The following is a 72,089-nucleotide window of genomic DNA, read 5'->3' as shown; positions in this document are numbered from 1 at the left end:
CTCCAGGACACACAGTCCAATGGACACACAGTCCCGCCTCAGACACACAGTCTGGTTACACACAAACTCATCCCCCAACTCCAACAACAATCAATAATAATGATAGTCTCAGTAATATAATCAAACAAACGTGATATAGAATAATGGCACAGAAAATCCAGCTAGGCAACAAAAAAAATCGTTGTAACCAGTAAACTCCTCCTTCACCAATCCTCCACAATATACAATTAATCCATCTTTTAGTGGCATAAACAAAACAAGATTGAGTAGTTTCCTACCTGATAGCAAATCTTCAAGTCACACAAGCAATCAAATCGATCCTTTTCAAATCCATAACCTACATAACATAATTATGTACAATTACAACATAACCAACCAACTAATCATGCACTTATCTTAAGTCAATCACATCCTAATCCTTTTGACAACTTAAATGTTAAATCTCTAATTTTACCGTTTTACAGAACAGTTCAGTCTCGCTATAAAATTCATAATTAATTCACTAAAAATCCAAACGATGCAAGACCAATGGGGTTGGAACCCTAAGACATATATCTACAGTTCTTGTGAAATAGACTTTCTTCAAATTCTTGATTTATCAGGGTTTTCTTAAAGGAATCATAAATACTGACGAATTCCGTCGCATAAAAAGTATTAACCTCTAAACTATGTTTAACAAATCCTTTTTAAGTGAAGAAAAAGCCTAACATCATCTAGACTCTCCAATTTTAATGTATGAAAAAGATCTAACTCAATTTCAATTTATAAATTAGGTTTACAAAATAAACGTTAGACTTATAGTTCATTCGCGGATTCTCAGTTGACATGTTCATAAAGAATTTATTCTGAAAAATCTACACGTTCAATCGCTACGATATTTTACAGGCATCAACTAGGCTTGAAAATAACCTAAGTCTATTCTTTACGTTTTCCAAGACAACGACTTTAAGATGGTCTGATACTTCGTTTAAGACAACTTACAAATTTACAGACTTAAATATAGATGATTATATTTAATCTAGGCATGATTAGGTGATGAACTAAAACTTAAAACATGCTTATAAGGATTAAAGATTAAAACTTTAAAAGATTATAGATGAACTTACAAAATAAAAGATTCAATCCAATGGAAGCAGATGTTAAAATCTCCAAATTGATTACTACCAAATTCCCTTTTCCCTTTTTATCTTCCATCTTATTCTCCCTATCCCTCCCTAACTTTTATGTGATATTGTAAAAGTGAATAAGTGATTTATGAATATGCTACCATGATATATATAGTAATAAGTAGTATTATTTTAGGAAAGTTTCTCTCTTTATTATTATTATATTATTATTATTATTACAACTACTACAACTATTATTACTATTATATTTTAGTCTTTTCATAACTAGGATAACCATATACTCCCTTTACTAATTTATTACTAATATTACTAGGATTATTAATATTATAATTAATATTACCTTTACTTATTTTATTATTCTCCTTATTAATATTATTATTAAATCCCGAAATAATTCCCGACTACTACTCGTACTAAGCCATTAAAATCTATCCCTACAATTATAGCACACGGCCCAAGGCCCTATTATTAGCTAAGCCCAATTACCGACTTGCTTACTCATTTTATGATTTAATTAACGTCTTATCTGCAACTATTATTAGAAAATCCATTAATTAACTATTTGAATTACATAAATTATTCATACAAAATATTATCAAAATACGGGGTATTACAGCCTTCCCCCCTTAAAATGAACTTCGTCCCGAAGTTCGCCCACAACTACTACCACAACACTCACCACAACACTCATAGACATTCTCATAACTAAGCATCATCCAACACAATTATCATATTACGATTATCAACCATGCCAATCTTATCACAAGGTGTCACAATAATAACCCAAACATTCGTAGTATTACATTCCTTCCCCCTAAAAATAAACTTCGTCCCCGAAGTTTGAAATAACAAACAATAGGAACAACCAAATCCTTGTTAAAATGCCACAAAATCAAGAACGCACACCGTAACACAAGTCAACTATTATTTCAAACACAACTCCAAGTAATGGTTCAATGAATAACAAAATCTTTGATTTTCTTCCAAATAGCAAACCACATCATATAGGATATTCGAACTAAACTTTACTTAAACTTAAACTTAAACTTAAACTTCTTACTTTAGCTATCGACGAATACATTGCAAGAGTAAATAATAATCTCTAACAAAATACGCATAATTGTTTAGTTAATCTTTTCTTAATAATGACATCTAACTACAAAATGGATATAATTAATGTGAACATATATATATATATATATATATATATATATATATATATATATATATATGCTTTAGAGAACACATTCCGCATATCACTAGACATGATAATCTACTTCACATAATTTACAACATCAAATTATCAACGTGCAAAAGATAAGAAACAAAAACTTATACTTTTCAAGGCTAGGAAAAACATGTTATAACTTCTAAAAATCATAAATAAATAATAACTTAATTATTTCTCGAGAACTTATACTTTTTAGAAAATAAGAGAGTTACTAAATTATGAGAAAAAAAAATTCAAGTCAAAAACTCATAAGGTCAATTTATAATACATTTTACAAATTGTTTGGTCGAAACAAAAATTTTACAGCAACTTGTCAGAATCTTAGGTCAACTTGTAAAAATTAATATTAATTGTCAAAAATTTAAATTGCAACGTGGCTTATTAATTTAGAAACATACATGAGTCTATTAAACAGTGGAGTTAGAATTATACCAAATCATTAAGTAGGTTTTAAATGGCCAATTTTACAAAAATATGGCGCGAAAACATCACTGTACAGGAACATTTCGACTACTGTCCACTAAAATATTTATTTCTCCTAAACCGTATATTATTTGAACATGAGACCAGTGGCATATGAAAGCTAACTCACAAGGGTATCAAACATAAAAATCTAGGACAAGAATTTAAACCGACAGTAAATGGCAGCCAAAACAATCAAGCGATAAAATTTCGAGAAATCAACCAAAATCACAACAATTAATACTTCACATGTTTAATCATATTAACCCCTTCCACATACATGCCAACATATTTTCCCCATATCATCATGCTTATAACAATGCTTAAATAAATCATGTCACACCCCCCCCCCCTTCGTAACATAAGGTTACGCCCAACATCTAAACAAGGCAACAAGAACTTTATAGACAAAACAAATAATATTCATTTTAAATTACCCCACACTGTAGTATCTCTCAAGGTAACCGGTTCAAAACTGAGAGGGCCATGGTACGAATTAAGGGATCCTTCTTAACCGCACTAAGAGGGGCACCTAACAGTTTCTACCCGGGGTTCATTTTATTTAGACACATCCTAAGTTCATTTTTATTCATTGGTTAGGCCTGTGGATCGTTTTGCTCTGATACCACTTTGTAACACCCTCATTTATTCAGGAGCCTTTTAGCAAAACTTTCCCAAATAAATAGGACTGTTACCATCTCGGTTTCCCGAGGTAGTGAATAACAAAGTACAACAAACCAAAGTACTTTAAATTAAAACTTTAATGATTACATATGTTTTACAATTTTGATCAAGTAAGACTTAATATAAAATAATACAACTTGCAGCGGAAAAAATAAATAAGTGATATAACTATTATATGTGATCTAGACTTCATCTAAGGTTCCTAGTTGAGCTCTCATCCCAATGCTTTCAAGTTAGCTAATCTTTAGTACCTGTCAAATCTGCTCCCCATAAAACGGTTCACCGCAGGTGTTCACGAATACACTGTCAACCACGAGGTTGAGTAGGAAACTAAACAATGAATAAGAATAAAGCAACACGCAATATCATTGATAAACAAATAGATTCCACAGTTACATTTCGTCCACTTCAGCCCACGGCACACAGCCACTTCTAGACACACAGTCATACTGCACTTCTAGACACACAGTCATACTCCACTTCTAGACACACAGTCATACTCCACTTCTAGACACACAGTCATACTCCAGGACACACAGTCCCGCCTCAGACACACAGTCCGGATATACTGGACACACAGTCCCGCCTCAGACACACAGTCTGGTTACACACAAACTCATCCCCCAACTCCAACAACAATCAATAATAATGATAGTCTCAGTAATATAACCAAACAAACGTGATATAGAATAATGGCATAAGAAAGAAAATCCAGCTAGGCAACAAAAAAAATCGTTGTAACCAGTTAAACTCCTCCTTCACCAATCCTCCACAATATACAATTAATCCATCTTTTAGTGGCATAAACAAAACAAGATTGAGTTGTTTCCTACCTGATAGCAAATCTTAAAGTCACACAAGCAATCAAATCGATCCTTTACAAATCCATAACCTACATAACATAATTATGTACAATTACAACATAACCAACCAACTAATCATGCACTTATCCTAAGTCAATCACATCCTAATCCTTTTGACAAATTAAATGTTAAATCTCTAATTCTACCGTTTTATAGCACAGTTCAGTCTCGCTATAAAATTCATAATTAATTCACTAAAAGTCCAAATGATGCAAGACCAATGGGTTTGGAACCCTAAGACACATATCTACAGTTCTTGTGAAATAAACTTTCTTCAAATTCTGGATTTATCAGGGTTTTCTTGAAGTAATCATAAATACTGACGAATTCCGTCGCATAAAAAGTATTAACCTTTAAAATATGTTTAACAAATCCTTTCCAAGTGAAGAAAAAGCCTAACATCATCTAGACTCTCCAATTTTAATGTATGAAAAAGACCTAACTCAATTTCAATTTATAAATTAGGTTTACAAAATAAACGTTAGACTTATAGTTCATTCGCGGATTCTCAGTCGACATGTTCATAAAGAATTTATTCTGGAAAATCTACACATTCAATTACTACGAGATTTTACAGGCATCAACTAGGCTTGAAAATAATCTAAGTCTATTCTTTATGTTTTCCAAGACAACGAATTTAAGATGGTCTGATACTTCGTTTAAGACAACTTACAAATTTACAGAATTGCTGTAACTTTATTCTTTAATAAAATTGTCACAAACTTAACTATAGATGATTATATTTAATCTAGGCATGATTAGGTGATGAACTAAAATTTAAAACATGCTTATAAGGATTAAAGATTAAAACTTTGAAAGATTATAGATGAACTTACAAAATAAAAGATTCAATCCAATGGAAGCCGATGTTAAAATCTCCAAATTGATTGCTACCAAATTCCCTTTTCCCTTTTTATCTTCCTTCTTATTCTCCCCGTCCCTCCCTAACTTTTATGTGATGTTGTAAAAGTGAATAAGTGATTTATGAATATGCTACCATGATATATATAGTAATAAGGTAGTATTATTTTAGGAAAGTTTATCTCTTTATTATTATTTTATTATTATTATTATTATTATTACAACTACTACAACTATTATTACTATTACATATTATATTTTAGTCTTTTCATAACTAGGATAACCATATACTCCCTTTACTAATTTATTACTAATATTACTAGGATTATTAATATTATAATTAATATTACCTTTACTTATTTTATTATTCTCTTTATTAATATTATTATTAAATCCCGAAATAATTCCCGGCTACTACTCGTACTAAGCCATTAAAATCTATCTCTACAATTATAGCACACGGCCCAAGGCCCAATTATTAGCTAAGCCCAATTACCGACTTGCTTACTTATTTTATGATTTAATTAACGTCTTATCTGCAACTATTATTAGAAATGCCATTAATTAACTATTTGAATTACATAAATTATTCATACAAAATATTATCAAAATACGGAGTATTACACATATATTGGGGATATGATTCCTAGCAATAATTGTATGACTCGAAGTTTTTATGAGACAAAAAAAGTGCTTAAAGCTCTCCAGCTTCCCCATGAGAAGATTCATGCATGTCCTATTGGCTGTATGCTTTTTTGGAATGATGATCATCAACTTGATCAATGCAAGAAGTGTGGCCGAGATAGATACAAATCTAAATCTAATTCAGATGGAAAACGAGTACCCCATAACCCATTATATTATTTCCCGATAGGACCAAGGCTCCAAAGACTTTATGCAACTAAACATATTACGGGACAAATGAGATGGCATTATGAGAACCCTCGTGCCAATGGGATAATGTCTCATCCAAGTGATGGAGAGGCTTGGAAGCACTTTGATAAACAACATCCTGATTTTGCAAATGAGCCTCGAAATGTCCGACTCGGGCTGTGCACTGATGGGTTTTCAGCATTTAATCAATTTGGAAGGCCGTACTCATGTTGGCCAGTGATGTTGACCCCATATAACTTGCCTCCTTGGTTGTGTATGAAGAAACAATTCATTTTTTTGTCTTTGATTATACCCAGTCCCAAGAATCCTAAGAAAAACTTAGACGTATATTTGCAACCATTGATTCAAGAGTTGAAAGATTTGTGGGAAAATGGGCTGTTTACGTACAATGTGTCCAAGAAGCAAAATTTTGATAAGAGAGCTGCACTTTTGTGGACAATCAACGATTTTCCTACATATGGCATGTTATCTGGTTGCACTACAGCGGGTCAACATGCATGTCCATATTGTAGGGTTGATGAATCTAAGTCGTTTTGGGTTACACATAGTAAAAAGTGGAGTTGGTTTGATTGTCATAGACAATTCTTATTGCCTGATCATGTTTTTCGGAAAGATAACAAACATTTTCGAAAGGATAGACCCGTGGAGGCTGACATCGCTTCTAATAGACTAACAGGTGACGAAGTTTGGGAACATCTTCAATATTTACCTTTTATTGTTGATGCAACTGATGAGGAGTTGTTGAAGTTGAAAAAGAAAAGGGAGGGTTGGTGGAAGAGAAGTATATTTTGGGATCTTCCATATTGGAAGACTTTGTTAATTCGACATAATTCAGATGTGATACATATTGAAAAGAATTTCTTTGAACAACTGATTCACATGATTATGGATGAGAAAAATAAAACAAGTTTTAAACTGAATGCACAAAAAGACTTGAAAATAGTTTGCAAGTCCCAACGGAAAGGAGATATGTTTGTTCTTAAAAAGGAACAGAAGCGGGTACTCTGTAACTGAATATGAAATTTGAAGTTCCCGGATGGATATGCTTCTGATTTAAGTAGGTGTGTAGACCTAAAGGGCTTAAGGCTACATGGCGTGAAAAGTCATGATTGTCATGTATTTATGAAACGTCTACTACCTATTGCTCTGAAGCATTTGCTTCCAAAGAATGAATTGTGTGCGATAACCGAGATTAGCCAATTTTTTCGAGACGTGTGTGCATCAACTCTTCAAATTGATAACATGACAAGCCTACAAAATAATATTGCTGAGATCTTGTGCAAATTATAGAAGATATTTCCACCATCTTTTTTCAATTCTATGGAACATCTACCGGTTCACTTGCCTTATGAAGTCAAAGTCGGTGGACCTGTACAATATAGATGGATGTACCCATTTGAAAGGTAATCAGGAACACCTACATTTTCATTTATTAGGTAAATGCAACAATAGTTTGAAATCAGGATATACAATTATTAACTTGTAGGTTTCAAAATCATTTGAAACGAAAAATTGGTAACAAAGCTTGGGTCGAAGGTTCTATATGCAACGCTTATTTACTTGAAGAAATCTCAAATTTTTGTTCTATCTACTTTGAGAAGTATATATACACAAAAGCAAAACAACTCGATGTTTGTGTCGAACATCAGACTGATTCAAATTTGCCTGAACTTTTTCAAGATCATATGGGAAAAACATCAGAAAAGTGTCAGATCAGGTATCTTGATGACAAAGAATATCAATGTGCTCACATGTACATTTTATGTAATTGTGAGAAAATGAATCCTTATGAAACGTAAGTGAAATAATCGATTTCAAACTTTTAAATTTCATGTTATAACTAAACTTACTAATTATATAGTGATTGAAATTATAAATTCATTGTGTGATCAGGAAGTTTGAGGAATTTATAAGTAAACAACATCCTCATCTATCTGTCGATGATATGCGGAATAAATTTGAAAAAGAATTTGCGCAATGGCTACGAAATCAAGTAAGTGAATGCTCTAACAAAATGTTATTTTACAATAGCCTTAATAATTTAATAAACAAAAAATTTTAAAATCTTTAGGTGAATGATGATGATACCATGACCGATGATCTAATAATAGCTTTATAAATGGGCCCGTCAAGAGAAGTAAGAACTTGGAAACGCTACTCTATCAATGGTTATAACTTCCGAGCTTTTAAAGATGAGAAAGATGTAGCCAAATCAACGTTAAACAATGGGGTACATGTTAGTTCAACTGAAGAAGCTTACTATTATGGAACCCTTGATGAAGTTATTGAGCTGACTTATACCGGTGATCAAGGAAGCTACGTGACTATATTATTTAAGTGTGATTGGTTAGACAATTCTGATAGAGGTATGGTGATTCACGAACGATATAAGCTTGTAGATGTCAATCTTAAGCGAAAATATGCAAAATATGATCCATTCGTGTTGGCATATGAAGTGGAGCAAGTTTGTTATATTTCTTATCCAAACACCAAAAAAGACAAGGATCAATGGTCAGCTGTATTTAAAACTAATTCTAGATCTCATATTGACGCTCCAGTGGATGAACGAATCTTTCAAGAAGATGTAGTCACTATGCTGCCAGCATTATCAATAATAGAAGATGATGATGATGAAGAATATGATGAAGCAGTATTGGAGCAAGTAGGATATACATGTGAGGAGGAGGAGGAGGAGGAGGAGGAGGAGGAGGAGGGGGGGAGGAGGACAAAGAGGACAAAGAGGAAGAGGAGGAGGACAAAGAAAAGGAGGGGACCGAGGAAGAAGCAGATGAAGAACTTTTACCCGATAATGATAGCGATGACAATGTTGATATTAATAATGATAGTGACAATGATGATGATGTTGTTTAGTATTGTTCAAAGAATTCTATGATTTTCTACGGTTTCCTCTTGTACAACCTTTTTTTTCTTTTGAGCTTTGCATAAGTTGTGATGTAAGATTTGTTGAACTCTGTACTCATTTTCCTGTTTTCTTATTTATGTCTGCAGTCTGACACTTATTGAGAATATTCTGCATTATTTATGTCTGAAGTCTGACACTCATTGATATTTATTAATTTGGTTAAACATTTGTATGGTTTTTAGCTGGTAAATAATGGCAGAGTCAAGACAAAGAAAAGGTAGTAGCTGCAACCAACAAAGATCCAGCTATGAAGATAATGAGGTCTCGGAATCACCAATGAAAAAATTAAGGATATCCATCGAGTATAAGTGGTGAGTGAAATGGGCTAAATTCCAGCTAAAATTGTTTAATATACAAAGGAACCGACTGACTTTTGGGATATGCATTTGAATTTCTCATCTAAATATTCTTAGTCTGCTTCCTTTTGGTATTTTTCTATGTTTTGTCATTTTTTGAACTATTAGTAGTATAGTTAGTGAGATCGACCATCCCTCGAACTGGCCTGGAACTGCCACCCTTGAGGCCTGATTCAATGTTGAAGGTCAAGCAGCACGACCCCGCCTGCCACCTCTAATCAAAGTTCTTAAAGTTATTAGAGTACATTGTAATTGTAAGACCAGGAACAATTAAATTTCCTTTTTGCTTCTTTAATACACACATAATTTATTTGTAACAACAAACAGGTTTGAACATCCGAAGGTTTCGAAGTTAGTGACAAAAACTGTGAAAGGTAATTATCATGAGCATGGGCCAAATTGGACCGACACTAAACCTGCCCGACGAGAACAGTATTGGAAGTGGTTTAAGGTAAACATCTACTTTTATTTGAATTAGACTTTGGGAAAACAAATGTTAAATAATTATGTAAATTAAATTTTAGCAAGTTTTATATTTTTGAATAAACAGAGTCAAGTGGATTATCCTAAATATGAAGAAGATCAAGTTAGAGCGGAGTTTACCAATAGCTTTAAAACAAGGCTAAGGTTCATGGTTAGCCGGGCTGCCAAAAAGCAGCCAAAATGGATGGGTGATGCACTTCATGCCGAACTGTTGCGTGATAGACAATCCGATAAAGGGAAAAAAAACAGCTCAAGCACAGGACAATCACAAATCAAATGCAGAGGAAGGTGGAAAAGCTTTGGGAACTCATACCATGGGGCGAATGAATTCTTTACAAGTGATGGAGAAATTAGTAAGTAGCAAATTTATCTTAATAAGTTCAATAAAATATGTAACAATTGCGATTTTCTTCAGTGTTTTTGAGTTTGTGTTTTCTGTTAACATGTGTAGTCTAATGGTGGAGATTACCCACCTGCAATTGATATATTGAAAGCGACAAAAAAGAAGAAGAAAGGAGGATATGTTTCAATGAAAGCTGAAGATTTTGCTGTAAGTTATGATTTTATTCATGTGAAACTTCTCCCTACTGGTTATCTTTGATTTCAGCCCCTGCATTCAGATATCCCATTTACGATTCTAGTCTTCCGCCCCCTAAATTTCTTTTGTTTCATGTTGATGATTAATTTGGAAGCGGACAAAGTAGCAAATAAGCCCCAAAGTTGGATTATTTCGAGTTTTTAATAAGTATTTAGGTTGGATTGGTTCAAGTTGGGAGTCATTTGTGTTTTTATCATCATTGACTTTATGAGGGTTGTTATAAAGTTATTTATGCATAATGGTCAGTATGTTGCGACGGTAAATCAGTCAGCATTTGGGTTAGATCATATGAATTGGTCAATTCTTTCTCTGAGTAGTCCTATGTTCTGTTGCGACAGTACTCTATTTTGTGTTTTCTAATTTTACTTGTCGATCCCCAAGTAATGTGATATATTATTGGCACAAAAGTTACGAGTCTATATACTTTTCTAGTGTAATAATTATACTTTTGTTTCAGGAATCAATTGAGGCAGAAATTAGTGCCCTTGAATTTCAAGGGGTAACTAATATCAACAAAGATAAAGTATATCTTGAAAAATGCGGCTTTAATAAGAAGGGGTTAGTTTTTGGTGTTGGTTCTGCATTTGTGCATTACTTTGATCGCCCGGCCACAGGAAGTAGGGAGCCCAACCATACCGCCTAAAATTATTCGCCCGGAATACTTCCTCGGCTTGTGAGCAAGAACATCGAAGCTGAGCACCGTAACAAAGAGTTCCATGACAGAGTACAAAGAATGGAGGAGTTTTTACAAGCAAAATTTGGGTCTACCTTTGACCCTAATTGTAATATCGACCAGTTCCATAATCGAGAGGACTTCAATGATGATGATAGTGGAAATGGCGAGTGTACATAAATCCCAACTAATTAGTGACATCTTAAATGTTCGTCTAACAACATATATATGTTATATTATGTATGAATTTAAGGATGCTTTCTATGTATATACACTTTTTAATTTACTTAATGACTAATACGACAAACATTTTCAGGTTGTTCTTATATTATTGGCTCCTTTTAAGTTTATTGTTTGGTAAAATATAGGAGAAGGAGGAGGAAAAGAGATGTTGTAACGAAGTAGCTGTCTTATCCTTCATTTATGTTTGCAACAGAAATAACAGGTCTTGCAACGGTTATCCATTAATCAAAACAGTCAATTTGTTGACTTCTGCCTATATAATGTAACGGAAAAAATCTTTTTGCAACGGATACCCGTCGCATACATGACCCAATGGCTGCCAGGTGGACCTCATTTAAGCAACTTCTATTCCGTTGCAAAAGTTTCATATCCGATGCAAAATACTATGCGACGCAGATCCGTTGCAAAATTTGTCATTTGCAACGACAGTTAAGCAACGTACCTATTTGCGACTACTGTCCATTGCAAAATGTATTTCAGCGACGGATTCAGGCTTTTTTGCAACGGACTCGTCCGTTGCAAAGACGTTCTTTTCTTGTAGTGTTAGGATTCAACTTCATGCGTCCATCAACTCTCAGGTTCAGTGGGTGATTTTACTACTAGCTCTAAGTAATCCCACTTTCATCAATATGAAAAACCTTATTGATATGTTGATGTTTAAGATATGAAAGATCTTATCATCATAAGGCTCTCGACTATATGCCAATATTCTCTCAAATTTAACACATAGATTCGGAAATCTAGTATACATCGCACCTTTTCCTAGTCTCCCAATCACTCTTTCACAGAGGAGAGCATTGGTACATTATTCGCAATGAGTAATATGTTATCAACATATAAGACATGAGAAAAATAATTCTGGCTCCAACTTAACTTCATGTATAAACATGATTCTTTCAACAATGTGAATGAAACCATTCTCAATTATCACATGAACGAAAAGTATGATTATTACAATCCTTTGATGCTTGCTTAAGACCATTCTAGGATCACTTAAGTAAGCTTTGCATAATATGTTAGGATTCTTAGATCTTTATCTAAGGTTTTGTGTTCCGTACACATCCTTCTCTAAATTCCCATTTTAGAAAAGCGAATTTTTAATATCATTTGCCATTCTTCATCAAAATGAAATGTGGCAATTCCTAACATGATTTATCTTGATTAACATCTTCATGTCTATCTATGCTTTTAGATAATCTAAAGCTCTATTTACTTTAAAGAGACCATCGCCTTAAAGTAAATCTACTCTTGAGTATAATTTTTTTTTTTTTTGGAATGTAATGCTATGGCTTTTATGCTTTTATGCAACAAAGTCAATTTGGGACTACTCACAATTGATCATTCAATAGGTCATAACTCCATTACTTTCAAAAAGTAACATATTAACAATAAGACATGTGTACTTTACTCCCACTCTATCTCAATAGATTATAGTTCCATTACTTTCAAAAAGTAACACATTAACTATAAGACATGTTTGTGACGATCTACTCCCACTCTATCTCTTAGAAATACTTCTATCGTCTTAAGAGATAGCTTTGTGAGCTATAAACATATATGGGGAAGTAATACAAGTTCGTCTAGACTGACGTGTTAGCTCATAAATAGACCAGCTCTATTATGGCAGTTTGATTCATGTAATATGCAAATCTGATCCATGTCATTTGTTAAATAGACTTGCTATTTTAGGTATCTCCAGGTTGACCTTTCGTTTAAAATAATGTGTCCGTTTTGGATTGTAAATCCCCAAAACTGAGTTCGACAACTCAACCCGACTCATATTAGTTTGATCTTATAGGTAGTGACACAAGGTCATAATCCATAAGTGAGAATCAAATTCATTACTTAGATATTCTCCACCACGATCGGATCGTAATGCTTTAATTTTCTTGTTCAATTGGTTCTCTACTTCCTTTTGAAATTCATTAAATTTCTCAAAAGCTTCACTTTTATATTTGATTAAGTAAACATACCCATATCTACATAAATCGTCGGTAAAGGTGACGAAGTAGTCATAATTTCCCCTAGAGCGATACTCATTGGACCACATACATCGGTATGTATTAATCCCAATAAATCACTTGCTCTTGTCCCTTTACCACTAAAGGGAGCACGAATCATTTTGCCCAGGAGACAAGATTTGCATATTCCATATGATTGAAAATCAAATGGCCCAATAATTCGAGTTGACACTAGCCTTTTGATGCGTTTCTCGTTTACGTTACCTAATTGACAATGCCAAATGAATGATTCATTTGGATTACTTGTTTTAAGTCTTTTGGATTGTATGTTATAGATATCTTTGCTCGAGTTTAAAGTTTCAAGAAAATAAATGCCATTAATTGAAATGCCTTGGCCTATGGCCAAGTTATTCTTAGAAATTTCACAACAATTATTCTTAATATCAAAAGAAAATCCTTCCATGTCTAACATGGCAATGGAAACGATGTTCTTCGGTAAAGAAGGTACAAAATAACAATTATGTAAGTACAACTCAAAGCCATTAGCTAAAACAAGTACATAAGTCCCTCTTGAAGTGGCGGCTATCCTAGCTCCATTTCCTAGTCGGAGATCTACATCACCCTTGTTTAGCTTTTCCACATTTCTAGGCCCCTGTAAATGATTACAAAGGTGAGAACCACAACCGGTATCCAATACCTACGTTGACGTGGAAGTATAATTTATATCAATAACAAAAATTTCGGAAGAAATATTACTAAGTGGAGCGTCAAGTCCAACATTGATATCTCCCAAATACTTGGGGCAATTTCGCTTCCAATGGCCCATGACATTACAATAATGACATTCATCGTAGGATTGGGCACCCTTCTTGGCTTTGGTTGTGGTAGTCTCACTATCTACTTCCAATCCATTATCGGGTTTGGGTTTCTTACCCTTCTTTGCCTTTCCTTTAATAATACCATTACTCCTTTCAGTTACAAGGACATTCTTGCTAGAACTCCCACTCAATATAATATTCTCCTTGCTTCTACAAACAAGGATGTCATGGAATTTGTGAGACTCTCCTCACAAGATTCTCTTACCAAAGAGGTGGGCATAAATATGGGAGTGGGAGGTGTGGAAGTGGCAAGGTAGCAAAGATTTCCATCCTCACCAATACCAAAGCGTAGTTCTCTAGTCGTATCATTGTCATACAAGGAGCATTTTTCATTTAATGATTGGAGCCATGAATTAATGGTGATCGGTGTAAGAGTATTAGATGAATCCATTGCGGAAAAATAACTACAAAAACGGAGATGAAGGAAACAATTAACATTTATCGCTATAATACTTGTAAATACAAGTATAACATTTATATAGTGACCTCTACCCAACTATAATAAATGATTCCGAGATCCAAAATTCATATTAACTTGGATGTGAGTCAACGGGCCCTCTACACCTTTATTAATATAACTTGGTAGGTTAACCCTCTTAACCGATTCTACATTTAGAACTCTCGGTCGATGATTTTACATTAATTTCATCTTTAGCCCGAACCTATTGCGGCTACGGTCGCAAAATACCTTCGTTGAGATCAACCAAACTTTCGAAGTGTAACAACTATTTATTGCACCACTTACCCAACGTCAATAGAAGCACCCCGAAAAATCGTATTGTACCCCTTATGAAATTAAGATTCATGGGCTCCGAATATTTGGTAAGGCTAAGTCTCAATCTTTTAAAAGTAAAGGTCTTGTCAAGTTATTATCTATAAATTTTAAGTGAGCTAAAATTCAAATTATCGATAATTATAATTGACACGGTCGAAGATTCGATATGATATGGATGTGTTGTTATGGCGATTTGTCAATGCATGCAACATATTAAAAGAAATGCAAAGCAAGTAATAAATTTCTAGTATGGCCTTCCTAAAATATAAAATCAAATAATCTATTACAAATTCGGAAACCAACTCATTTGGTCCCTTGAATCTTCAAGTGGCACGCCTCCCAAGGACACCGTCTTTGTCGGAACGTCTTTCCGAATGGCACTGTCTTGAAGGAACTTCGGAATTACAAATAATAATAAAATACAAAGTTATTCTTATTATACATTTATAATATGAAAAACTAGTAAAAATAAAAATGATCAAGATCACATTAAATTAAAACCGAATCAATATTTCCTTTCATTACGGGTAATATCGATTAAAACTAAGGTCATACTAAGATAAAATTACATAATTCAAAAGTATATAAATAAAAAGACATTCAATAACTTAAATATGCAGCATTATAATATGTGTCTATCATGCCAAATTATGTGCCAAACCGCCCTATTTAATTTATATCGATTATATAACACGGTTTTATGGAAATTCACGACTTTTAACTTATCAAAATCGTAAATTAATACTAAAATCTAATTTTAGTCCAAGTTAATTATCCTAACACTCTTAGGTCTCAAAAATTAGTCATTACTCAATTTTTGACGATAATTCAACTTGATATAATTTTATGCTCATTTTGACTCCAAAATCATAACATTTATGAAATAAATCCAAATTTAATTACAATAATTTTGAATTTTGAATTTTAAATTTTTGAACATTCTGGAATATATCCATGGCACTCATAATATCAAAAATCATGGTTAAAATTTTCAAATTTATTTCGAGAAAAAAGTAGTTGCGATTTATCGGTTTTATCAAATAAAACATCTAAAGCATACAAAAATTAATCTAATCAATTTTACAACTTTATATATGATAAGTGGGATATAAATGCAACCTAAAAAAAAGATTCTCATGCCACGTAATTTGTTTTAGCTATTTTTGCTAAAATAGTCACTATTTATGTTATTTTTACTCTAAAAATTCATAAATCATGCAAAATAAATCAAATTCATCTTAAATTTTACACACTGTGATTAAAATATGCATGTGAGAATATTAAAATTTCATGGCCTGTTTCAAAGTTTAATTATATTTAACCATTTTACCTCCATTTAATTCATTTTTAACTCATAAAAATCATAAATCATGCAAAATAAATCAAATTTATACGAAATTTTACATAAAATAAGTAAAATATGCATGTGAGGTCATATAAAAATTTCAAGGTCAGAGACTATGTTTAACTATTTTTAGTATTTTAAATACCATTTTAGTCATAAAAATGTAATAAAATTACTAAAAATCATTCAAATGAGCAATAAAATACCATAAATCATAAAAATGACCTAAATACATTTTAGGACCAGAATATATAATATGCATTAAGATTTCGTGGCTTTATCTAATAAATCACAAATTTTTAGTTTTAGTTAAGTTACTAATAACTCGAAAAAACTTGAAATCGATTATGCATGCAACATCCTATGCTCTGATACCAATTGTTAGATTCATATACCTATTATTAGACATTTCTAATAGTGATTTAATCAACATATTAAATTTGTCATAGTGGATCTAGTGCATGCATAACAAAATAAAAGAATAAGGAAGGAAAAACAATGTTCCTTACATTATTGTATGGCACGAAATGGGCACAAGTAAGGTCTCCCACCTTCACTTGTTCTTGAGCTATGATAAGTATTAGGATAATCCTCCAAGACTCTATATTAGGAGCCCTCCTTTTGATTGCACCCAAGATTTGACCCAAAATTACTACTAATATTAACTAGACATTAGGTAGTAATATTCCCTTAATATAACTAATATTACTACACTAGTAATATTTACTAAACATTAGTAAAATGAGTATATGTGAGTTTAGAGGATTTGCATGTGTGATATTTTGAGAGAATGGTAGAGTAAAAATGAGAACAACAATTATTTTCCTCTTCATATCTACATGTGCCGTCCAAATGCTCCTTATGTAGAGCATTTTGGTTTTCTTATTTTGTCCTATGCAATATTCTTTATGTGTAGGTAGTAGGCTAGCATGAATAAAGCATATCATAAGATGTTGGAGCATCTTTCCAACAACAAAATGACAAAACCAAAAACTCAAGCATGCTCACCATTTTGGACGGTGCACTTGAGTATATATGGGTCCATTTTTGTCTTATAATATTTGTCCCACAAATGCTTAATTGTCTTATGTTTAATTATCTTACATAATCAAGTATTAATTTAATCACATAACAATTATGTGACAAATTAATAAATATATATTCACTCAACTTAGGCCATGTTCTTTCGGCGGCTTTTTAGAATCGAATGAGCTGAACTGAATAGAATGAATTTGAATCAACTGAAGTGAATGAACAAAATGGAGTGAGTGAACGAAAGTGAGCTAAACTGAATGGTGAGTGAGTGAATGAACTAAATGAATGAGTGATTTGAATGAATGAATAAATTTGAACTGAGCTAAGCTGATTGGAGCGGAATTGAATTGAAATAATAATAATAATAATAATAATAATAATAATAATAATAATAATAATAATAATAATAATAATAATATTATTATTATTATTATTATTATTATTATTAATACTAAATATAATATTATTATTATTATTATTATTATTATTATTATTATTTTATTATTATTATTAATATTATTATTATTATTTGTTATTTTTTGTTGTTATTATTATTATTATTATTATTATTATTATTATTATTATTATTATTATTATTATTATTATTATTATTATCATTATTATTATTATTATTATTATTATTATTATTATTATTAGAAGAAGAAGAAGAAGAAGAAGAAGAAGAAGAAGAAGAAGAACATTACTAATAATAACATTAATACTAGTAATTATACTAATTTGAGTGATTAACTAGGTAGCCACCATGAACCACAGTACACCATCAATTTTATTAGGTGAAATAATGGAGCACCAATTTGCTAGATTGTTGTTCAATGTCTAGCCATGTATCATCCTAATTTGAGTGTTTAAGTAGCCATCACGAAGCAACAGCAATCCTAATTTAATTATTAGATAAATAAAAATCGACATACCCTAATTTCATATTTAACAAACAAATAAAATTTGATTGATTAATTAAAACTCAACAAATAATATTAAAAATTGATAAAAAAAGTAAATTAATTTATTATTTGATAAATTATAATCCATCTTGTAAGTTTTAAATCATTTGAGCAATTAAATTAAGTTTTAGGAAAAAATATTGATTCAAGTGTCCATTTGGTTTGGTTTTAGGTGAAAAGGGTACAAAATAGAACGTTTATGAAAAAATGTATGTGAAAGAGTAAGGTTCGTATATGAAGAAACAATTAGGTATTAATAGTATTATTAAAATTAACAATGTTATTAATAATATTATTAATAATTAATATTCATATTCATATTAATAATAATATTAGTAATGGTGTTAATTTATTAATATAAATATTATTGATTTTAATAACTATAATATTCAAAATGATAACAATAATGAGGATGATTAGTTAATAATAAATTAATGATAATAATAATAATAATAATAAAATAATAATAATAATAATAATAGTCATAAATAAATAATATTAAAAATATTGATAAAAACTATTAAGTTTAAGATGTGCAAAATTGAAATGAAATTTGAATTTAGTGGAGTGAATGAATCGAAATTTGAACTAAATGGAGGAGTGAGTGTTGAAATGAATGGAGTTGAGTGAGGTGAATCTGAATGAATAAGTGAACTAACTAAATCGAAATTTGAATGAATAGAAAGAAATGAGCTGAACTGAAGTGAGTTGAAAATAAGCCAGAAAGAACAGGGCCTTATTGAGTAATATTTTACCATTATATCAACATATAATGGGTCCCATAATAGCTAGTTAGTTAAATTTACAACCTCTTGTAAATGTAAATAACTAATTACCTCTACCTCGAAATATTTATAAAACCTCAACATAATTTAGTAAATTAATATATTAATCCACTAAATTGAATCTTATTTAATCACATTACAATAAGATACAAAATCCAACTCATATAAATAAGGGATTAATTAATCCGTGTCGAATACAATTAATTATTTATTTATTTGGGTCTCATCCTTTAGGTGTGACCTTAAGGGATCAACTAATCACCACTATCAACACGACAATAACGTCAAACTCTAGTCAACCAATTATTACTGATTAATGTTGATCAGTTGACTTATAATTGAATCACCACTTATGTATTCTTAATTTGAGATTTATACATGTGATCGCACTATTGTTGAGGACACATACTCCAACAATTTTGTGCCGGGTTGGGTTGTTGTTGATGCTGCTCAGCGATGTGCCAAGTTCCAGGATTTGTGCACGACGGTTGGTTATGGTTTCCTACCCTTCTCTTTTTCTTCGCTGGGAGAGCTGGATACGGATGTTGTGGCTTTGCTCAAGCGGATCCAGAAATTCTCTGTTTCTCAGGATGCAAGGGCTCGCGCGGCCGCTTACATTTATACTAGACTTAGCTTTGTTATCGCTAAGGGAGTGGGGGCCCATATTGTATCTCGGCTGCCCACTAATTTCTTATAAAAATTTTGATTATTTTTAATAAAAGTTCCGGTTTATAATAATAAAAATAAAATAAATAATAATAATGATAATAATAATAATAATAATAATATTAGTAATAATATTAATAATAATAGTAATAATAATAATAATAATAATAATAATAATAATAATAATAATAATAATAATAATAATAATTATTGTTGATGTTGTTCAATCTTCAACAAAGAAAGGTTTTAATTTAGAAAGGTTCTAATTTAGGGAATCTTGTAAATAATTCTGTTAATTCTGTGCAAATTTCTCCAATTTTGAATATTGTAGAGATAGTTAAAGGCTCTGTTTTTTCTGATCTTGATGAACTTTCGTCTGAATTATCTGTTGAAGTAACTATTACACCCGTTGATAATGATATTGCTGTGCAACCTTGTGTTTCCTCTGAAATTGGGAATTCAGAGAATCTTGGGGTTAAAGAAAATGGGAAAAAATGGCCAGACATTGTTAAACCCAGAAATAACATCGGTATGAATTTGTTTTTACATGAAACAAGTAAACTTACTGATGAAATTGATGTGGATCTTGATGATATTGCCGAAGAATTAGCATTTTGAAAATATACTCTTATGGGACATTTGCTTGGATCAAACCCTACCCTTAAGAATATCTCTGATTTTGTTGCTAAGAGTTGGAGTCATATTGCTTCCCCTGTGGTTCAATACTACAAAAAGGGCTGGTTTAGCTTTAGATTCTCCACTGAGGAAGAAATGAATAATGTGCTTAAGGATGGACCATGGAAAATGGGCTCTTATTCTCTCATTCTGAAACAATGGCATCTTGTTTTCTCTTTTGAAATGTAGAAGGTTTCCATTGTCCCCATATGGGTTCTCTTCCTTGACCTTGATCCTTATCTATGGTCAAGCAAAGTGCTCAGTAAGATGTCAAGCAAGATAGGGAGGCATATGTTTGATGATCCCCTACAACAAATAAGGAAAAACTCTCCTTTGCTAGGGTTATGATTAAAGTAGACATCTCCTCCAATCTTCCCTTGGAAATTTCCCTTAACACCCCCTTTGGTCCTTCTACTCAGTATGAATGGATACCTCACACTGCTACAATTGAGCACTTGGGTCACGACTAAATTCGTGGCGCAAATGCTAAATTTATGTGGCTAAAGTACTTTGCCACGGGAATACCTTCCGTGGCGCAAGTGGTCGTGACTAAGAGATAGCCACGGGAAAAACAAGAACGTGGCTAGAATTAAATGTTTAGCCACATATTCCCTCATGGCTAATAACTCGCGTGCCAAAAAAGTTATTCTCGTGACCAAAAATAATTCCCATGGCAAATAAGAGCTAGTCTTAGAGTACTTTTCTAAAAAACCGTCTTATACTATAAAAAGGGTCCAATAAGAGAAAAGCCCAAACACTAAACAAAAGATACATAAAAGGTAAAAACTACAATACGGAGTACTGTACTCATTTTACAAGAAACTGCCACACAACTTGCTAGTAGCAGTTAAATTTTTTTATTCAAATATGACTTTAGCACGTCTCTTATGACTACTAATTGCTATTAATTCTCAGAATCTCATGACTACTAATTGCTATTAATTCTCAGAATCTCAATTTCATGAATTGCTATGTATTGCAGCTTGTATGGTTATACCAATTTATTTAACATCGTAATACAATCCCAAATTAAAATAGTCGTTTAAGCTACCACTCCTAAGTTTTTAACTTAAAAATGTATCTTTTCCGGTTAAAATCACAAGGTGCAATCTCATATTTCATTTTTATACTTTAGTTTACTGGTTTAATTAGAGCATCTCCAATGGTTTGCTCTAAGGACTTGCTTGCAATTTTTATAAAATAGCAAGCAAGTAGCTTACCATTGGAGTGAGGAAAGATTGATGTAGCTTATGAGCATTGTAGCTCTACCAAGCATGTAGCTTGGTTTTAAAAATTAAAAATAAAATAAAAAGCAAAATTTATAATTGGAGGAAAATTCTATTGTAGGACCTATAAAGCTAGAAAGTGTTGTAGCCAACCACTGGAGCGGTATGTAGTCGAAGAGCAAAATAGCTTAAAAAACCGTATTGGCAAATCAAGCTACAACGTGTTGTAGCTGTCCATTGGAGATGCTCTTACCACCTTAATAGGAATACTCGGGTGTTGTATCTTAAAGTACCTTTCAACTGAAAGTTAACATTTTGAAGTGAGATTACCTTATTTTAGCTTAAAATAGCTCTAGCTTCAACCAAAATTGATGACTATTCACAATTTTTTTCACCTGAACCCCATGACCTAACTTGCAAATTTAAACCATGAGTTTTCAAAGGATAAATAGCTACTTTTCAATTTAAACATTGAGTCTTAGCAGTTAAACTCTTGGACATATCCAATAGTTAAATTAAACTAGAAATTTTATACATGTAACCTAATGCATTTAGAACTAAAACTTCAAGTTCACAAACTAAATTTGTAGTTTTGAACTTAAATTGTGTAGTTTTAAGCTCAAAACTAATGTTAACCGAATAAGCCATAAAAATTTAAACACTAAAAGAGTAATTTCAATCTGACAAAGTAGTCTTAAAGCCAAATCACTTAAAACTAGCCTTCAACTTTAAATCCCAAGTTTTCATAATTGAGCTTAAAGTTTTCAAGGTACAATTTTAATGTAAATACATAACTTTTGAAGTTAGATTTCAACTTTTCAAATAGAAAATATGAGCTTAAAAGGAAAAGAAATGTAAGTTTTCAAGGTTAAAAACTTGCTTACTCAAATAAAACATCAAGTTTTCAAAAATTATAGTTTCAAGTTGTGAACTTGACCAAATAGAGTTTTAAACTTATAACCTATAATTTTATGCTCATAACTTGGAGCTAGAAGGATTAAATAGAAAATATAATTTTGAAGTTAAAAGTGCAAGTTCATGACTTAAAAAGGATGGACATCAACTTAATAAACAAAATTACTGGTAATGTAATTAAAAGTAATACTCTGTTTTTAGAGCAAAACCTAGGTATATAAGTTGTTATTATAATAGCCAATATGGGGCTCGAACCCACATCTTGTGTATTCCACACACTCTTCCTTTTGAGCTAATCGGCTTCTAGCCAAAGTATCCATTAGTACTCACTAGTTTGTTGTATCGTTTATGTATCAGTTCAAGATATAATCAAAACACCTATTAACCATTGAAAATGTGTATTTGAAAGAAAAGAAACAAGAATCAAGCATGTACAAATACCTTTAAGGGTTGTTTGGTTCACCCAATATAGGTATGAGTATGGGTTTGGAATGAACCAAACCCATACTATGTGTTTGGTTGACAAAATTGAAGGTTTGATACCCATACCTCAAACCCATGAGGTATGGGTTTCTCATACACAGGGAAGGGGTGGGTATGAGATTGATACTCATGATATCAAATTACAAATATTAAAAAGTGATAAAAACAATTATAAAAAAATCATTTTATATATTTATTTGATTAAATTTTCTCTACATGATTTAATAGTATAAAAATTATTATTAAAAATATTGTATTTTGAAGAGTTTTTAGCTTTGATTAGTTTCTAACCCCATACCCTCCAAAATTGAACCAAACACAAGGTATGAGGTATCAAGTTCCAACCCGATCCCACCCAGGTATGATTCCCGATTCCAAACCCATACCCACGTGTGAACCAAACACCTCCTAAGAGTGTCAAAAAAAAATAAGGGATTTTCCCATCTACACCCCCGTGGTTTTCACTTTTCCCAACTGTACCCTCGCGTATCAGAGATTACTAATTGTACCCCTAAGCTTACCTAATGATTCCCAACCGTGGCTAATCTTCAATTTTCCGTCAAATGTTGTCGTTAATTGCCAACATGGCACGCTTAATGCGCCAACAAGGCATGACTTGGCTGCCAACATGGCATTACTAAAACCCCTTCTACCATTCACTAGTCATACCCTTAATTTCATTATATTGACGGTTTTTCTTATTTATCGTCTTACTCACGCTTTATCGACTTTTAATTATTTGTAATGTCCCGCCTTATTCACACTCACCAACCTCTTCACTCTATCCTATTCCTCAACCCAAACCGCCTCCTACCTTGCTCTCGCCCCCCCACCTCGTCGGCCTCCGTGAGTCCGTAGGTGGTCGTAGGTGAGGTCCACGGTGGCTGGAGGTGGCTGTTGTGGGTGGTTGAAAGATGGGTTCATGAGATGGTTGTTGTTTGTATTGTTTACGGACGGGGGTGGAAGAAGAGTTCGTGGTGGCTGTTGCGATGGTCCATGGTGGTCGTGGATGGTTGGGATGTGATGTTGGAAGTGGAGGGTGGTGATTGGTGGTGAGTGGTGGCTGCCACGGTGGCCGGAAGTGGTAGTAAAAGCTCAGCAAAGACCGTCTGAAATTAGCAGCTGCTCCTTTACTTAGTTTATTTTTCCATGATTTGGCCTATTTTCACCTCCGCCATTTCTTCTCATAATCCCGTCTTGCTCTTCCGCCTCACTTTCCCGTCTTGCATGCACATTAAATTAATATAATAATACTAATACTAATATTATACATAAATACAATTAATTATTAATTATAAACTAATACGACTAATTATTTTAAATTAGTAATTAAATGAGCTTATTAGACAACTAAACACACAAAATGAGTCGGAATAAGGTAATAGGACGGGCGAAATTTTCTGGATTTAATTTGATCGATTTTGATTCGGAATCTGAAAATAATAAGGGTAGTTTGGTCATTGCAAATAATTAAAAGTGGATAAAACGTAAGTGAGACGATAAATTAGAAAAACCGTCGATATAATGCTATGTAAGCAGCCATGTTGGCATAAGGCGTGCCATGGTAGCACTTAACGGCCAAAACAAACGGAGTAGCCAAGTTTAGTCACGGATGGGAGTCATTAATTAAGTTTAAGGGCACAATTAGTTATCTCTGATACGCGAGGGTACAGTTGGGAAAAGTGAAAACCACGAGGGTACAGATGGGAAAAACCCAAAAAATAATGACAATCTAGCTTTAACTAAAACACATCAACCAGCATCAAAACTCGGGAAACAATCCTAAAGACCTCCAATTATGGTTGAATTATTCTCAGCTTTTACATATGTGAAATTGAAAATCACCATTAGATTCAATAGATTGCGACAACACAAGTTATATTGCGGAACATTAATCTGAGACACAAATATCAAATTTCATACAAAATAATGAAATAAATTGAAGTAATCAGGAAAACTATTAAGAATTGGGGTTGTATATTATGGTTGGGCTAGTATTATGTGATAGGACCGTCCTTCCTAACAATTTGTGTTTTTTTTTCACAAATTGTTTAATAGGACGGTCTCTTAGCATAAGACTAGCCCGTTATCTAGAAGCCCAAAGCATAAAAATGTTGGGAAATTAGCGCCAATCTCCCACGCGCAACGGAAGCAACCAATTGACAATTAAACCGTAAAAGTAAATAAATGTAAGCAATAATAAGATGAGACGGTATTTTAGGGTCAAACCCAGGGCAAAACCTTCCAAACCGGAAGTAAAACTCACTAGCCAAATAGACTAGAATCCACTATAATAATATAGTATCAGTACAACGTAACCGTCCCGAATTAAATACCAATTCGAAACCCACAATAATATAAGATAACAACTTCTAGCCCTCCCATAATATTAGTCAATGTCACTAATATTACCCCTAGAGTAACCTCCTAAATTATTGTATAAAAACACCCGTTATACTGCCTTTCACCCTCAACCCGACTTGCTATTTACCAAGCTAAGTCACCTTGTTTGATATTTTGTTGTGAGATATATTTCCAAAGGATTTTCCATCCTTTATATAGTCATGTGATAGTGACGTTATAATTTACCATCATAAATCACTTCACGTTACCAACACATGAATTAACACAATTCATATGTTTTTCACGCAATGTTAAACAAATGAATTAACATTCATTTAACATCACATAAATACAAAATGTTACATGTTCATTGTAACACTTCTAATTAAAACTCTTTGTGTAACTTGTGTTGGATAATTTACCCAACAAATCTCCCCCTCCAACACAAGTGAACACCATCGAGTAATCAACCATTGACCTTTTGAAATTACCAGCTGCACACCCGAGTTAGTATCCGGTCCTCACCCTAACTCACTATCACGGCCAATGCACAGTGTACAGCCTAAACCCAGTCAATGACGTTACTTGACTTCGGAGAGAAACCTCTTGCTCTCCATCTTAACACCAGCAGGAATTTTACCTTTGCGCCCATCTGTAACCTGAAAACAATCTACCTTCGTCGCCTCTTCCGCGAACGAAACACGTGCACGACTTTTCCGTTTCCAGCTATCCTTTGAGGTTTTTTCTGCATATGCATCCAGACGGTATAAACCACGACGTAGCTCACCCTTCATGAGGACCATTGAACCCTTAGTCACTTTCAAAACTCCCCCATGAGTTTTATACCCATAACCTTCGGAGTCCAGTTGACTAAGTGAAATTAAATTCTGCCGCAACTTTGGAACATAGGCAACCTTGTCCAAAGTGTGCACCACCCCATTTGACAATTTGATTTTTACCACCCCAACACCCATGATATTAACTGTTGAGTTATCAGTCAAACTCAACTTCCTAGCCATGCCTTCTTGGAGCTCATCAAAAATATCCTTCCGGGTGCAAATGTGGTTGACACAACCAGAATCTAATATCCATTCTTCCTTGGAACACGCGTCGTTCACATCCGTGACCGCAAATATGTCACTACCATTGGTAAGGAAACAACCACTACTTCCTTCCCCGTCAACCAAGTTGGTGTCGCCCTTGTTTTCTTCATTCCCGCATTTGTTAGGACAGAACCGCCTAATATGCCCAAGGTCACCACACTTGAAACACTTCACATCATTATTCCTAGAAGCGTTCCTGGACCGAGACTTGCCATGCTTCTATCCATCCTCCCTGTTAAACGATCGACCTCTCCTATCTCGAGCAACTGCAACTGTACCCGTACTGTCACTCCGTACCCCAGCCTTGTCCTTCTTCCTCGCATCAAAAGACAATAAAGCTGTTTGTGCTTGCTCCACCGTGATGGTGTCTTTACCACACAAAATAGTATCCACATAAGTCTCATATGTGTCCGGGAGAGAATTGAGGAGTAATAACGCCTTATCTTCCTCCTCAAGCTTTACTTCGATCTTCTTTAACTCGTCTAACAGTCCATTGAATAAATTCACATGTCCAATTAAATTTTCATCCTCGTCCATCCTCAACCGATATAACCGTCGCTTTAAAAGCAACTTGTTGGTCAAACTCTTCGCCATGTAGAGCTTCTCCAACTTTTCCCATATCACCGATGGAGAGTCGTCATCAAGAGCACAATTGATGACTGAATCCGAGATGCACAACCTAATAGTACTTGCACACTTGGTGCAAACCTCTTCCCAGTTGTCATCACTCATCTTCTCCGGCTTACCATCATCTCCTTTCAAGGCTCTAGCCAAGCCAAGATGTACCAGGAGATCCTTCATCCTTTTCTGCCAAAGGGTGAAACTACTTTTACCATCAAATTTTGGTACTGCAAATTGAGACCCCATATTTGACATCCTTGCCAATTAAACCAGCCACCAGACCGAGCCCAGTGGCTCTGATACCACTGTTGGGAAATTAGCGCCAATCTCCCACGCGCAACGGAAGCAACCAATTGACAATTAAACCGTAAAAGTGAATAAATGTAAGCAATAATAAGATGAGACGGTATTTTAGGGTCAAACCCAGGGCAAAACCTTCCAAACCAGAAGTAAAACCCACTAGCCAAATAGACTAGAATCCACTATAATAATATAGTACCAGTACAACGTAACCGTCCCGAATTAAATACCAATTCGAAACCCACAATAATATAAGATAACAACTTCTAGCCCTCCAATAATATTAGTCAATGTCACTAATATTACCCCTAGAGTAACCTCCTAAATTATTGTATAAAAACACCCGTTATACTGCCTCTCACCCTCAAACCCGACTTGCTATTTACCAAGCTAAGTCACCTTGTTTGATATTTTGTTGTGAGATATATTTTCAAAGGATTTTCCATCCTTTATATAGTCATGTGATAGTGACGTTATAATTTACCATCATAAATCACTTCACGTTACCAACACATGAATTAACACAATTCATATGTTTTTCGCGCAATGTTAAACAAATGAATTAACATTCATTTAACATCACATAAATACAAAATGTTACATGTTCATTGTAACACTTCTAATTAAAACTCTTTGTGTAACTTGTGTTGGATAATTTACCCAACAAAAAAAGACAGGAAAAAAAATTGAACAAAAGGAAGTTCTGGTAACTGCTGCTCCTCCACTATGCACTCCACCTCTATGGTACGTTCCCTCCACGCAAGTCAATTTAGTATCCACCACTACGCCCGCCACCTACAAAAGACGGCTTTAACCGCAGACTTAAATGTTGAACACTCTTCGCGCAATTCCTCTACACTAATGCTCACCGGGCCATTAAATTGATAATTGAAACGTTTAGTTCTCAAACTAAAATTGGTAGTCATTAATCTAAAACTCATACTTATAAAATATAAAGCCTATAACTCTAAACTTCTATAATTGTATTCTAAAGAAACAAAACAAAAACTTGAGTTTCAAAACAAAAACTTTGAGATTTCAAGTTAAAATTTTAAAGTTACAATTAGGAGTTGATATGTAGGAGTTTTAAGTTAACTTGAAGCCCATGATTTTCAACTAAAAACTCAAAGTCTTCTGTTAGAAGTACTAACCTTATTACGGTACTCGTACTGGTAGCTTGTGCTGTCCTCCGTCACCTTGCGTCAACCCGACGGGTACAATAAACCCGATATTCTTCACACCCCAAAACCACTCGCACACTTAGTGATGGTAGCTTTACGTATCTAGTTTGTAGCTATATTGTAGTATGTAATATATTGATTTATTTTTCTGTGTAAATTCACAAACAATCAATCTCCTTATATAGTGTAACAATACATCAGTTACAAGGAGTAAATCAAGAGATTAATTGTCATTATTGGCTAGAATAATGGAGTCATTAAGGAGAAATATTTACAGCCTTAATAACTAATATTATGGTTGTAAATATCAATATTTATAACAGCTCTTTTAGCATTCAAATTTCAATACTCCCACTCAGCCAACACAACCAATTTAATCCTCCCACTTGGTCACACAACCAAGTTTACTACAATAACAAACTTAACATAGTTCATACAGGAAATGGGGCGTGCGACCAAACAGTAACAAGTAATGTTATATTATTTTACCATCAAACTAACATAACACTGTCAATAATAACGATTCCCCAAATCATTCGAACAACACTGCTAGCATACAATATCCCTTTTATGCTGTTCACATATATGTAGTTATATACTAAATATAACCGCCGGCCGGGCTAATAATATAGTGAAGTTGAATTGATCATTCCTTAGATACTAATGAAAAATCATCTCAACTTGACTGCTTTCCTAATATGCTTCGGTAAGCCAAAACCTTTGTCAGCTCTTCGAAAAAACACATTAAAGTAGCAACATCAAATTTTGATTTTTTTGACACAGTTCTAAGTCAAAGGGCTTCGTTCTAAAACGACCACTAAGGCCTATAAGGATCACACAGTGACAAGGTAGGGAAAATAATTGTCACTCCTAAACTGTCGCTAAACACACATAGTATGACATATGTGTCACAACATAGCTCCCACTATGATAGGGCATGCCACTTTCCTATGTTGTGCGAATACTAAGTCTAGATACTACCTAAGTATCTAACTCAAGCCACTCGATCGACATACTCAATGTGCAATCCGACACTCGATATTCGGTTTAAAGCTCTAGCATGAAAGACATGTTTTTCATACTCGACTCTTGCATATCTATTTAGAGTCTCATCTTATACACAATAAGGCGACTTGGCCAATACTCAATAAGTATAATAAAGTTGTATCGTTGCACACACAAAATGACAACGAAACTCAGTCTCATCTTGCATGCTTCACTAGCATCAAGGCGATTACCTGTGTGACTAGGTCAATCAAAAGCTTGGTGACATTACTCGCGTGCCTAAAAAATGCAACATATGCTCAAGAATATATGAAAAGAAAATATATTATTCCAGAAAATATTCCAACCATGTCCATAATTCAAAACATGTCAAAAAAAAAACAACAAGATTACAAGACTTTAAACTAAAACCTTCGTAAGCCCAAGTTCCTAACATGAGTCCGGAACAAATCTCGTTTAATAGGTTTAGTTAAAGGATCAGCAATCATTAGAGTTGTTGATATATGCTCGATAGTAATTTCTTTATTACTTATAGCGTCTCGAACAAAATGATAACGCCTCTTAATATGCTTGGTTTTTCTATGAAATTTCGGATCCTGGGCAAATTGCTTAGCAGTAGTATTATCACAATGCATTACCACATGTTCATTAACTTTAGGAGTAAGATTGAGGTCCTGCAGAAAACTCCTTAGCCACATTGCTTCTTGAACGGCAAGGCTAATAGCGACATACTCTGCTTCCATAGTTGATAAAGCAACACAATCTTGTTTCTTCTTGCACCAGGATATTGCACCTCCACCAAGGATAAAAGCATATCCAGAGGTTGATTAGACTCATCTAAATCACCTCCCCAATCGTAATCCGAGTATCCTTTCAACCTTAAGTCCCCACCTTGATAACAAAGGACTAAGTCACTTGTACCACGAAGGTAACGCAAGATTCTCTTGACTCCTTGCCAATGCGCGGGGCCGGGTTACTTTGATAACGACTCACCAAACCAACCGCATAGCAGATGTCGGGCCGAGTACATAACATGGCATACATCAAACTACCTATGGCATTAGCATAAGGAACATTGCTCATTTGTTTCTTTTCTCGTCTATCTGTTTTAGGACATTGGTCTAAGCTTAAGGAATGGTCCTTGTCAACAGGAGTATCAACGGGTTTGGATTTATCCATTCGAAAACGTTCTAATACCTTCTTAATGGATGTCTCTTGACACAAACCAAGTAGTTTCTTAGCACGATTTCTTTTAATTTCCACTCCTAGAACAAATCTAGCTTCACCGATATCCTTCATCTCAAAAACAGAGGATAGCCACTGCTTAGCGGCGTTGATCATTTCCATGTTGTTACCAGCTAGAAGTATGTCATCAACATATAAAGAGAGAAACATAATCCCTTCTTTAGCTTTCTTTACATACACACAATGATCTTCATCAGCCATATAGAAGCCAAAAAAGCGAGAATGGCCTCATGGAATCAAGTACCATCGCCTAGAAGATTGCTTTAGACCATATATGGATCTTTGAAGATGACACACTTTATCATCTTGACCATTTGAGACAAACCCAATAGGTTGATCCATGTAGATCTCTTCCTCAAGTGTTCCATTGAGAAAAGCAGTCTTTACGTCCATTTGGAACAGCTCTAAGTCCAAATGGGCAACTAGGGCTAGCAGGAGGCGAATAGAGGCAAATCTCACCACAGGAGAAAATGTCTCATCATAGTCAACACCCTCAATTTGGGTGAAACCTTTCGCCACTAGTCGGGCCTTGAACTTGTCAATTGACCCATCCGCTTTACGTTTCACTTTGAAAACCCATTTGTTCCCAATTGACTTACGGTTAGGCGGAAGATCAACAAGTTCCCAAACCTTATTACTTGCCATTGAGTCCATCTCATCTCTCATAGCATCCATCCATTCTTGACTATTTGGTGAATCCATAGCTCCTTTAAAAGAAGTAGGCTCATCGATCTCGGGAAGGGTGCAAAGAAAAGCTCGCTTTTCGATATCAAAGAATCGTTTAGGAACTCTCCCGCGTTCACTTCTTCGCTCATCAACATTACTTGCTTCACCAAGTGAAGTATCTCTCCCACTATCTACTAAAGAAGTGGAATTCGGAACTTGAGAACTAGTCTCTTGTTCCATACTTGAAAATTGAGGACGAATCTCATTTTCAAGTTGATCTTCATTTTCAAGTAAGTTCTCATCCATTGGAATCGTAGGACTATTCCTATCATTTCCTTCATTGGTAGGATTTAAACTATCTAAGGTGATACTAGAAGGCCTAAATTCCTCCCCTTCACCTAAAGATAGTTCTTGTAACTCATACAAGTCGAGATCGGTCTTGATTTCACCAATACTTGGGAACTCATCCTCAAGAAAATTGACATTACGTGAATCAATTTCGGTCATGCCACCATTCGGATGCTCACCAAACATCACATACCCTTTCGAGCGTTCGGGATATCTAATGAACACCATTTTGGTTGCTCTTGGACCAAGCTTGCCATGTTTGTGAGTCGGGTTATGCACATAGCCTGCCGAACCCCATGGACGTAAATGGTCCAAAGAAGGCTTTTTATTATTCCACAACTCATATGGAGTAACGGGTACACTCTTACTTGGTACACGATTAAGGATATAGGTTGCCGTAAGCAACGCGTCTCCCCAATAAATAATAGGTAAGTTGGCTTGTGCCATCATAGACCTAACCATATCAAGTAAGGTACGATTCCTTCTTTCCGCAACACCGTTTTGTTGTGGAGCATAAGGAATTGTGAGTTGTCTACGTATACCCTTTTCCCCACAAAACCCTTCGAACATATCTGAAAGGTATTCGCGACCACGATCAGTTCGAAGTGTCTTAACTTTTCGTTCCAATTGGTTCTCAACTTCCGTAACAAAACGTTTGAACGTATCAAGCGCTTCATAACGGTGAGACAACAAATACACGTAACCAAAACGCGAATAGTCATCGATAAAAGTGAGGAAATATGTAGCACCATGATGAGCCTTCACATTTAAAGGCCCACAAATGTCAGAATGAATCAACTCTAAGGGAGTTGAAGCTCGAGAAGCCTTACTAAAAGGTTTCTTCTTTGGCTTTTCACTAAACAAGGCTCACATATGGGCAACTTAACCCTTGTAAGCTTATCTAATAGACCATCTTTGGCTAGTCTATTCATTCTTTCTTGGCCTATATGACCAAGTCTAGCATGACATTTAATGATTAGAATCGACATCAAAACGAGAAACTAAAGCAAACGACGAATTATCATAAGAATCATCCAAATCAAGTACAAAGAAACCATTGTTCAAAATACCACGACCAAACAAATCGTCATGATATAAAATGTCCAAACTACTTGAAGTGAAATTGAAAACAAAACCAAGTTTCAACAAACTAATAACTGAAACTAAACAACATTGGACTCCAGGCGCATAAAGAGCATCATGTAGAAGCAACACATTGCCACCACGGAGCTTTATTTGGTAAGTTCCTACTCCCAAGACGTCTTCCGTACTGCCATTGCCAAGCATGACAGTTTGTGAACCCACCGGAAAGCGATGAAAGTCCACGAATCCGTCTCTATCACGAACTATGTGCTTGCTTGCTCCCGAATCTACAATCCAATTAGGAAGAGAGTTAGAAACTAATGCATGAGAACAAACAAATAATTCATGACTATGAATCAAGAAAGGTACCTTCTTTGGCTCGGTACAATCACGAGCAAAATGTCCTTTCTTTCCACAGTTGTAGCACTTCACACGTGCCACATTTGTCTCTTTACGGCCTTTTGCCTTGTGTTGTTTTTGGACACCACCACGTGGTCCAGGAGTTTGATTAGGGCGACGACCCTTTGGCTTTTTCCCTTTGTTGTTTTTGGACGTACCTTGAACAGCAAGAGCAACAGCAGGAGTGGAAGGACTTAGCGCCTTTTGGCGCTCTACTTCCATTTCGACATGCTTAGCTAGCTCAGCAAATGTCTTCACATTCTCACTATGAGCCATGAGGAGTTTAAAATTCTTCCACTCTTCAGTGTTAGAAGGTAGAGAGCGAAGCACATTTACTATATGTTCCTCATCAGGTACTTCTCGCCCAACAGCCTTTAGATCACGTATCATGGCACTCATTGTGCGCAGATGCTCGGTGACATTTTGTTTAGGATTAATAGTATAATCCATCCACTTTAGGTTCAAAGTGATACGTGCATTTTATATAGTCTTTTTAGCCTATTTTATGCACGTATTTCTATGCTTTTATCGTAGTTTTATGCTACGAAATGCCCCGAATATGCTACTTTGGTTTGTTTTGTCTTATTTGCAGGAATGAACCCAAAAGTAGTGAAATCAAACCTTTTACCATCCTTTTAGCATGCATTTGGAGGAAGAGTGAATTTGGAGCGGGAATGAAGCTATTTTGAGATGCGCATTGGAGTAAGGAAGTTAGGCGAGCCAAGAGAGTGCTTCAATTTGCTAGTTCCTGCTTGTAAGAGCCATATCTCGAGTTCTACAACATATATTAAGGTGATTCCAGTTGAAGGTGAAAGCTTATCCTCTTAGCTTTCCAACGCCACCAACCACGCCCTATTTGTCCAAGTAACGAAGGAATGGCAGCCATTTGAAGTTTGGTGCGCGAAGCAGGAATTACGCGCTGAGAAGTGCTCGATCGAGAACTATTTCTATTCGATCGAGAGCCCATTTGCTCGATCGAGAGCCACTTCTCCTCGATCGAGTGGTTTAGGATGAATAAGTACTCGATCGACTATTTTTCCTTTCGATCGACCAGTTCCTTTTATGCCTTTGCTCGATCGAGTGATTTAGTTACTCGATCGAGTGGATTTATTTGTGGGCCGGGCTTTTTACTTATTTTCCGTCATTAGGTTTAATTAAACTCCTAATTTCTTATAAATAGGAGTTAGGTCGTCAATTATGTTATGCTTTTTATCCGGAGACACTCTGACTCTCTCTTTTCTCTTGGAACGATACCTTTGTTACTTTGCTTTTTATTAGGATCATTTATTTACAGTAATTTCTCTCCCTTCTTCTCTTTAATTACTTAATGTTTATTATTGTTCTTCTTTTATTTCTTGCTTCCCCTTTAATTATGCGTAGCTAAATCCCGGAGTATGTTAGGATTAGGGAAGCCGTGGGAGCGATGTTTTAATTGACTTATATAGATTAGTCTTGCGATAGGAATTGTATTAGGCAATTTAATTGTTATCAGTCGAATGAATGCATGCAGGAGACCATAAATTTAGTTAACCCCGACCTAGATCGAAAGATTGGAAGGGAAGGCTTGCTTAATTACAATAGGGTATTGCGGTGAGGGCGAAAGTTAAGTCATTTTACGCTCTAGGGCGGTTTAAGGACCGAAAGGTGACGACCATAGCTCTTCTTATCAATAGTCTAATCGCCTTAGTATTCCCGATAGTATAAGATCTGATAGCTGCCACGGTAGACCGACTCCTAACATACTCCCTTTCTCTTATTGCTAATTCCCTTTATCCTTTTTCTCTTGCCTTTAGCCTTAGTAGTTTAGTTAAAATCAATTCAACCCCCATTAGTGACATTTAGACAGATAAATAGACAAATAGATAGTACACCGCCTCCCTGTGGAGATCGACCCTACTTACCGCTGACTTCTGTTAGTTGTACTTAGGTATTTTATTTTTGGTACGAAACGTGAGTATCAAATTTTGGCGCCGTTCTTGGGAGGCAATCTATTTATTTATTTGTTTAATTTTATCTGTTTTTAGCCTCAGGGGATTTTTCCCTTGAGGCCGTTCTGATCTTTTTCCTTGAGTGCTGTTTTGATAGGCCTTACAGGTACTACCTAGACAGTTCTAGGTGAAAGACAGTCAAAGCGAGGGCGAAAGTTAAACTGTTTACACTTTAGGGTGAATTAAGGACCGAAAGGTGACGTTCGCTACCCTTTAGACCGTACTGCATTGACCTGGGACCTAGATTACTCGACCAGATGATTATGGCGAACCGCTTGTCTTAGCTATTCTCTTTTATCTGTTAACTCCTCCTTTTATTTCTCTTTTCCTTACTCTGTTAGTTTAGAATCACATTTTAAAAACCCCCAAATTGGTTACCTTGGCGAACCTAGTTTAGCAGACAAATTCCTACCTCTCTGTGGATTCGACCCGACTTCCCTAGCTATATTAGTTAGTTGGAACCAGTTGGTTTATTTTTGACAGGTACGCGACAGACGTGTCAAATTTTGGCTCCTTTTATGCCTTTGCTCGATCGAGTGATTTAGTTACTCGATCGAGTGGATTTTGCTGACGGGCTGGGCTTTTTACTTATTTTCCGTCATTAGGTTTAATTAAACTCCTAATTTCTTATAAATAGGAGTTAGGTCGTCAGTTATGTTATGCTTTTTATCCGGAGACACTCTGACTCTCTCTTTTCTCTTGGAACGATACACTGTTACTTTGCTTTTTATTCCGGATCATTTATTTACAGTAATTTCTCTCCCTTCTTCTCTTTAATTACTTAATGTTTATTATTGTTCTTCTTTTATTTCTTGCTTCCCCTTTAATTATGCGTAGCTAAATCCCGTAGTATGTTAGGATTAGGGAAGCCGTGGTAGCGATGTTTTAATTGACTTATATATATTAGTCTTGCGATAGGAATTGTATTAGGCAATTTAATTGTTATCCGGTCGAATGAATGCATGCAGGAGACCATAAATTTAGTTAACCCCGACCTAGATCGAAAGATTGGAAGGGAAGGCTTGCTTAATTACAATAGGGTATTGCAGTGAGGGCGAAAGTTAAGCTGTTTACGCTCTAGGGCGGTTTAAGGACCGAAAGGTGACGACCATAGCTCTTCTTATCAATAGTCTAATCGCCTTAGTATTCCCGATAGTATAAGATCTGATAGCTGCCACGGTAGACCGACTCCTAACATACTCCCTTTCTCTTATTGCTAATTCCCTTTATCCTTTTTCTCTTGCCTTTAGCCTTAGTAGTTTAGTTAAAATCAATTCAACCCCCATTAGTGACATTTAGAATGATAAATAGACAAATAGATAGTACACCGCCTCCCTGTGGAGATCGACCCTACTTACCGCTGACTTCTGTTAGTTGTACTTAGGTATTTTATTTTTGGTACGAAACGACAGTATCAAATTTTGGCCCATCACTGATGTCCCATTATATGGAACAGCCGGTGATCTGCTACGGGAGATGTGGTTCTGCTGAGCATAATGCAGCTGTAGTTGTGCCGCCACATCCACCCTATCAATGGCCGCCGCAACAAGATTCCCCTGATATACAAGAAGAAGACATTGCGGAGCTGAAATCCTTGATGGAGACACTTGCATTCCAAGCACAAGAATATGTTTCGCGAGTTGATAAGCTCGAGTCTGTAGTTGCTCAGCTAGCAGCTGAGATGGAAGAAGAAGAGATCGCGGAGCTGACATATTTAATGGGAACGCTTGTATCCAAAATGCAAGAGAGTGATAAACATATGGACGCTCGAATCCTTGAGCTTGAGTCACAAATTGCTCAGTTAGCAGCTGAGATGCAAGAAGAAGAGGTATACCTTGCTGAGAGCGGTTTCTCCCCTGAGAAAACCGTGTTACCCAATGCTGAGGATGATCTCTATGACTCAGACGACGAGTTTCTATCATATTTCACTGCCCCACACGAGGATTTCAGCGCTGTACAGGAGGAATCACTCGATCGAGTGACTAATATCGGTCGATCGAGTGATTTTCCAGGAGAAAGTGCTCGATCGAGTGAACATTCTACTCGATCGAGTGGAAATCAGGAGGAAACTGCTCGATCGAATGAAGATTCTACTCGATCGAGTAGTCTGGCCATTGGGAGCTTTGGTTCGTCATTTAGGCTTGATTTTGATGACGATTTTGACGATGATAACGGTTATGGTGAATCCCTCTTATTCAAAGCCGAGTTAGATGCGCTTGAGGCTGAGATTTACGGGACGGATTCCACTGAGGGCGACAAAGGGACAGCTGAGTCGGTAATTACTCCTAGCACGGAAGAGGTAATGAATTCTTTTGTCTATGATTCCGTCATTAAGAGTGATCAACCTGAGGTAGTAAACGGTAATTTCATTATTGTTTGTAAATTGCCTCGTCTTATTCATGCTTCCTTTTTCAAAGCTATACCCTCTCATATGTGGACGCATAAATTAGCAGTTTCTCACCATCCTTGTCATTTTAAAATTGTTAATCTGAATTGGAGCCCTAAATTATCGTCAATTGCTCCGTCGCTCCTTTATTTTGTGGATAAATTTAGGAGCGCACATAAGAAATTTGTTAGACTTAAATGTTTACATATTTTTATTTCCTATTTCTGTAATCCACTTTTGTGCTACTTATGCTTTTGTGTAGCACATGCACAGGTTTATGATTTAATGCTGCGCGCTTTGAGCTGTTTTGATTGTAATTAACCATAAAGGCTCGAAGAAAAAGAAGGTCAAGCTGGGACCTGACTGAAGCTAGCGCTACCCGGGAGGCAACCCGGAGATTTTATTTTGCTTTTTATTCAATTTCAGTTGTAATAAATGGTTTTATACCATAGACTATCTCAGTATGCTTGTCTTGTTAGTTTGCGGGCTGTTTTTCATTGCGTTTTGCAGGTACTAGCTGAGAATCACTCGATCGAGTACTTGTTGTACTCGATCGAGCACTTTTGCCGGAAATTCCCTTCGATCGAGCAGACCTCCCTCTCGATCGACCACCTGCAAATAGAGAACCACTCGATCGACTGCTATTTTACTCGATCGAGCAGTTTTAGACGCCCATGTTACTCGATCAGCTACTATCCCTCTTGATCGAGTGTTATTGACTTGGATTAGCTTCCGAGACGGTTTTAGGGCCTTTAGCAACCTCCCATTTCATGGTCGGTTTGGGAGGTCCCCTTATTTCGCGCTATCTTGTGAGTTTTTCCGCATTTACTCTCTTTTCTCCTTTAGTTTGCATTTCCTTTCCATGTTTTGGTACAATGGGGGCATTGTACGGTTTGGTTTGGGGAGGTTATGCATCCATATCTGTGTCTGCATCTTGTTTTTATTGCAATTCAGTTATCACGTTTAATTTATGTTTGCATTGTTGTTTATTTTTATTAAAAATTCAAAATTTCATAATAAAAATTGAAAAATTGTTAAAATTTCAAAAATTCACGTTTATTTTAGCATATAGGTTGAGTCGGAACGGTAGATTTCAATGATGACATTGCTTTGCGATTGTGTTTTTGCTTAAGCCTTGCATTTAATCGTTATCTATTAGCTTTGTCTTATTGCATATCTACGAGTTAATGTTTAATTTAGCTGAACGAATAGACTTGACCTGAAATTTTGGCAACCTACTTATAATTTCTAAGGAATTAGAGCCTTATAAACTGGTGTCATTTGTGACCGGTTTCATGTAGGATTGTGAGTAGCTACTCCTTGCATAACATGTATCATTAATTTGCACATATATGAGATTCAATTGCTTTTTGCCGTCATACATTCGGGTTAGTGGTTGGTGTCACATGCAGGGAGGTGCTTACATTTCCCTTTTCTTTCATTTTTACCCATAAACTCCACACTAGCCAAATTTGCCTGTTGACCCTTAACTACATCCCAAATTTGCTTTGCCTTGTCAAGCTAGTTTAGATTGTTCTGCGGTATACTGTTTATTGTATCAAATCTTGGCTCATATCATATTGATTTGGAGTTGGTAATTTATGAAGAAAAGGAGGTTGATGAGAAAAAAAGACGTGAAAAAAAAAATTGAAAAAAAAGAAAAAAAAAAAAAGAAAAAAATCAGAAAAGAAGAAACCGAAGAAAAAAAAATAGAAAAAGAAAAGAGAAATGAGAAAAAATGGTTGACGGTTTCTGCTCCTATGTTTTATTTATATCTTTTGAGGAGTTAGTTCAGTTTGGTTTGGTGAGATTTTATGCCAAATGAAGGGGCATTTGCTTAATTCATAATTGAGTTGGAAATGGATATGTCTCATATGGTTTTGTTTAGGTACTAGCTTGATCACCAATACCTCCACATTCCCATAATTGTTTTGCCTTTTCTTACCCATTGCCTCACTTTACCATATTTTTTGTAAGCCCTCGGCTGTGACAGGACCTCATTTGGTTGGAATGTGTGTACGGTAGCTAGAATTGTCTATCATATTAGTTGCATGCATGTTTATGTGGGTCGTAGTCTAGGTGAGCGACTATTTTTCTTTCTCTCTTACATATATATGTTCACCCTTTGCTTCATGAGAGAAGAGTGACCCGTGAGAGTCCATTATTGAAGGTCTTGCAAGGTCGACGGTTCAGCTTTATTATAGACATCTTACAACTCGTTTGCATTTGACTATTTGCTATAGGTGTTAGTTTGCTTGCATTAAATTGGCTTAAGTGGGCATTTGTAGCTAGCTCTGAGTTATCTTTTTCCGTTCCTTTAGTTGCATTTTAGTTTACTCGGGGACGAGTAAAGGTTTGGTTTGGGGAGATTTGATACGTGCATTTTATATAGTCTTTTTAGCCTATTTTATGCACGTATTTCTATGCTTTTATCGTAGTTTTATGCTACGAAATGGCCCGAATATGCTACTTTGGTTTGTTTTGTCTTATTTGCAGGAATGAACCCAAAAGTAGTGAAATCAAGCCTTTTACCATCCTTTTAGCATGCATTTGGAGGAAGAGTGAATTTGGAGCGGGAATGAAGCTATTTTGAGATGCGCATTGGAGTAAGGAAGTTAGGCGAGCCAAGAGAGTGCTTCAATTTGCTAGTTCCTGCTTGTAAGAGCCATATCTCGAGTTCTACAACAGCTATTAAGGTGATTCCAATTGGAGGTGAAATCTTATCCTCTTAGCTTTCCAACGCCACCAACCACGCCCTATTTGTCCAAGTAACGAAGGAATGGCAGCCATTTGAAGTTTGGTGCGCGAAGCAGGAATTACGCGCTGAGAAGTGCTCGATCGAGAACTATTTCTATTCGATCGAGAGCCCATTTGCTCGATCGAGAGCCACTTCTCCTCGATCGAGTGGTTTAGGATGAATAAGTACTCGATCGACTATTTTTCCTTTCGATCGACCAGTTCCTTTTATGCCTTTGCTCGATCGAGTGATTTAGTTACTCGATCGAGTGGATTTTGCTGACGGGCTGGGCTTTTTACTTATTTTCCGTCATTAGGTTTAATTAAACTCCTAATTTCTTATAAATAGGAGTTAGGTCGTCAGTTATGTTATGCTTTTTATCCGGAGACACTCTGACTCTCTCTTTTCTCTTGGAACGATACACTGTTACTTTGCTTTTTATTCCGGATCATTTATTTACAGTAATTTCTCTCCCTTCTTCTCTTTAATTACTTAATGTTTATTATTGTTCTTCTTTTATTTCTTGCTTCCCCTTTAATTATGCGTAGCTAAATCCCGTAGTATGTTAGGATTAGGGAAGCCGTGGTAGCGATGTTTTAATTGACTTATATAGATTAGTCTTGCGATAGGAATTGTATTAGGCAATTTAATTGTTATCCGGTCGAATGAATGCATGCAGGAGACCATAAATTTAGTTAACCCCGACCTAGATCGAAAGATTGGAAGGGAAGGCTTGCTTAATTACAATAGGGTATTGCAGTGAGGGCGAAAGTTAAGCTGTTTACGCTCTAGGGCGGTTTAAGGACCGAAAGGTGACGACCATAGCTCTTCTTATCAATAGTCTAATCGCCTTAGTATTCCCGATAGTATAAGATCTGATAGCTGCCACGGTAGACCGACTCCTAACATACTCCCTTTCTCTTATTGCTAATTCCCTTTATCCTTTTTCTCTTGCCTTTAGCCTTAGTAGTTTAGTTAAAATCAATTCAACCCCCATTAGTGACATTTAGAATGATAAATAGACAAATAGATAGTACACCGCCTCCCTGTGGAGATCGACCCTACTTACCGCTGACTTCTGTTAGTTGTACTTAGGTATTTTATTTTTGGTACGAAACGACAGTATCACAAAGCACGGAGCCTCGTCGCTGATGTCTGACCAAATGTGACCTTAAGCTTGTCCCACATGTCCTTAGCAGTGGGACATGTCTCAAACTCTCCAATGAGATCATTATGCATGCAAAACAACATAGTAAAGCGTGCAGAACGATCTTTTCTGAACCAAACATTGTGGAGCTCCAAGTCCTCAAAATACTTGTCATCATCTTTGCCAATAAGATCCGTAGGTTCCTTTGGCTTGGCAACAGTAGTGGTTAAGGTATCCAAAACCTCGCGCTCATTAAGAAGATACTGAATCTTCCTATGCCACATATCGTAGTTAGTCCCATCAAGTTTCTCGGTTGTGGACAGGTCACCAATCATATTTTTAGCCATCTACAAGCATATATTTTAATAAATGGACATTAGACACGACTCGAAAAATTAAATTACCAAAGAAAATCTATCATTTATATCTCATGTTCGAAAAAATCGCTAGGCTCATAATCATCACACGAGGACATAAACTATAAAATTCTAAAAAATTTAATTTTCACTACTTCAAATTTATTATGAAACATGATCATTTAAATAAATTTGAGCCAAACAAATTAGCATTATACAATATTTATAATATTACTAAAATAATAAATGTATGTAAAACAAAATTACATAGTTATTGTAATCTCAAGTGAAACATATCCACAATGATAAAAGTGATGACATACAAAACTAATTCGTATTAAAGTAAAAAAAACGTACACGCAACAATTCAAAAAAAAAACAGAATTTTTAAGAAATTGTAGTATGCGCAGCGGATAAAAACTGTACCAACATCAAAACATACCAATATGTACTATTGACAACATGATTACAGTTGTAAGGCATTATAGAAAAAAGGTGTACTCCACCAAATAAAATAATAATAAAATACATCAAAACAAATTTTTCATCCCTACCAAAACAAATCCCTCGCCAGACTTCATCCCTACCAAAACAAAAAAAAACAAATTTTTCTTCTTCTTTCTACTGACATTTGGGGCTTGTCAAAAAAACACAATTAAAACCCCCCCAACTAAATAGAATGATAAACCAAGACTCTTCTCACATGACTCATGTTTTTCTTTATTACCCATTTAATAACCTTCAAACAAATTGGGTCTCCTTTAAATTTACACAAATAAAAATAAAATTAAAGGTGAGAACGACCACCAAAATCACGTAGATCGGCGGCAGACGGTTATTTCAAGACGGATCGCGCTCCGAACGCGTGACTTTTAATGGTGGACCGTGACTCACACGCGCCGCCACATTATATTAGATCGTGGTCGGTTATTCAAAAACAATGGGTCGGGCTAATCTCGTTACAAAAACAAGAAAAGGTCGGAGTCCTGTTAAGGTATGGAGTTTAACTATGGGAAGAGGGGAGAAAACAAGTAATATCTTCATACTGTTAAAAGATGTTTTCTTTCTTTTAAAAAAAAAAACAGATTTATTTAAAAAGGAAAAAACAACGAATGTTTCATTATTATTATACGGGTATGTATGACACTATTCGAAACAAGGATACGATATCACTAAGTCGAATTAATACAAACACATACGGGACAGAGGCCAAAACACAAGATGGCTCTGATACCACTGTTAGAAGTACTAACCTTATTACGGTACTCGTACTGGTAGCTTGTGCTGTCCTCCGTCACCTTGCGTCAACCCGACGGGTACAATAAACCCGATATTTTTCACACCCCAAAACCACTTGCACACTTAGTGATGGTAGCTTTACGTATCTAGTTTGTAGCTATATTGTAGTATGTAATATATTGATTTATTTTTCTGTGTAAATTCACAAACAATCAATCTCCTTATATAGTGTAACAATACATCAGTTACAAGGAGTAAATCAAGGGATTAATTGTCATTATTGGCTGGAATAATGGAGTCATTAAGGAGAAATATTTACAGCCTTAATAACTAATATTATGGTTGTAAATATCAATATTTGTAACAGCTCTTTTAGCATTCAAATTTCAATACTCCCACTCAGCCAACACAACCAATTTAATCCTTCCACTTGGTCACACAACCAAGTTTACTACAATAACAAACTTAACATAGTTCATACAGGAAATGGGGCGTGCGACCAAACAGTAACAAGTAATGTTATATTAAGTTACCATCAAACTAACATAACACTGTCAATAATAACGATTCCCCAAATCATTCGAACAACACTGCTAGCATACAATATCCCTTTTATGCTATTCACATATATGTAGTTATATACTAAATATAACCATGGTAGGGCTAATAATATAGTGAAGTTGAATTGATCATTCCTTAGATACTAATGAAAAATCATCTCAACTTGACTGCTTTCCTAATATGCTTCGGTAAGCCAAAACCTTTGTCAGCTCTTCGAAAAAACACATTAAAGTAGCAACACCAAATTTTGATTTTTTTGACACAGTTCTAAGTCAAAGGGCTTCGTTCCAAAACGTCCATCCTCAACCGATATAACCGTCGCTTTAAAAGCAACTTGTTGGTCAAACTCTTCGCCATGTAGAGCTTCTCCAACTTTTCCCATATCACCGATGGAGAGTCGTCATCAAGAGCACAATTGATGACTGAATTCGAGATGCACAACCTAATAGTACTTACACACTTGGTGCAAACCTCTTCCCAGTTGTCATCACTCATCTTCTCCGGCTTACCATCATCTCCTTTCAAGGCTCTAGCCAAGCCAAGATGTACCAGGAGATCCTTCATCCTTTTCTGCCAAAGGGTGAAACTACTTTTACCATCAAATTTTGGTACTGCAAATTGAGACCCCATATTTGACATCCTTGCCAATTAAACCACCACTGCAGGCCGAGCCCGGTGGCTCGATACCACTTGTTGGGAAATTAGCGCCAATCTCCCACGCGCAACGGAAGCAACCAATTGACAATTAAACCGTAAAAGTGAATAAATGTAAGCAATAATAAGATGAGACGGTATTTTAGGGTCAAACCCAAGGCAAAACCTTCCAAACCGATAAAACCCACTAGCCAAATAGACTAGAATCCACTATAATAATATAGTACCGAAGATAACGTAACCGTCCGAATTAAATACCAATTGAAACCCACAATAATATAAGATAACAACTTCTAGCCCTCCAATAATATTAGTCAATGTCACTAATATTACCCCTAGAGTAACCTCCTAAATTATTGTATAAAAACACCCGTTATACTGCCTCTCACCCTCAAACCCGACTTGCTATTTACCAAGCTAAGTCACCTTGTTTGATATTTTGTTGTGAGATATATTTTCAAAGGATTTTCCATCCTTTATATAGTCATGTGATAGTGACGTTATAATTTACCATCATAAATCACTTCACGTTACCAACACATGAATTAACACAATTCATATGTTTTTCGCGCAATGTTAAACAAATGAATTAACATTCATTTAACATCACATAAATACAAAATGTTACATGTTCATTGTAACACTTCTAATTAAAACTCTTTGTGTAACTTGTGTTGGATAATTTACCCAACAAAAAAAGACAGGAAAAAAAATTGAACAAAAGGAAGTTCTGGTAACTGCTGCTCCTCCACTATGCACTCCACCTCTATGGTACGTTCCCTCCACGCAAGTCAATTTAGTATCCACCACTACGCCCGCCACCTACAAAAGACGGCTTTAACCGCAGACTTAAATGTTGAACACTCTTCGCGCAATTCTTCTACACTAATGCTCACCGGGCCATTAAATTGATAATTGAAACGTTTAGTTCTCAAACTAAAATTGGTAGTCATTAATCTAAAACTCATACTTATAAAATATAAAGCCTATAACTCTAAACTTCTATAATTGTATTCTAAAGAAACAAAACAAAAACTTGAGTTTCAAAACAAAAACTTTGAGATTTCAAGTTAAAATTTTAAAGTTACAATTATGAGTTGATATGTAGGAGTTTTAAGTTAACTTGAAGCCCATAATTTTCAACTAAAAACTCAAAGTCTTCAATATAAAATCATAAGTTTTCAATATAAAATCATAAGTATTGAAGTTAAAACATTTAATTAATATATTTAGAGGTATGGAATTTCAATTTTGAAATCTGCAACTTTTAAGATTAAATAACAAACCTAGAAGGAGATAATAGACGGAGTAATGGCGATGAGAACGATAATTGCGAAGGATGAGGATGTGGATTGGCGGCGCGATCGATAGAGTAGGTGACGCCGTGATGGACTGACGGTGGTTGGATAGGTGGTAGAGTAGGTGGTTGTGGGTGAGGACGTGCGCTGTAGAAGGGCGAAAGAGGTGCAGTGATGAGGATATTTATTGCAGTTGTGATGAAAGCAGTTAGGGATGAGGGTTTCGCGGAAGAGAAGATGGGTTTTCCATTTTTTTATATTTTTGTATTTGAACCTTTTTAATTGGGCTATTCTCTCTTATTGGACCCGTCCTATACTATAGGACGGTCTTATACCGTCCTGTACTATAGGACTGGCCCAATAGGAGAATAACCCAAACCAATCATTAGATTATATTTGTATTTTAATTTTATTTTAATAACTCGATATCTTATAAGTAATACTGACACATTTAAATAAGTAATTTATCAATATAAAACATTAGGTTATCAAAATAAAAAAAATTTATACTAATTTATTAATTAATTTTATTGGGCTTTTTATAGGAGGATTTGTCTTACACATAAAATGGTCTTGTAACATTATTACCCATGTTATGCCAATGCCAAACTTTATATGACTGTCCCAATCAGTTATCCAACATGTAAAAGGAAGGCCCAAAACATACAATAAAAGAAAGCCCAGGGACCACTATCCTATGCTAATACTCTCAAATATAGAAGAACAAATACTACACAAGTTGACAAAAGAGTTGGTAAAACCTGAAAAGAAATGAGCTCTCTCTCTCTTTTGCTATTCTGTTTGCTTGCTAAGAATGTAACCTAGGTTTATTTGTGACCTCTTCCTTAATTCAATTTCACAAAGTCCTTTTCTATTTTACACACTATTTACAAGTGAGCATTTACTATCAATTTTCTTTCAATACGTAAGTGAAAATATATTTATGTGGGATCTTGTTTGATTCGTCTTTACGGGTACATTAAAAATATCTAACTTTAATAATTTTTGCAAATACGTAACTAATTATATTTACCGCGTAAAACACGCGTTGGCAAACGTGAAAAAAGAAAAGGGCCTTGTGGAGTTGAATGGAGGGAGTACATGAATAATTTAATGTCAGCAGATCACAAAAATATTACTCCCTTCCATCCACTCTTTTGTTGCCTATTTTCAAAAACGGATTATTCAGGTTTTCTTCCCCTTTCCTTTTTTAAGAAAGTTTTTATTAATATTATACTACTACATCTCTCAACTAATCAAACCCCACCATATCCTTTATTAATATTTAATTCTAATTATTCATACATCTCTCCAATAAGCAAATCCCTCATCTCTTTTATTAATATTTATTAATGTTAATTATTCATACCTCTCTCCAATTACAAAACCCCACTCATATCTTTATCAATATTATACACCCATCCTTAATCCCCATGCCCACTTCAAAGAGAAAGAAAAGAGTGGATGGGAGGGAGTAATGGAGTATCAATCAAACAGTAGCCGTTTTCTATGATACAAGCTTAAGAATATTATTCTGCAATCTCTATTTTCATGCATTCACATAGAATGAAAATCTTCATGGTATTAGAGCCATGAGCCTTGTGCTCTGGCTTCTGCATACTTGGTTCATATCCATAAATAAATTTTAGTAATTCTCTTCATTAAATTCCCTTTTGTTGTTTTACGAAATAGATTATCAGAGTTACAATCTTTTTCTAGTTGCTGCTATTGTTAGCCTATCTGTTCTTGTTTTATTGCCATTTTGCGTTCATTTTAGCCTGAGAATATGTCTTATGTTAGTGAGAATACTGTCACGACCATAGATGTCACAGACCCCTTGTATTGTAACCCCAATGATGTTGTTAGCACACTGAAAATCACACCCATACTCACTGAAGTGGAGAAATATATACCCTGGAAAAGAGGAATGCAGTTGGCTTTGTCCAGCAAAAGAAAACTAGGATTTGTTACAGGGGCTGTGGAGAAATCTAAGAGGGATAATGTCATAATAGAGGCTTGGTTAGCTGCGAATAGCTTGGTTATCTCCTGGATCTTGCAGAATGTGAGTGAACCTATCAAAATGGCAATTTTATACACTCAATCTGCAAAAGAGATTTGGAAACTCCTAAAAGGAAAATACTTGGTGAGTAATGGGGCTAGGAAGTATAAATTGAACAAAGACTCATACGAGTGTAACCCAAATAGAAAGCCTGTGACAGATTACTACATCCAGTTGAGAACTGTATGAGATGAGTTGGAAAACTTAAATGATTAACCTGCTATCACTGTTATTACTAAGGAAATATGTGCATTTTTGGATGCTATGCAAAAGCACAAAGAGGATGCAAGACTTTTTCAGTTCCTGAATGGTTTGGACAAAACCTTTGGGATAGAGGAGTGCAATACTGCTTATGTCACCCCTGCCAAGTGTGGATGATGCATGTCCATCATGGTACCAGAGGAGGCCATCAACACAAAATTGAGTTTACTGTGAAGACTGAGGTTGAAGCATCTGAACTTGCTGCTAAGGCGGAGCAATCAGAGGTTGTGTGCAAACACTGTGGTCTGAGAAAGCACACAAGTGAGAAATACTGGTCTGGTCCTGGTAATCATAAACCAAGGAGAGCAGGATTTGTCTCAGGAAGAAACAAAGGGAATGTCAGAGGAAATAGAGGAGGTTATATAGGTAGAGGAAGAAATACCTTCACTTCTGGAAATAATTACACTCCTGGATATGGAGGGAATCAGAGTGGCAGTTATAACAGTGCCTTTAACAAAAGGATGGCTGGAAATGTACAAGCTAAGCCAAGTAATGCAGAACTGGCAGCAGCTTTAGCTGCAACAAACCAGCAATTAGAAAGTCTCCTGAAGTATCTACCTGGGCACAAAAGTGGAATGAAGTCAGGGAATGACACTGATGAGGAGTTGGACTGCAATTTTGCAGGTCTTCTTTTATGTCACAATGTTAAAATGAGCAAGAACAAGTGGATTCTTGACTCTGGAGCAAGTGATCATATGTTCACTGACTTGAGTAGACTAAAAAATGTTTAAACTCTTGCAAATAGGCTTAAAATTAATCTCCCAAATGGAGAGATATCTTGTGTCACTCATATGGGTGATATGGCATTGAACAATGGCCTCAACTTGATCAATGCCATGTGCGTACCATATTTCAAACATAATCTGGTGTTCATTCAGAATATGGCCAAGGATAATAACTGCTATGTTAAGTTCTATGACACTCATTGTAATGTGCAGGATTATATCACCCATGAGGTAAAAGGAAAAGGAAGAGCAGTAAATGGATTGTACTACCTAAAATCTCACAAAAACAGTCTCAATTCACAAGATCTCAAAAAGAAGAGTTTTAGTTTAGTTTCTAGTTTTAATTCAAAGGCTGACAATCTGTGTCTAAAGCCATTACATCAAAGGAACTACTGTAGTGACAATATCTCATTTATGAATGCTAGTGTTAAGCCTTTCTGTTTATCGCATAATAGACTTGGACATGCCCCATTTTCTAAATTCACATTTCTTCTCTAAAATTGTTAGCTAAAGAGGCCAAAAAACAATTATGTTTTTGTTGTCCCATGACAAAGTTCACTAAGTCTCCTTTCCCTATTAGTCAATCCATCTCTGCTCATCCCCTTGACATGAGCCATATCGACACATGGGGTCCTTATAGGGTCCTTTACAAGGGCAAGTATAGATACTTTCTAACCCTTGTTGATGATTGCTCACGGGCAACATGGATTTATTTGATGTAAAGAAAGTCTTAGGCTTATGAACACTTGAGACAGCTTTATGAATTTGCTAAAAATCATTTCAAATCTAAAATCAAAGTTATAAGGTCTGATAATGCTCTTGAGTTTGATGATCAATGGTGTGTAGAGTTCTTTACTGCAAATGGCATAGTTCGAGAGACCTCAATAGAATGGCATTGTTGATAGGAAGCATAGTGTAACGAGCCGCTAAAACCCGCACAATCCCTAAAAATTGCACGCACGGTCCGTTCACTTCGAGCCCTTAGATTTTATGTTTCTACTTATGTATTTTCGTTTCTGTTTTTTTAGTCATGTAGTACTCCAAGATTACTTCCAGCGTGTCGAATCTTGGAGTCCCGTTTTTAGTTTAAGATACGTTTTTAGGTGTTTGGAAAACATATCGCTATTCTGCACAGTCAATGTTTCCTGCTGCCAGGCTTGTAATATGAAATTTCCCTCTTTGGGAGTACTAGTCAATCAATCTGCTTCCCACCCAATTGCCTTCTTATTGCTTGTTGCTTGCATTCTTATGAACGATTCTTGCCTTCATAACTTACTAACAAGCATGTGTGTGTCGACCGTTGATGATCGAGACTAGGATCCCGACATACGCAAACCAGGACCGATTACGAATGCTCTAGTGCTTGACAAACACTAGTGCTTGACGCTCTCGCTAGCATTCTTGTCGTGAGTTTAGACAAGGGTGCGCTCCATGACCCGGCTCAAAGTATAAGAGCCAGGTTTTCACGACGGGCTGCTGCATACGATGGCAGGAAGGACCGTAGAACCGAGTGGGAACAAAAGCGACCTTAAGGCTAGAGTGGCGGCCTTAGAAAAATTGATGGACGAGAAAATTTCATCGTTAAAGGCTCTCCTTGTGAGTTTGGGGAAAACTCACCACGCCTTAGACGAGACGGTAAAGGGGCACGAGGCCCGCATCGAAGCCGTAGACGAGACCATAAAGAGGCATGAGGCCCGCGTGGTGACCGTTGAAAAGGCGATTCCGAAAGAATATAACGAGGAGGTGGGCTACCTCCACGAAAAACACGCTCAACTTGAGAACATGTATAATACCTTGATGAAAGTGGCCGCAGACGGAAGTTTCGGTGGAGCTCCGAAGGTAAAGCCACCTACACCTCACAAGTATAGTGGGGCGAGAGACTCGAAGGAGGTCGATAACTTCCTCTTTGACATGGAACCGTACTTTCGAGTGAGCATGCTCGACGAGAGTCTGAAAGTCAGCATTGCAAGTATGTACTTAATGGATGATGCCAAACAATGGTGGCGCTCGACATACGCCAAGATCGAGTCAGGGACCGTTTTGCTAGATTCATGGGACGACTTCAAACGACTCTTCAAGGAGCAATTCTACCCGGAGAACACCGATTTCCTAGCTCGAAGGAAATTAAAGAGCTTGAAACATATAGGCTCGATTTGTGATTACGTGAAAGCTTACTCGGCTTGTTTGTTGGAGATTGCCGACATGACCGAGAAGGATCGGGTGTTCCAGTTTATCGATGGCTTGAAGAAGTGGGTTCAACGAGAGATCATGCGACAGAGGCCAGAGTCCCTCTCGGCTGTGATGACAGGGGCCGAAAGACTGGTCGATTACCACACGGAGCGTGAAGCCGCCCAAAAGAAAGGATTCTCTGTAGCGGGCAGAATTAACCCAAAAGTTGGAGGAAAAACTCCACAAGCAAGACCTCTCTCTACGGGAAACAGTCGGTTCCGTCAAGGGGGAGACAATAGAAGGTGGGGTACGACCAATTCTACTCCAACCTCTCCTAAAGGCAGTACTTTAGAAGCGTCCACTACTAGAAAGCCGTTTGCCTATTTCCTTTGTAAAGGACCACACCGAATGTCCAAGTGCCCACACCAGGGAGAGTTCAACACTCTCAAGAAGGGTCTAAGATGTCGGTGGAGTAAAACCCCGAGGGGACAGACCACAACGCAAAGGGGTGTGACGATGATGAGGCGGGTAAATAAGGGGAAATGGCTCAGATGGGTGCGGTTCATATGATGTGTTCAATGGGAGAGGTGTCAAACACTCCGTGACCAAGTCCATGGAACTGATGTACGTAGAAATAAGCATCAATGGGAAGTCCACTCGAGCCATGATAGATACAGGGGCCTCCCATAACTTCGTCACCCGCGACGAGGGGAAGAGACTTGGGATGAAGTTGAACCGAGAAGGAGGTAGCATGAAAGCCGTCAATTCCAGTGCCAAGCCGATTCAGGGTGTGGCTAAAGAGGTAGCGATCAAGATAGGCGATTAGACTGGAAAACTTGATTTCACCAGCGTCCCGATGGATGATTTTAAGATCGTCCTCGGAACGGATTTCTTGAAGCGAACCCCAACCTTCTTGGCGCCCCATAATAGGTCTCTAATGATGGTCGGATCAAAACAATGTCTTGTGAAAACCGTAGAAGGAGAGAGAAAGCTGAAGGGACCGCTCCTCTCAGCGATGCAATTGAATAGGGGACTCCAAAAGGGAGAACCGACGTACCTGTGTACTGTGTCCATGAAAGAGGACACTTCCACTGAATCAGTGGAACCATAAGTCCAGGAAGTGTCAGAGGACAACAAGGACGTGATGCCAGATCAGATGCCTATGAGTCTACCACCATGATAGTTGGTGGACCATCAAATTGAGTTAATTCCAGGGATAAGACCTCCTGCTCGAGGGCCATACCGGATGGCACCCCCCAGAGTTAGCTGAACTACGAAAGCAGCTAGATGATTAACTTTGCTCAGGGTCGATTCGACCTTCTAAACCTCCATATAGAGCTCCTGTGCTCTTTTTTAAAAAGAAACATGACGGTAGTCTGAGATTGTGTATAGACTATCGGGCCTTAAATAAGCTGACAGTGAGAAACCGCTATCCCATCCCTTTGGTAGCTGACTTATTCGATTAGTTACAAGGCGCCGTGTACTTCACCAAGTTAGATCTGAGATTCGGGTATCATCAAGTTCGAATCGCCGAAAGATATGAGCCAAAGACTGCTTGTGTGACGAGATATGGGTCGTTTGAATGGTTCGTCATGCTTTTTGGCTTGACTAACGCACCTGCGACATTTTGCACGTTGATGAATCATGTGTTTCATGAGTACTTGGACAAATTCGTAGTGGTGTACCTTGACGATATCGTTGTGTATAGCCGCTCATTGACCGAACACACAGAACACTTGAGGCTTGTATTCGCGAAACTCCGAGACAACCACTTATTTGTCAAAAGAGAAAAGTGTGAATTTGCCCAACCCGAAGTTAATTTCCTCGGTCATATCGTGGGAAAAGGAAGATTTAGAATGGATCCAAAACGTGTCCGAGCTTCAATCTTTCTTGGGGCTCGCGGACTATTATCGGAGATTCATTTGAGAGTATTTAAAAATTGCCGCTCCACTGACCAATTTGTTGAAGAAATATGTCAAGTGGGAGTGGTCTATCGACAGTAGAAAAGCCTTTGAGAGGCTCAAGGAAGCGGTGGTACAAGAACCGGTGTTGGCGTTGCCAGTTATCATGAAACCTTTCAAAGTCGAGACAGATGCGTCCGACTTTGCCCTTGGAGGGGTACTCCTCCAAGAGGGTCACCCCATGGCCTTTAAGAGCATAAAGTTGAATGGGGCCGAGACTCGGTATGATGTCCAAGAGAAGGAACTCCTAACCATTGTTCATTGCCTAAGGGGATGGAGGCACTACCTCCTAGGACCGAAGTTCGTCATCAAGACTGACAACACTACAGCATCCCACTTTCTAACTCAGTCCAAGCTCAATAGCGACAAGCAAGATGGCAGGAATTGTTGGCCGAGTTTGATGTGAAATTAGTTTACCGACCAAGAGCGTCAAATAGGGTCGCTGATGCCCTAAGTCGAAGGTGCGGCATGTCTACGTTGCACACGATTGCCAAATTGTCTACCATCACGGTGGCCACAAATATTCGAGATCGGGCGACAGAGCACCTTGATCAGGAGCCAGTAGCGTGGAATCTGAGACAATTGGTCATCGAAGGGAAGACTTGCAAGTTCAGGATAGAGGATGGACTTCTATTCACGAAGGGACATCAGATTTTTGTTCCAAAGGCGGCAGGATTGCGGAAGATTCTCCTACAAGAGTGCCATGATACCTTGTAGGCGGGTCATCCGGGATGGCGAAGAACCTTATGCCTACTGAAGCGGAACTACTACTGGCCACAGATGAAGGATGATGTGATGGAGTACACTAAGACCTGCCTTATTTGCCAACAAGATAAGGGAGAGAAACAGAAGTCGGGAGGGCTGCTAATCCGTTACCAGTGCCCACACGACCATGGGAGAGCATCTCGATGGACTTCATATCTGGGTTGCCGAAGGTAGGGGCGCTGAGTGTAATCCTTGTCATTGTGGACCTATTCTCGAAGTATGCAACCTTCATTCCTCCTCCGAAGGCTTGTAGCGTTGAAGAAACAACCACGATTTTCTTCAGGCATGTCGTGAAATATTGGGGGCTACCTCAAATTATAGTCCGTGACCGCGACTCTCGCTTCACAGGACTATTTTGGGTAGAGTTGTTCAAGCTCTTAGGTTCAAGTCTCCAGATGTCATCAAGTTACCATCCCCAAACGGATGGCCAAACCGAATGGTTTAATAGTATGCTAGAAGAATACCTGCGACACTTTATGGGAGCAACTCAAATGGAGTGGGTATGACTCCTTGATGTTGCCCAATTATGCTTTAATGTTCAGACGAGCTCCTCTTCCAATAAGAGCCCGTTTGAACTTGTTACAGGTCAACAACCATTATTGCCGCCCACAATTGCAGATTTCTATGGCGGTCGCATAAATAAAGCTCACGAGTTCGCCAACGAATGGAATGTGAATGCAGAGATTGTTCGAGCTTATCTGGAGAAGGCGTCACACTGCATGAATAAATGGGCAGATGAGAACCGAATACCAAGGGAGTTGAAAGTAGGCGACATTGTCATGGTGAAGTTGAATAAAGAACATATGAGATTCGTCAGGGGACGAGACAAGCGGCTGGTTCGAAAATATGAAGGCCCAATCCAAATGATTAAGCGGATTGGGGAAGTGGAATACAAGCTCAAGCACCGTACCTGGATGAAGTCTTACCTGGTGTTCCATGTGAGTTGTTTGAAGCCGTACCAACCAGATCCAGAAGATCATACCCGCAAGAAAAGCAAGCGTGGAAACATCCGTTCCAACCAACTTCCAGCAGCATCAGCCGACTGAACCAGCCTTGAAGACTTACAACGTTGCCGAGGACGACAACAGATTAGGTGGGGGAGAGTTTAACGAGTCGCTAAAACCCGCAAAATCCCTAAAAATTGCGCGCGCGGCCCGTTCATTTCGAGCCCTTAGATTTTATGTTTCTACTTATCTATTTTCATTTCTGTTTTTTCAGTCATGTAGTACTCCAATATTACTTCCTACGTGTCGAATCTTGGAGTTCTGTTTTTAGTTTAATATACGTTTTTAGGTGTTTAGAAAACGTATCGCTACTCTGCATAGTCAATGTTTCCTACTACCAGGCTTGTAATATCAAATTTCCCTCTTTGGGGAGTACTAGTCAATAAATCTGCTTCCCACCCAATTGCCTTTTTATTTCTTGTTGCTTGCATTCTTATGAACGACTCTTGCCTTTATAACTTACTAATAAACATGTGTGTGTCGATCGTTGATGATCAAGACTAGGATCCCGACACACGCAAACTGAGATCGATTACGAATGCTCTAGCGCTTGATGCTCTTGCTAGCATTCTTGTCGTGAGTTTAGATAAGGGTGCGCTCCACGGCCCGACTCAAAGTTCGGACCGTGACACATAGGCACTTACTGGAAATTAGTAGATCCTTAAGGTACCAAGCTGGGTTACCTTTGGTTACCTTTGGTTTACTGAAGTGATTGTGTGAAGACGACATCATACTTGATTAATAGACTGCCTTCACCTGTTGTCAAGAACAAAACTCCTTATGAAATTCTGTTTCAAAAATTGCCAAACTACAGTCAACTAAGAGCCTTTGGGTGTCTTGGAATGGCATACAACCCTGATAGACACAAAGACAAGTTTCAGGCCAGGGGTATCTCATGTGCGTTCATAGGATATCCTCATCACTAAAGGTTATATAGTAGAGGATTTGAAAACTAAGAAAAGGTTTGTGACTAGAGATGTCACCTTCTATGAACATTTGTTTCCTTACGATTCCATAAGCAATACCTCTCTAATAGCCCCTTGGCCCATTCAAATAACTGAGCAGGAAGATGAAAGGGAAGTCATCAGTCCTGACTTAATTCCTACACCAATTGTTCATACTAGAACTCAATTAGAAGAAGTTGCAGGTTCCCCATTTGTTGAGCCCTCTGCTGCTACTCAAGTAGGGGAACACAGGAAGGCCCAAAATGAATTAGTGACTGAACAGGATTGTCCAAGAAGGTCTGAAAGGTCAAGAAGACGACCTGATTGGATGAAAGATTTTATGGTGAATCTAAGAGGGAGAAATAATAAAGAAGATGTGACATAGGCTGCCAGTGTTAGTGAAGCTAATTTTACTCGGTCATTTGCAAATATGGTGCAGCACCTAGTGAGTGATGAAAAGCCATCAAATTTTTATCAAGCTGTTAAAAAATAAGAATGGGTAACATCTATGAATCATGAATTAAATGGTCTGGAGTCAAATAGAACATGGGAAGTCACCACCCTACCTTCAGGAAGGAAGGCCATATGATATAAATGGATACATAAGAATAAGAACAAACCAGATGGCTTACAGGAAAGACAAAAGGCTAGACTTATGATACAAGGGTGCAGGCAAAGATATGGCTTGGATTACAAAGAGACATTTGGTCCTGTAGCCAAAATGACCACAGTAAGAGCATTGCTTGCTGTGGCTTCTATGAAAGACTGACACCTTTGTTAAATGAATGTAAGCAATGACTTTCTCTATGGGGACCTTGGTTAAACAAGAATGGGAAGTAGAGTGGTAAGAACTTGGTTCAATGAAAAAACTGATCAAACTCAAGTATGCAAATTGAGAAAATCCCTGTATGGACTAAAACAGGTACCAAGGCAATGATTTGCTAAATTGTCTTTTGCCCTACTTTACTATGGATTTTTAAAATCTCAAGCTGATTCTTCTTTCTTTGTCAAAGCTCACAATGAAACTATCACAGCGGCGTTGGTGTATGTTGATAATATGGTGATAGGTGGAAACAATATGTCAGATTTAAAGAAGCTTATGGAGAAACTGAACTCGGATTTTCACATGAAAGATCTAGGGTGTCTTTCTTATTTTCTTGGTTTGGAAGTGAGAAGGACTGACCAAGGGATATTTGTGTCACAAAAGAAATATATTATGGATATGTTGAATGAATTTGGGATTGAATAGCAAAGATGTAACACCCGCGCTTTTCTAGTTATGGTTTTAAAACGTTTTAATCTTTTTAATTAGTTAATTATGTTTTAAAAGTTATATTTATAAAAATATAGCTCTAGATGTAGAATAGTAATAATAATGATCATCTTAGCTATTTAAAGTATGTAGTTAGTTTTGGGTCGTCTTTTTAGTGAAATCCGATTCAATTAGAGTTATTGGGCCTTGTACGACTTATGGACCTTTTCTCCTACTCTTTTCTCTTCATAAAACCCTTGAGAAAAACCCTCATATATTTGTCTCCTTCAACAAAATTCTGAAATTTTCCTCTCAACAAACACCGTTGAAACTCTTGTCTCACAAAGACTTGAATTCATCATATGTCCCTCAATTATCCACCAATTTGAGTCATTTTCGCGCCAAATTCTTTCTTGTTTCACCCTCCATATTTCTAAGTAAGAAAGATGTCAACTTTCTTCATGTTTAGAAATTCCTGTCTTATAAGGGTTTGAACATCTAACTAATTTCTTTCATTCTTGTGTTTAGGGGAAGGATTGGACAACCCGAAAGAGGATAGCTACAATGTGGACGATTCACGTGAGGATTGAAGTTGCAAAAGGTAATAGTGGCAGGTTAATCAACATTATGTCAAATTTGTGTGTTTATATGTTGTAGTTTGTTGGAAAGATAAATCGTAACAATGGTAAAAAGACAGAAACTATAATAATACAAAAAACAGAAAAGGACTTATCGAACAGAATTGCAGCGCCGTGGTAAAAAGCCACTGACTTGAAAACTATTACGACACGACCGTGGTGGTTATCGTCTCACGCCGGTAGTTCCCCAAGGTTAACACTGCAGCCTTCGAGCCGCACCACTGAAGTAAGAAGACTTTGGAAAAAACAGACACTGTACCCGGAAAAATCAGGAGAAATAGAAGGAGAGCATATTGAGAAGAGAGAATGTGGAGTGTATTGGTATGATCTTCTGTCAAGTGAACAACTCTATTTATAAGGGAAAATAGAGCTGTTACAGAGACAAAAAATCTCAGCAATTAAGGGACGGTCAAACGTAATTAAGGGATTAATTACGCTCCCTTAATTTCTACAATTAACAGTCATAAAAACATTTGAGTGAACAGAATATTACAGATACACTGAACCTGGACCTAAAACCAAAAACACACAGCCCAAAAAGAAAAGAGGGCCTTTGGCCTGCCCCGCAGGGGCTCTACCCAAACCCGAGCCCGAGCTCGAACCGGGCCGGGCCGGCGCGCGCGGGCGTGTGTGTGTTTGGATCAGACTCACAGGCCCAACACTCTTAACAAAAGCCTCCTTGGTCCAACTCTTATCCACTTGGGGAGAGAAAAGTAATATAAACATAAAATACCTCCTTCTCCCCACCGATGTGGGAGAAGTGGCAAAATGCTTTTGGCTTTAAACAGGCATTACTTCCAACAATCACCCACTAATGGCGAAGAGAAAGCTAAAGAAAAAATTCCGGGTAAGGAAGGGTTGGATACTTAAACGTTCAATGTCTTTAGACTTGAATTGACGTATTAGTGAAGCGAGGCAACAACTTACTTTCAACAAGTGAATATCTTTCGATTTGAATTCCTCGTCGGACTTCAGTCGTTGAATTTCCCACAACACATATCATACCTTCAAAATCTGTTTTGTTCCGCGATTTCTAAGTGTAACGCTTTTAAAGCCATGCGTTTACCCTGGTTTAGGTGAGTGCTCTAGCGAGAATTTATGAATTTATATATATTCTCACATAGATGGTGGCTGAGCCATCACACTCCCAAAGGTAGCTCAAGTGCTTCTCAGTAGCACTTCTCACAAGAGTTATTAAGGACAATAGTCCAACCTCATATAAAAACACAATCCATCAAGTGCGTCTCAAAAGCACCACCAAATTGGCTATGGATATCAAATGTCATAGGAATGAGCTATAAAGTCCATCAAGTATCACACTCAAACTTGATTCAAGGACTTAAGCCCCATTCCCCTCGACATATCAAGGACTACTCTCCTTGTTAACCCCTTAGTAAGGGGATCAGCAAGATTACGTTCGGACTTCACATAGTCCAAAGCAATCACCCCATTTTTCTGGAGTTGTTTTACCACACCGTGCCTGATCCGAATATGTTGTTTCTTACCATTGTAGACATTATTCTTAGCAACACTGATAGCTGCTTTACAATCACAGAGAAGGGAGACTGATGCAACCTGTCCCCCCCACATAGGCACGTCTGCTAGTAAGTTCCTCAACCAATCGCTTCTTGACCTGCCAACTCAAGAGCAATGAACTCAGATTCCATGGTGGAGCTAGCTATACAAGTCTGTTTTGCAGACTTCCACGATATAGCTCCTCCACCCAAGGTGAGCACATAACCACTAGTGGAATGAATTTCATCATTACCTGCAACCCAATTTGCATCACAATATCCTTCTAACACAGCAGGAAATTTACCATAATGCAAACACAAATCGATTGTTCCTTTCAGGTATTTAAGTAAACGACGAAGTGCATTCCAATGCTCAGCACTGGGGTTATGTGTATAACGACTCAGTCTACTAACAGCATAAGCAATGTCTGGTCGGGTACAGTTCATGAGGAACATTACACTTCCTATAATCTTAGCATATTCTTCTTGTGAGACACTATCACCCAAGTTCTTACACAAAGATATACTAGCATCATAAGGAGTTCTAGCAGGTGTAACATCAAAACTGTTAAATTTCTTCAACACTTTTTCAACATAATGTGATTGACTAAGGGATATACCATTTGGGGTTTTCATAACTCTAACTCCAAGAATGACATCAGCTTCTCCTAAGTCTTTCATCTCAAAACGTGATGACAAAAATTGTTTGGTTTTATTTACAACAAATAAATTATTACCAAGAATTAACATGTCATCAACGTATAAGCATATAATCACACAATCTGATCCAAACATTTTAGAATAAACACACGAATCAGAATTGTTAGTTATATAGCCATCATCAATCAAAGTGTTGTGAAATTTCTCATACCACTGTTTAGGTGCTTGTTTAAGACCATATAGTGATTTTCTCAGTTTACACACTTTACTCTCTTGACCCTTTACCACAAACCCCTCGGGTTGCAACATATAGATCTCTTCATTTAGGTCACCATTCAAAAAAGCAGTTTTTACATCCATCTGATGAACCACAAGATCATGAATAGCAGCCAAAGCAATAAGAGTTCTAATGGTGGAAATTTTAGTCACAGGTGAGTAAGTATCAAAATAGTCAATATCTTTCTTTTGTGTAAACCCCCTCACCACAAGTCTGGCCTTGAACCTTTCTATTGTTCCATCAGGTCTCATTTTCTTTTTAAAGATCCATTTGCTACTAATGGGTTTACTACCTTTAGGCAAATCAGTTAACTCCCAAGTCTGATTAGAAACAATAGAATCTAGTTCATTTTTAATAGCTTCTTTCCAAAAAACAACATCTATAGATCTCATAGCCTCATCATATGTTTTTGGATCATCTTCTATTAAAAAGGCAGAAACAAGCGCATCAAAAGCACAAATATCACCTGCGATTTCAGATAAGTGAAGTCTGATAGCATCAGTTCTGATGAAATCACTCCCGTAGCTCTTTTCAATTCCGGGCCTTTTTCTCCTTCTTGGTTCGACTGCATGATCCACATAAGTACTAGTACTCGCATCCATAGAACTGTCAGTAGGGTTAACAGGCACAGTAGAAACAACATGGGCATCGGGTAGTGATACAGTTTCCTTCTTCAAAGGAAATACCTGCTCAAAAAACTCAGCATCTCTAGCCTCAGATATAGACCTGTCACTTAAAGACATGAACCTATAAGCAGAACTATTTTGAGCATAACCAATGAAAACACAGTCATAAGTCTTAGGTCCAATGGTTGGCCTCTTAAAGCTAGGTAAGCCTACTTTAGCCAAACACCCCCACACTTTAAGGTAACTTAAGTTAGGTGCATAACCTTTCCACATCTCATAGGGTGTCTTGTCTAGTTTCTTATGAGGTACCCTGTTAAGAATATGACAAGCTGAAAGCACCGCTTCCCCCCACATATCATCAGAAAGGCCAGAAATTAAAAGCATAGCATTCATCATTTCTTTCAAAGTTCTATTTTTACGTTCAGCTACTCCATTCGATTGAGGTAAGTACGGTGGGCTCTTTTCATGTATTAAACCATTTTTCTCACAAAAATCTACTAAATAACCAGAGCCGTACTCTCCTCCTCGATCGGACCTAGCTCTTTTAATCTTCCTATCAAGCTGATTTTCTACCTCAGTTTTGAACTTTATAAACATGTCCTCAGCCTCACTTTTATTTCTAAGCAAATATACTTTGGTATATCTAGAAAAATCATCAATAAAAGTGACATAATAGTGTTTACCACCTCTACTCATGGTGTTTTTGAAGTCGGCTAGGTCGGTGTGAATTAACTCAAGAAGACTCGTTTGTCTAGTTGTAACAGGTCTACTAGGTTTCTTAGCAAATTTGGCCTCGACACAACTAGGACACTTCTCATGAGTTTCTGAACATAACGAAGGAATAAGCGACATAGATTTGAGCCTTTTAATCGAATCAACATTCACATGACCTAATCTACCATGCCAAACATCAATAGACTCAGCAATATAAGCAGAAGTAGAAGCATTATTATTAATGATAGGAGAATCAACATTCAAAACAAATAAACCCCCACAGAGATAACCCTTGCCCACAAAATCCCCATTGCGCGACATTACAACCTTGTCAGCCTCAAAAACAAGTTTCACTCCAGCTTTGTTTAGCAAGGCACCAGACACGAGGTTTCGACGCAAAGTAGGAACATACAAAACATTATTTAAAGCAAGAGTTTTCCCTGTGTAGACACATTCACCATCAGCAACATCTTCAAATTCAGCAAAGAGATCCTTGTTAGCACAAAGATGCCTTGAAGCCCCTGTATCCAGAATCCAATCACTAGCATTTGCAACCAGATTAGCCTCAACCACTACAAAGAAGAATAATATCATCCTTTTCAAGAACATTAGCTTCAAAGAAGACAACTTTCTTTTGAGGACACCGATAAGCTTTGTGACCCGTTTTCCCACAAACATAGCAAACCGATTTGGTTTCGGATCTTTGAGGCGAGGTTTGGTGAATTTCCCTTGACCAGCTTTCTTGGCATTCTGACCCTTGGATTGACCCTGACCAGCTTTAGCCTTTCCCTTACCCTTGAACGTATCTTCTTTTGAAGACCCACCAGTTTCAACAAGATTGGCTTTGACAGTAGTAAGAGACAATTAGACTGACTTATCTTTCAGACGATTAGCTTCTTCAGTCCTCATGTGGCCTACTAGCTCTTGAAGGGACAAATCTTTCTTCTTATGTTTCAAATGGTTCCTATACTCATTCCAGGAAGGGGGAAATTTTTCTAGCAAAACATTAGCCAAGAAAATTTCATCTAGTTTCATTCCCTCATTAGTGACATCAGCACACAAGTTCTCATAAACATGAACTTGCTCCATAATTGGTTTGTCATCTACCATTTGAAACCCAAGCCACTGTCCGACAATATATTTTTTCTTACCCGCATCGTCAGCCCCATATTTTTTCTCTAACAGTTCCCATATGGTCTTAGCAGATTTATGGACCGAAAATAAGTCAAAGAGGGTATTCGACATATGAGTAAGGAGATGGAACTTAGCAGTTTTGTTATCCTTATCATGTTTCTTAATTGACTCCTCATTCGACTTAACAGCAACAGACGAAGGTGGGGTAGACTCTACACTAACAAATGATTTACAAGAACAGGAGGGTCAGAAAACAAAACATAGTCGATTTCTAGTTGTTCAAAATACATAAGCAGTTTCTGAGACCATCTTTTGTAGTTCATACCGTCTAAGGGTTCCAATTTCGACAATTCAGACAGAATTTTGTTTGAGACGGCAGCCATTGTTACGACAAATATAATAGTTTTCAAATTGTTGGAAAGATAAATCGTAACAATGGTAAAAAGACAGAAACTATAATAATACAAAAGACAGAAAAGGACTTATCGAACAGAATTGCAGCGCCGTGGTAAAAAGCCACTGACTTGAAAACTATTACGGCACGACCGTGGTGGTTATCGTCTCACGCCGGTAGTTCCCCAAGGTTAATCTGACCTTGAACCGCACCACTGAAGTAAGAAGACTTTGGAAAAAACAGACACTGTACCCGGAAAAATCAGGAGAAATAGAAAGAGAGCATATTGAGAAGAGAGAATGTGGAGTGTATTGGTATGATCTTCTGTCAAGTGAACAACTCTATTTATAAGGGAAAATAGAGCTGTTACAGAGACAAAAAATCTCAGCAATTAAGGGACGGTCAAACGTAATTAAGGGATTAATTACGCTCCCTTAATTTCTGCAATTAACAGTCATAAAAACATTTGACTGAACAGAATATTACAGATACACTGAACCTGGACCTAAAACCAAAAACACACAACCCAAAAAGAAAAGAGGGCCTTTGGCCCGCCCCGCAGGGGCTCTACCCGAGCCCGAGCCCGAGCCGGCGCGTGCGCGCGTGTGTGTGTTTGGATCAGACTCACATTGTAACACCCCGTATTTTAATAAGTTGGATAAAATTCTTTTAATTGCTACTTTATATTTAATTACGTTGGTTAACGATTTATATATTTATTTTCTCAGCTAATTAATTAATTTCATTATAATTCGTTACGTTAAATTTAGTAATCGTTAATAAGTTCTTTTAAAAGTTAGCTCGAGTTTGTTTAGTTGACTTTTTATGGGTTCATGTAAATAGTTTTATTTATTTAATAACTTTTTGTTTCTTTCTAAGTCCCTTATCGAAGTCGAGCTAAGTGGGCTCCAGGACGGATCGATTAGCTATTTCGAGTTTGTTCCGCTAAATTAGCAAATATCTTTAAAAGCCGCTAATTTAGTTAAAATCTCTAATAATTCCGATTCAAGCTGATATCGTATTATTTCCGTTAACTAGCTGAGTTTATTTTATTTTCACTCATTAAATTTATTTATTATTAATTCCGTTTTATTACTGAAACTTTTACTAAAAACCGATTTTATTAACTCGAGGCGGTTTTAAAAACGAGCGAATTACTTAACGATGAAGAAACGTACGTATAATTAGTAGCTAGCAAGCTAGCTGGTGTCTCATTATTATTATTATTATATTTTAGTATTACTAATATTACTTGTTGTGACCCGTCACTTTCCCTTCATTTCTTCATTTCCCCTTTTTCGTTTCTCCCAGCAACAACAAAAAGAGATCAAAACTCCATTTCCGTCGACATTCAACCCTAGATCCCGGCCCATTTCTCGACCAAATTCCGTAATTTTTGTACCATTCTCTTCCCCTTTCCTTCCTCCTCCTTTTAAGGTAAGAAAGTCTCCTTTTTGTAGTGGTTTCGTCTTTCGCCGTCTTATAAAAGTGTCGTCTTTTAGCTTCTTTATTCCGTTTTCTTGCCCTTTTTTTGAAGGATTCGAAGACCCGGGGTGAGGCTCGTGCCTTGTGGACCATTTATTCGAAGAATAAGGGGCGTTTAAGGTTATATGCTTATGTGTTGACTTAGCCTTGTTAATTAATTGTTACTTTTGATTGGGGTTTGTCATTGATTGTTGAAATAATAGTAATAATAGCTATATTTTTCTATCGTTTTTCTTGTGTGTGAGTTGGGTTATATTATTGCAAGAGTTGAGATGAATTCTTAAGCGAGAACGATAGTCTTTGAGATGAAGTATTGTTTTATCTTAGTTGGATTATATGGGTGATAAGAATATGAATATTTGGTTTATTTAAGGTTGAGAAGTTGGATTTGTATTAGAGAATGAAGCTAATAAAGCATGAATTTCGTAAAAAGGATTTTGGACTTTCGTTAGATCTATCATGATTAGGTATATACGGTATTTGGTCTTTGGCATCAGGTTGCAATATGTGGGATTGAAATAGTGCATTATTACCTCGTATGGTCATAATTTGGGGAAATTTTCATAATTGAATGTTCATGTGGTGTTGGTTTGAGACGGTTTTATACAAGTTTTATTTATCCATTTTGAGAAAAGTTGGTACCTTTGGATTCATGGTGAAGTGGGTGATTATGTTGGGTAATTTAATTGGGTGAATACTATCATTTTAATGCTTAAAATTTCGTCTTAAGACGGTCACAAATGAGCTTCTTTAATAGTGAAAATGGGTTTTGTCGAGCAGTTTTAGCGGGCTGTTTTGACGGGTTTCTTTATGTTAAATTGAACCAACTTTCTTGCTATTGTCTCAAGTACATGTACATATTTGGATTGGGTCTTTTTTACGGGTGAAATTAGTCTTGGTTTGGCCTAGGAAACCGCCCCTAAGACTACCGGACGATGAGGGATTGGCGGTTGGTCGGGTCGTTTCGTGCGGGGATTGTGGCCAGCCTTGTAGGCCTAGGCCGTGGCTGAGCCATGTCGAGGGTACAACCAGGCCGTGGCTGGGCAGGTGCCGGCCATGGCTAGGCCGTAGTCTTGGTTAGATTAATTTTGACCGTGAAATACGTGTATTCGGCCTTAATTCATTTAACTTCCGTCACTTACTTTTACATCCTAAATTGTTTTCCTACCGCCCATTTATATTTATATTTCTCACATAATTATTTTAGGTGCTTCATATGTGGTTGAAGATGAAGAGTAATTTTGGGTTTTAGAAGCTTTCTCAAGCTTTTACTTGTCTCTTTGCTAGCGTAAGGTAACTATTCCGAGTTACTCGACGAATTAATGTCACATTAGTAGTTAATGTGTGCCTGTTGTTTGAAAAGTGTTTAGGTGAATGAATAATGTTATTAGTAAAGATAATAAGGATGGTAAAATTGTGCTCATATTAATAGTTATCACATGTTAGGATAGTTTACAAAATGAAATTGTAATTATTAGGCTCAAATGAATTTTATAGCGATAATTGTAATGTTTTGTTGATTGTGCCGAAAACTGAGCCTTAGTCCCTTTGTCGATGCGATGTCGATTAATTGAGTGATTGGTCAGCCGCAATTTGACCCGTACCTGTCGCAGGGCTGGGGTTGCGGGTAAAAATTCGGTTGGATGAAATTTTGAATGAATTAGATAATCGGCCTTTTTCTTGTTTTAGGCCATCTATTATATTTTTATTTCACATGTGTAGTTAATTGATTTAAGTAGCTTCTTATATTGTAGAAACGGCCCTAGATTCCCCGAAACCTTTAATATGGTTAATATTGTTAGAATTGGAAATTGGTATTGAATTCTTATTGAGGACACTGTTGGATTTGTATGCTGAATAGACAATTATATAGCCTTTCACATGATAGAATGTTAGAATTCATGTTGGTAAGTGGGACTTTTTGCCCTCTTATGGTTAAGTGGGTGTCTTAATTGACTTGTGTGGTGAGTCGTGGGTGGTGTGGGCTAAAGTATTCAAGTGGGACTAGTGGGACTAGGTCCTAGGTGAGTATTTCGGCCTTCATCATAGATAGGTCTTTATAGTCTCTGACGAGTATATGTTCACCGCTTGATAGCCTTTGTGTTCCTGACTAGTGGATTTATATCCAAGTTGGGGCATGACCTCGGTACTTATTTTGATAGTATGGGGTCGACTTAAGTACTAGCCAACCCTTCGGTGGTGTCCTTAGGGTACTCACTTCACTTTGTTTTAAAAAAAGTTGTGGGTCTTGGGTGCGGTGGTGTGTATCCGCATGTCAGGTCTCTTGTGATTTTAGGCTAGGGTTGTGTTGTCTCTTGGCCATGTTTTCTTAATAGTAACCGCCGAGCCAAGATACCGGTTCGATTACCTTCCCTAACTCGTGGTATAGACTCGAGTTACAAAGTGACTATTGACGGTGCTAAGAACTTATGCCTGTCTTTGATATATTGCCCTTTCTTGTATGGTGATTCTATGAATCATAGAAGGTGAGATGCAAGCCGGCTATGGTTGATAGAGTTTGGATTCCTGGATGTTATGTGATTCACATGATAGTGTAGTATGAGTCGGTCTAGTTTTCACATGCTAGGACTATGTGTTGTTATATTGTTGTTCACATGATAAGCACGATTGTCTAGCATCTATATGCTAGGGCATTGTGTGATTCGTATTCATATTCTTATGTTTACATGTTATATTAATTATGACATTTCGTGGCTGGGAGAACTCGGAGTTACTCCCCACTGACTGTGGCTTTCGTATTTGTATAAAATGCGAATGACAGGTAGGTGATGCATATATGGGGTACATGGACGAGCTAGCGAGCAAAGTAACCTTGGGACCTAGACTGGTTTTATTTCATTGTGACCCTTAAACCCTTTTTATGTCACATACATTTTAGGGACATATGTCTCCCTCTTTTTCTTTGGTTTGTATCACTTTATTCTCATGACTTTAGCATAGTTATGTAAATTAGTCTACGTTAGCATTTGCGGTGTTGACATCCTCCTTTCCGGAAATGTTTGTGAATGGTTTAGAAAAGTTTTAAAAATGACAGGTTTTTAATTAGTTGAACCAATTACAAACATATCCTGTCAGTTTTTCTGTAGAATTACGTGTTTACTTTTCCACAATAAATGAGGGTGTCACACACAGGCCCAACACTCTTAACAAAAGCCTCCTTGGTCCAACTCTTATCCACTTGGGGAAAGAAAAGTAATATAAACATAAAATACCTCCTTCTCCCCACCGATGTGGGAGAAGAGGCAAAATGAGTTTGTGTGTGAAACCATCTCATGGCTGTTTGAGGAAAATTTTAATCTTTTGGTTACATGGTTGTTTACATGGATGAATTAGTGAATAAACCATCTTATTCATGTTTACTATTTGTATTTAATTATGTCATGAAGATGTGAGTTTGGAAATGTGTGATTTGGACACATTGAGTATAATTGGTTGTTTGGAGTGTGTAAACTATTGATTTGAGAACAATTAGGTAAAGTTGAAAAAAAAAATTAGACAAGATTTGACCTGAAGAGAAGTTAAGCACAACTCCTCCTGTTCTGCAAGATATGCAGGATTTCAACTCCTGCTTATCCTCTTGCCATCTTGATGATATTAATAGCACTAGACAAGATCTGACCTGGACTAATGAACTAGACCCACACTCAAGAGTTTGGTCAAAATTAGATAGGGTCCTTGTAAATCACACTTGGATATCTACGTTCCCCAACTCTTATGTTGTGTTCCATGAAGCTGGTCTTTCTGAGCACTCCCCTGTGCTTGTCCATATTTCCGATGATTTTAAAACTCTTAAAAGATTTAGCTTTCTCAACGGTTAGATTAATCATCCTAATTATTTGAAGACTGTTCAAGATGCTTGGAAAACTGAAAAAAAAGGAGCCCTATATTTTGTCTTTTTGAAAAACTCAAAAATGTAACGCATGCTTTGACCAAGCTCCATTTTACTGAGTTTAGGAATATCACTTCTAGAGTCCAAAAGGCCAAAGCTGATCTTCAAACTTATCAGAAGCATCTTACAACCGACCCTCTCTCTAGTAGGCTTATTCATGAGGAAAGAGTTTTAATTTTTAAATATAGCAAGCTTAAATCTTCTGAGCATGCCATATTTCAACAAAGGGCAAAGTTGAAACATATCCAAGAGGATGACAGCTGCTCCAAATATTTTTTTGCGAAGATTGCTGAAAGAAAATATCAGCAAATAATAGGAGGCATAAAAGATCATCATTGTAATATGCATACTGGATTGGAGGAAGTTGGGCAGGCATTTCCGGATTACTATAAGTCTCTTCTTGGCACTAAGACTGTCACTTCTCCTTTGGATTCTTCTTTCTTTGACTCTGGACCTTCCCTCTCTTCTAAGGATCAGCAGTCCCTCATTGCTAAAATCTTTGATCAGGACATTAAAAATGCAGTGTTCAGCATTGATTCAAACAGCAGTCCAGGTATAGATGGATTCTCCTCAGGTTTCTTTAAATCTGCTTGGGAAATCATTGGAAGGGATTACTATAGGACTATTCATAGTTTTTTCAAAACTATAATAAGATGCCCAAGCAAGCCAACACTACTCTTCTCACATTAATCCCTAAGAAAATGGTTCCTTCCTCTGTATTGGACTTCAGACCAATATCTTCCTGCACTATATTCTATAAAACAGTTAGTAAGATTCTATCTCATAGACTCCAACAGGTTCTTCCTTCTTTAGTGGGTGGAGAACAAGCAACCTTTATCAAGGGGAGAAATATATTTGGGAATATCATGATATCCCAATGTCTGGTTAAGGGCCATAAAAGGAAGAATATATCTAGATGCCTCATAAAGGTTGATATTAAGAAGACATTTGAACTCTTTAATGGGACTTCATTGATAATATTCTCAAAATCTATGAGTTTACTAGTACTTTCAGAGACTGGATAATGGGATATATTTCAAGTACTTTGTTTTCTTTAAAAATTAATGGTAGGATTACTGGTTTCTTTCAAGGACAGGGTGGGGTTAGGCAGGGTGACCCTTTATCTCCATACATTTTTGTACTAAGTATGGTGGAGTAAAACTACTAAGACTCGAATTTTGGATGATTAAGACTCGAATTTTAACAGTGTAACGGACTATTTGATTGTGATTAAAATGACTAGAACAAACATAAATAACAATGATGTTTGACAGAAACTCTAAGGACTTAACTTGGACACTTGAATGGACTGTTTTAAGGACCAACAAACAACACAAGGACAGATTTTAAAGCTAACAAAACACTCAACCCAAACAAGGCAAGAAATAGCCTGTTTTGGACAAAAATAAGACCTTACATAACTTGATTAATTTGAATGAAAGCAATGGAAATAAGATTGTTATTTAAATGCTTATGAACTAAACATTCAAATAACAATTTCCACAATGACTTAAAGCAATGAAAACAGAAACTTTGGGACTGTTTTGACACGAAAACAAGAACAAGTAACCGAGATATGACTTAAACTAGATCACGAAACAGGTTTAAGCCTTGGAATTAAACTCAAGATCACGAAGTAAGAGCTAATTCCGCCTCAAACACTAAGTAATGAGGAGTTTTCTGCACTAAGCAAGAAGAAAGTTGATTGAAAACTTCAATTTTAAACTCATATTTTAATTTACTCAAATCTGAGATTCTCATTAGGTTTGCTTGGTTTATATAGACCAAGCCTTACAATCTTGACCCTTGATTACAAACTACATCTAAGGGCCACAAAATGAGCAGCTAAAGGACTTAAAAAATGGCAGCCAAAGTCTTACAATGCTGAAATTGAAAATGACATAAAGCAAAGAAATTATAAAGTAAACTAATAGTCCAATCTTCCTTGTTTGTAGCTCAACTTCTTATTTATGATTATATGGACTGGTTGGAGGCTTGTGGAACCGTGTATGACTCCTATGCTGCACCCAAAAAGTCTCTTGAGCTTTGTTGGAATAAAAGAGGAAAGATTGATAGCGACATTTAGCTCATTGTTCAAAACCGGGTCCCCTTGTATCTTTGCAAAGATTCTTCAAATAATTTCTGAATGGTAGCTCTAGGAGATAAAAGATCCGATACAAAAACGTCCCAAACTCACCCAAGATAAGAATTAGGATGGTTGGAGCCATGACTTCTTAGACGGTTTTGGAGTTAGACCTCAAATTATGACGTGGTACAAAACCGTGGAAAATGGAGCTTGGTGTTGTTTCCAATTTCACTTCAATCCCTCCCTCTTCAAAAGGACTTGTCCTCAAGTCCTTGAAATAATCATCCTCAATTTCCTCATAGCTTGGACTCAGTTCCCCAATATCAAATGTGACATGAATTCCTAAGAGATCAATCTTGTACTTGTTGAACCCAATTTGCTTGATGACTTTGAAAGAACCTTTTTCACTTGCCATGGACTGTTTTTTCCTTTGCATGATGACGTTACTCTTGTTCATATTCACCCATACAAGGTATCCCGGCCTGAATACTTGTGTTTGCTTCAGAGTCATGGACATTTCTTTGCATTTGGTGGCCTTAGCATGGATGGGAGGTTCCTTTTCAACTCGTTTCTTGACTCCTTTCCATTTCTCAACAATTGGCTCGAAAATTTGTATTTGGGCAGCCTCATTGCCGTGGCCATTGCCACTAGCCTTATATTCAAATTCAAATGAGCTAGTTGAACTTGGAATAGAGAATGTAGTAGGCTCACATTGCAAGCTTTCAAAGAAACCATCGATTTGATCTTTCCATTTGAGTAATGCTTGAACCCTTGGCTCCTTGAACTCATCTTTGGCATGGATAATATGGACAGTCCCCACGCCATCGTCCCCTTGACTCACCTTGTCTTTATTGATCAATAATACTTTCTTGGATGGTTCAAACATGGACTCGGGTGGTAGGGGTGCTAGCATAACTTTCTTTGAACAAGGCTTGAAAGTCTAGGTGTTGTCTTGACCATTGTGCATTGAATCTTTATCAAACTCCCATGGCCTGCCAAGTAGAAGATGGAAAGCATCCATAGGTAGAACATCACAAAGAACCTCATCAACATAGCTCTTGCCCACAGAGAAGGACACTAGGCATTGCTTATCCACCTTAATTTCAGCCCCTTTGTTGAGCCACCTCAACTTGTAAGGATTAGGATGATTTTGTGTAGGCAAAGAGAGCTTCTCAATTAGAGTATTAGAAGCCACATTGGTACAACTTCCTCCATCAATGATAAGGTTGCAAAATCTCCCTTGAATGGTGCACCTAGACCTAGAGAGTTGTTGTGACACCCCCCGATAAAGCGGAAAATATAACTTATAAATTCAAGCGAAAAAAGGAATTTTTTGAAGCTTTTAAGATTTAAAGCGCAGGTTCATTAAAATACAAAACACAAATAAAGAATGCGGAGATAAAGTTTAAATTATACAAACGTGATAGTCAATGGTGAGGGAAAATATATCCCTCAAATGACAATACAATAAAAGGTGAGTCTAAACAATCCTAATAAACCAACTATTAGGCTAAAGTGATCGCTAGCTCACACATGTCTTCACCCCATGAATGCACCACTAATACCTGTCATTCATGTAAACATGAACGCCACAGTCAGTGAGGAGTAACTCAAGGTTCTCCCAGCCACAAAATGTCAAAATGAACACAACAAAGAACTCAATTAGATAAATTATGTAATATACTTACAAAAGATATGAATATCAAGTTAATATATTTAAACATGTCAATTAAATGAGATGGAATAC

At 36.7% G+C, this 72,089-nt stretch overlaps 3 protein-coding genes and 1 long non-coding RNA gene across 4 annotated transcripts; 3 read left to right on the top strand and 1 right to left on the bottom strand.

Moving 5' to 3' along the window:
* Window positions 1-32,933: 32,933 nt before the first annotated feature.
* On the bottom strand, window positions 32,934-33,705 carry LOC141633385 (uncharacterized). Its single transcript, XM_074445868.1, has 2 exons — window positions 33,369-33,705; window positions 32,934-33,286 (listed from the first exon to the last, which is right to left on the bottom strand). Exons 1-2 carry the CDS (start codon window positions 33,672-33,674, stop codon window positions 33,263-33,265), a joined length of 330 nt encoding a protein of 109 aa, XP_074301969.1. The 5' UTR covers window positions 33,675-33,705; the 3' UTR covers window positions 32,934-33,262.
* A 13,845-nt stretch (window positions 33,706-47,550) lies between these two features.
* Window positions 47,551-48,201, top strand: LOC141629214 (uncharacterized). The gene is made up of 2 exons (XM_074442253.1): window positions 47,551-48,006; window positions 48,064-48,201. Exons 1-2 carry the CDS (start codon window positions 47,551-47,553, stop codon window positions 48,199-48,201), a joined length of 594 nt encoding a protein of 197 aa, XP_074298354.1.
* Window positions 48,202-64,147: 15,946 nt separating this feature from the next.
* On the top strand, window positions 64,148-67,287 carry LOC141633137 (uncharacterized). Its single transcript, XR_012537939.1, has 4 exons — window positions 64,148-64,298; window positions 64,399-64,466; window positions 65,554-65,639; window positions 67,129-67,287. It is a non-coding gene; the product is annotated as an uncharacterized LOC141633137 (long non-coding RNA).
* A 308-nt stretch (window positions 67,288-67,595) lies between these two features.
* Window positions 67,596-69,281, top strand: LOC141629212 (uncharacterized). Its single transcript, XM_074442252.1, has 3 exons — window positions 67,596-67,678; window positions 68,322-68,809; window positions 69,022-69,281. Exons 1-3 carry the CDS (start codon window positions 67,596-67,598, stop codon window positions 69,279-69,281), a joined length of 831 nt encoding a protein of 276 aa, XP_074298353.1.
* The last annotated feature ends 2,808 nt before the right edge of the window (window positions 69,282-72,089 follow it).

This window comes from Silene latifolia, chromosome Y, assembly GCF_048544455.1.
Source record: "Silene latifolia isolate original U9 population chromosome Y, ASM4854445v1, whole genome shotgun sequence".
Classification (NCBI taxonomy): domain Eukaryota; kingdom Viridiplantae; phylum Streptophyta; class Magnoliopsida; order Caryophyllales; family Caryophyllaceae; genus Silene; species Silene latifolia.
This window is presented reverse-complemented; position numbering and strand designations above follow the sequence as displayed.

Bases quoted from the DNA above. Each gene is read 5' to 3' on its own strand.
- LOC141633385 (XM_074445868.1), bottom strand. From the start codon at position 33,674: ATGGCTCATAGTGAGAATGTGAAGACATTTGCTGAGCTAGCTAAGCAT. The intron at 33,287-33,368 runs GTACCTTTCTTG...ATTGGATTGTAG, and splicing joins ATTGTACCGAGCCAAAGAAG to ATTCGGGAGCAAGCAAGCAC.
- LOC141629214 (XM_074442253.1), top strand. From the start codon at position 47,551: ATGTCTTATGTTAGTGAGAATACTGTCACGACCATAGATGTCACAGAC. The intron at 48,007-48,063 runs GTATGAGATGAG...GTTATTACTAAG, and splicing joins ACTACATCCAGTTGAGAACT to GAAATATGTGCATTTTTGGA.
- LOC141629212 (XM_074442252.1), top strand. From the start codon at position 67,596: ATGTGGGAGAAGAGGCAAAATGAGTTTGTGTGTGAAACCATCTCATGG. The intron at 67,679-68,321 runs GTTGTTTACATG...TACTGAGTTTAG, and splicing joins TTTAATCTTTTGGTTACATG to GAATATCACTTCTAGAGTCC. The intron at 68,810-69,021 runs GTATAGATGGAT...TCTATAAAACAG, and splicing joins TGATTCAAACAGCAGTCCAG to TTAGTAAGATTCTATCTCAT.